Genomic DNA, 72,089 nt, shown 5'->3' with positions numbered 1-72,089 from the left:
ACCAAACCAAACATGTAAAAGACACACTTAGTGAAAACTACATGAGTCTAATGAAAGAAATCAAAGAGGACACCAGGAAATGGAAAGACCTTCCATGCTCATGGATAGGTAGAATTAATATTGTAAAAAATGGCTGTACTGCCAAAAATGATATACAAGTTCAATGCAATTCCCAGCAAAACTCCAATGGCATTCTTTACTGAAATAGAGAACAATCCAAAAATTCATATGGAACAACAAAAGACCTAGAATAGCTAAAGCAATTCTAGGCAAAAGAAACAGGCAGGAGGTATCACAATACCAGATTTCGAGCAATAATAACAAGAACAGTTTGGTACTGGCACAAAAATAGACCCAAAGACCAATGGAATAGGTTAGAAGACACAGAAATAAAACCACAAATTTAAAGTCAGCTGATATTTGACAAAGAATCCAAAGACATGCAGTGGGGACAAACAAAAACAAAAACAAAGAAACAAAAAATAGCCTTTCAACTACTGTTGCTGGAGAAACTGGGCATCCACATGCAGAAAACTAAAACTGGATCCCAGTCTGTCACCATGCACTAAAGACCTCAACATTAAACATGAAACTCTGGAACTTCTGCAGGACAGAGTAGGAGAGACACTAGAACTTATAGGCACAGGCAGGAACGTCCTGAACAGAGTCCCAGGGTCACAACAAATGGGACTACTTAAAATAAAATGTTTCTGTACAGCTAGACATAGCTACCAAGCTAGAAAGACAGCTGACCAATTGGGAAAAAGATACTTACCAGCAATAAATCAGGCAAAGGCCTAATATCCATTATATACAGGGAACTCAAACTAATTCCTCCCAAATCTAACAAACTAATCATTAAATGGGCAAGGAGCTAAACAGAGACTTCTCAGAAGAAGAGGTAAAAATGGCAAAGAACCCATGAGGAAATGTTCATCATCCCTGTCCATAAATGAAATACAAATAAAAACAATCCTGAGATACCACCTTACCCAAGTCAAAATGGCCCATATCCTAAATTCAGCCAATGACAAATGCTGGAGGGGATGCATAGAAAGAGGAACCCTACTGTACTGCTGGTGGGAATGTACACTAATAAACCACTCTGGAAAGCAGTCTGGAAATTCCTCAGAAAAATAAACATACATTTTCCTTACGATCCAGCCACACCATTCCTAGGCATCTACCTTGAGCCAGGAACCAAGATACAAGGACACATGCACCTCCATGTTCATTACTGCACTGTTCACACTAGCCAAAATGTAGAAACAACCTGGATGCCCCATTACAGATGAATGGATCCAAAAATCGTGGTACCCATATATAATGGATTATTACTCAGCCATTAGAAAGGACAAAATAATGGGATTCACAGAGAAATGGATGGAACTAGAATAAATCATGTTGAGTGAGGTAAGCCAAGATGAGAGAGACAAACGGCACATGTTCTCCCTGATATGTGTATGTTAAATCCCAAATGCAAGGAGATATGACAAAGTAAACAGGACTCAAGAAACAAATTACCTCTTCTTAATTTGTTGCATCATTTTTAGATGACTCCATGTTCTTGACCTCACCTATGGTATATACATGTGTACATCTGAGGGAAGCTAGGAGGAGGGCAAAGAATCAGAGGGAAATGGGTGAAAAAATACAACAGAGGGGCCTATCAGCTGCACTGGATATTGATGAAAGTGAACTAAGCAACTCAAGGACAGTGATGGGAGGGAGGGAATGAGAAGGGAACAGCTTACACTAAGCAAAAGGAAAGAAATGTACATACCACCCAAATGGAAAAAATAGTTATAGTCTCAAAGTTTGTAGGGTTCATAAGCCTTATAGACCCTGATGATGACAATGTGTCTTGTGAAGGTTAAAATGTGTTTGTGACTTTTAGCTAAGTATTACTATTCTACAATACTGTGAAATTTGTTAAATTTATGTAATCACTTAATCTCAATAAAGGAAAAAAAATCTAAAAAAAAATAATTTTTTTAAAAAAGGAAGTTAACATAGCACAATATACAAAAGAAGTAGCAACTTTTTACCAGTTCTCACCAACAAGTGTTGACACTTTCTTTCATGTACTTGCTACTTCCTCCCTAGGATAGAGTTCAGCAAAGCTCGGCTTCACAGCAAGCATTCATTGAATGGTGTCTCCCTTATTCAATTTCTTTCGTAAAGATGACCTGTTGATGCTAAGCACTGAATTAACTTTTGTTAGGAAATTTGATTGACTTTCCTTGCAGATTCTTTTAGAATCTGATCATGTTCCCTCTTTCACTACCTCCTTTGTGGTCCATGCCACCATCATCTGTTCGTAGGTTGTTTCAGTAGCCTCTTAGCATATCGGTGTCTTTCACCATGCTCCAACCTTGATCAAGGAAGCATCTTGGTTCCTTCAGCTCTTAGCAATGCTTGTTTCCTTTTTCTGAAGTATCTTTTCCCCATACATGGTTTGTTTCTCAGTTCTACATCTTAAATCAGTGTCATCTTCTTAACCAAATCTACCCTAGTTAGCCCACTTCAAATTGCCAGCACACATATATTCTCATACCTACTGATTATTTGTCTTATGCTGTCTTGACAGTCTTTTCCATAAAGGTTTTATTTTCTTATAAACTACATAATTTATTTGATTTATTCAATCATCTACTTTCTCCAACAAAAATAGAGATGTTTCCTCTTCACCTTCTATTTCTTTTCCTTTCTTCCTTCTTTTGTTCTCTTTCTTTCTTTCTTTCTTCTTTCTTTCTTTCTTTCTTTCTTTCTTTCTTTCTTTCTTTCTTTCTTTCTTTCTTTCTTTCTTTCTTTCTTTCTTTCTTTCTTTCTTTCTTTCTTTCTTTCTTTCTTTCTTTCTTTCTCTTTCCTTACTTATTTCTTAGCCTTAAGGCCTAAAATACTACAAGATACATAATGACCTCTGAGTAAATGTAGAAATAATAAATTACAGTCAATCTGCTCATGGAGATAATGGTTGTGAACACAGTGATCTCATGGAGATTGCTCAAGTTTCTTTCAACTTTGGCATCTGTCCTCACATACCTTCTCCCTCTAGAGTAAAGCTGATTCTTTATATAGGCTGTGACTTTACCTATTCATTCTACTTATATATAAAATTGCCTGTAGTGATTCTATAAACTTAAGAAACCCAATTATATCCCTAAGTTTGGGGGGCAGTGAAAATTAACTAAAAGAATCTATTACAGAATTATGACAAAAACAAATGGCAGAATATCATTCTGATTATCAGTTGAATTATGATGAATTCAGGAACAAATCACTTTGTAACTCAGATTTTCTTATGAGAATTCTATTTTATATGAATTAAAGTTCTATTGAATTTCATACTTCTTTTGCTGTATAAAAGTAAGTTGAAGTGAAAGCATGTTTTATTATAGGAAGGTTTGTACATAGGAAAAACACATAAGATTTCCCAAGTATGCGTAGGTTTGATAGAGAGTAGCCTTTGATAGAAATTGTGAAATATTATAGGCTTTAATGTGGGTGGGCTTGAGAGAAGTCTGGCCTAGTGACCCAGGTTGTCTTTGAATAAAGCTACCTGTGGACAAACATCCTTCAATGGTTGCTATATAGCCATCTAGGTTTTGAGTTGTTTCTTGGATGTGCTGTGCCAGGCATGGAAGTTTATTTGTCCTTGAGACAGTAGTTTCAGTTTATAAGATACAGAAACAAAAGTTTGAAAAAAACCTTTTCAAATGATAACTACTAATTTTTAAATAAAAGATTACTAAGTATCTCAAGAAACTAAGTTATAGGTGGATGTCATCTCTTTTGGTTGTTTATAAAGGCTAAAGAAAGAGCAGGGCATGGTAGTGCACTCCTGTTTCCCCAGCTGCATGGGAGGTATGACCCCAGGTGAAAACAGATGTGATCCAAAACTATGGCCCAAAGGACTAGGGGCATGGTTAAAGTGGTAGAGTACCTTTCTTGAAAGCTCAAAGCCCTCTGTAAAAACCCATTTCCTCCTCCATACACCCAAAAGGAAGAATGGTTAAATATCCATTCCACTTTGAGAAAATATTACCAGTGCCAACAACATGAACAAGCCTAAATTCTTTTCTATGTTTTTGAACATACCAGAACCCTATCTGCTCAGAATTTAGAAACTTAATTAAAAGGTCACAGTAACAAAAGTTTGAGAAGTAAGTGGAAATAAATATTATATGATATACCATATGAAATTATATAGAAATTATAAAAAATCCATCGACTAGGCTGACTAAAAATTCCAAGTGGCTAGGCTGAAAAACATATTTGGACAAATAGTGTAACTTTTAAAAAAAAGTGATGCATTTTTAGAAAATTTCCACTCAATATCTGTTATGTTTAATCTTTACTCTCTTGATTTTTCTCCCATGTATGTGCCATGGACTCTGTTCTCTCTCTCTCTCTCTCTCTCTGTCTCTCTTTCTCCCTTCCTCCCTTCCTCCTTCTCCCTCGCTCTCTCTGTCTCTCTATCTCTCTCTGTCTCTCTGTCTCTGTCTCTGTCTCTGTCTCTGTCTCTGTCTCTGTCTGTCTGTCTCTCTCTCCACTTCCCCCCTTCCACTTTCTTTCCTGTCCCCTCGACCTACTACAGAGCTGCTAACTGCTGGACACAATTCTTTTCTCATAATGCAGTTGTCTCTTCCTATAGTGTTTAGACCTGAAAGGCAAAGTGTAGATGGTGCCTGAGATGTGTCAGGAGCTATGGGGGTGAGGGTGCACTGGGCAAGGGGTTGGTGACGTTGGGTAGATGTAGGCTGACTTTATAATACAAACACCCACAGCAACCATGCCTTGCATTTCTGTCTGGCCACTTCATACTGTAATTTTCCCTCCTCTGTCTCATCCTCTGTTCATGCTGTTATTCCATCTCTCCTTTTTTTCCATGTCTCCTTTCTTCTGGTATAACCTATGTAGCCATACATTATGTGAAAACTTTCAGAAACCTTATTACTACAATTGGCCCAAAATTAAATGGTGTGTGTGTGTGTGTGTGTGTGTGTGTGTGTGTGTGTGTGTGTGTGTGTAGTATTCCTGTGTTTCTAGTCTATGTATTTTCTGAATCTTCCAAATCTTGAAATTCACTCTGAATTCTCGAAGGAGGAAACCTTTCAGTATCCCAGTAAGTACCAAGAATTCCTAAGATTTCTCCTCTTGCTACTATGAAAACAAAATGAAAGGATATGTCTCACTCAGCAAATGTTTCCACGCGTCTCAAACAGAACCTGATTTCAGTACCCCACGAACCTGGCAGTTCCCACAAGCTATCTCAAGGGGGCAATGTGGCTCAAACTATAAATTAGGGATGGGAAGGTTAAACATTTAAGTAAGCAAACCCCCAGGGCAATTTTTGTGGATTCCCCGCCCCCCCCCACTCCCTCCACCCCCGGCCAAAGAACCATTTCTAGTGAAAACTTCTCTAAAAGAAAATTTATTTGCCATATTATCTCACACACACACACACACACACACACACACACACACACACACACACACACACACACACACACACACACACACACACACACACACACACACACACACACACACACCGACCCTCTGGTCATATAATTAAGGTTTAGGAGAAAAGGACAGTACCATCTTAGAACACAGAGCTCTGGATCAAGAAGGAATTTGATTGGAGATGGAATTTCTTGTTGTTAAATCTCCTTTTGGATGTCTAAGAAATGACAGAGGTTATCGAACCTATCTCTTCCTCCAAGATTTTAGAGTTTTATATGATTCAGAAAGTTTCTTATGAATATGAGTGTTTTCTGGGCAAGCATCAGCCGACACCATGGGAAGGAGCTTCTCAGAATTCTGAGAAAAATTAAGCTATTTTCCAAGCAGAAATCTAGCACAGAAAGATATGGCCCATGTGATATTCTGAAATCAAACACTGTGGGACAATGTTGGGTTATAAATATTGTGGAAAACACAATTTTGCCTGATACTGTGTTAGTTGAATATTTTTTACAAGAGTTTAGAAATACATAAGCTTAGCTTCCAGACAATTTTTAAGGCTGAGGCTTATGAAACAAGGGGTTTTAATTCTATTACTTTATTTAATGGAAGGTGAAAATGGCATGGATCAAATGATGTTTTATAAGAGAATGAAATATAAAAGAGGATTGTAGACAGTTGCCATATTTGGTATTTATGCACATTTAGATACCTTCTGTGATATGTTCTTGTACAAGTTATGAAGAAAATCAAATTGATTTTCAGATACTTAACAAAAGAGGTTTGATCACTTTTGGAGTTAGAAGAGAATGGCTCCTACAGAGGACAGGAGTAACAAGAATGTCCCTCAAATAAACTACATCATCAATTATATAAAAACTGATAAAGATTTTACAAGAGACTATGCCGACGAGATACAGTTTAAATCAATCAGTTATTATCCATGTTTCAAGAGATTATTACTGATTTGTGTAAACACTGGACTTTATGCTTTTTAAAAGTTTTTGTGCATGTGATTCCTCCTAATTATAAGACCTGAGAAATACTTGTGTTTTCGTATTAGGCTGAAGTAATTGATGCAATCAAACACCAGAATGCCAGAAAGTAAACAAAACTTCAGCTCCACTGTTTGTATCTTGCTGGTCATTGCTGGGAGTTTAAGATGTTTTCAGTGGCAAGGATAAGCCAGGACACAACCAGGAAGAATCTTTGTGTGGGAAATACTGGTGCCAGGGTGCCAATGGCTCATGCCTCTAATCCTAGCTACTCAGGAGGCTGAGATCTGAGGACCACAGTTTGAAGCTGCCTGAGCAGAAAAGTCCATGAGTCTGTTACCTCCAATAAACTATTCAGAAAAAGCCAGAAGTGGCACTGTGGCTCAAATGGTAGAGTCCTAGCCTTAGTGTAAAAGCTCAGAGACGGTGCCCAGGCCCTGAGTTCAAGCTCCACAACTGACAAAAATAAAAAAAAGTAAGAAAACAAAGACAAGAAAAGAAATACTCATAATTACCGAAAGAGTTCTCAGAAGAAAGGAACTTAAATTCCTAATTTATTTGGATTTAAAATATTTCATTTTAATGTGAATTTTTGTGAGTTTGGTTTGTGATTTATGTTCTTTTTTTCATAAATATGGTCTGTCACGTGGTCTAAACTTAAGATTGACAAAATTAGGGCTGGGAATGTGGCTCAGTGGTAGAGTGCTTGCCTAGCATGCATGAAGACCTGGGTTTGATTTCTCAGCACCATATATACAGAGTAAGCCAGAAGTGGCTCTGTGGCTCAAGTGGTAGAGTGCTAACCTTGAGCAAAAAAAGCTTAGGGACCTGGGTTCCAGCCCCAGACTTGCAAAAAAAAAAAAAGATTGACAAAATTCCAAACTATCTCTGACTGTAAAAAGCAAATGCAAATATACGTGAGAGTTCATACAAAATGCAAGTGTTTTCTTGCTAATACAGTACCTATATTAGTAGAATAGGTGGGTGGGCAACTATTTCTCACAGTCATTATAGCTGGGACACTGGCCTTTCTCAGTATTGTTTCTAAGGTAGCTATAGGGACACAACCATTGCAGGTAACAGGAGAGGAAATACTTGGAAAAGAGGTATTTCTTGACCAGTCAGGGAGGAAAGGCACTTGGCTTTTTTTGTCCACATTTCACAGGATCACTTCCAGGGCTATTATCAAATGCAAATGAACTGGGAAATGACATCCAACAGCGTGCCCAGGGGAAAAGATGGATTCAGGCTAAGGCTGCAACAACAAAATGTAGATATTTTGTGATTATGCAGGCACACCACTGACATAGGTGTGCTTTTCTTGAGTAGCTGGCCATTTTGATGAAGCATGAAAAAATTTCAATTCCTAGACTAGCAATAGATGGCTGAAGACACATCAGCTTCAAGCTTACTTAGATTTTTGATATGGTAAAATGATTAAGCAAAAAATTACATATTCTAGACTTATGAATCTGGAGAGATGGTTGATAATGTGGTTCTAGAAAACAAGAACATTTGGACCTCTTCTCTGAGTAATTGAGGTCACTAGCAGCACCATAGCTTCTTTACCATCTGCTTATTATTAAACTAGAGAAAACATCTTGCAAAGTGGATATGAATTACATGACATATTTTAACCTATTTTCTAAAAATCAATGTGCGAGTTTTGTTAAGATTGATGGGGCGTGCCATCATAATGGAAAGAGAAACTGGAAAGTACTGAAAATTCACTGATAACCCAGAATGCGATTTTTCAAAGGTAATGTTGATGTCAAGTTTCATTTATAGGCTTTGTGCTTCTTTAAAATCCTTTCAATTTACAGGTTTATTTGTGAATCAGTTTACATGAGATATGCTTACAGATGGCTTTCAATGAACGGCACCATGGAAATACAACTAATTCTGTTATTTGTAAGTGCTGTTATTTGTTCGTGCTTAATTTTCCTTTATGAGCTTATTTAAACTTCACAGTAAATGAGACATATGTAACAATGTATATATTTGAATGAATTTTTGTAACTTGAGAGCACTTCTTAGACTTAGATTGTCAATGGATATATCATTTAGTATGTTTGCTTATATATTACGTTGCAGAAGAGTAGCTAATACTGAAGCACAAATTCAGCCTGGAAGCTGCATGTAAAGTGGAGATATAAAGGAAGTTTTCTTCTTCAAGATGTCTTTTCCCTTTAAAAAGTTTTATCAAAATAAGAGATTCCACTGTAAAAATCAATCTGATCTCCATTTTAAATTGAATACATTTTCTATTACATAAATGGTAATATATAAATAATTACAGCTTAGATGAATTTCCATAACAAAAGATGCACAAGAAGATATAAACTTAAATAACATATAATAAGTCATTGGAGACCCAAAGCAGTAAGTACAGACTAAAAATCTGGTAAAAAATTAGAAAATTGTTACCTATATGTTACTTACATAGATGCTAATAAGATGCTATAATAAGAGACTCTCATTATATATTTTAATCACTATCATGGATCCAGAAAAGGTGGTATTATATGGTAAATGAAACTTAAAGCAGATTGCCAGTGCCTGATCTTTTTCCTTCCTAATGAATCTTATCTAATGTAATGATTCTCATCTATAAAATGCAAACATTAAAGTATCATGAAATTTTTGAGTCTGCATACATTAAGAATTCTATATAGTAGATGTTTCCATGACAATTCTAGACTTATTTAAAAGCAGCTCTTATTTATTTATTTATTGATGGTTCAAGAGTTTAAACTCAGGGCCTCACTTTTACTAGGAAGGCACCATATAATTTGAGCCATAACCTACAATTATTTTTCTTTCCTTTACAGATGGTCTGCAGTTATTTTCCCAGAGCCCACCCCAGACTGTGATCCTCCCATCTATGGCTGATTGGGCAGCTGTGATCACAGAAGTGCACTATCACTTCTGATTGTTGACTGAGATGGGTATCACACTAACTTTTTGCCTGGGACGGTTTGAACTGTGATCCTCTAACCTCTATTTCCTTAGTAGGTGGTATAACAGGAATGAGATGTCATACTTGTCCAAACGTAATAAGTGGAAGTCTATTTGCAGCATAGTTCAGAAATGTCAATCTTTTTTTCCTTTTTTTTAAAAAATAATTTTTATTGTGAAAATACTGTACAGAGGGGTTACAGTTACATTAACAAGGTAATGAATACATTTCTTATCAAGCATTGTTGCTTCCTCCTTTGTTTTTCCCCTACCATCCTGCCCTCCTATCTCCACGACTACATTCCCACCCCTCCCAAAGTTGTAAAGTTCGTTTTTTGACATAGCATCTTGTACATCTCATTGTTGCAATGGGTCCACCTGCATCCCTATTCAAACAATTTGTTTTTTCCCTTCCCCTCCCCAAATTATACCAACATCAAATTCAGTGAAAAGAGGGGTTATACCATGGAGGAAGGGCATACAAAGCCACAAAAATTCACTTTATAAATACATTAGAAACAATAGCAAGCAAGAAAAAAAACACTTGTGGGTTCATTTTTCCTAACATCATCTTATCTGACCTTTTCTGCTTGTCTCAGACATATACTAGTTATTGCAAATAAGGGAAACCATGGGACCTATGTTTCTTTGGACCTGGCTTACTTCACTTAATATGATTTTTTCCAAGTCTTTCCATTTCCTAACAAATTAGGCAGTGTCATTCTTTCTTATGGAAGCATAAAATTCATATATATATGAATTTTATATATATACACACATATATATGAATTTTATACACACACACACACACACACACACACCACACACACACACACACACACACACACACACACACACACTGAGGGGCATCTGGGTTGGTTCCATATCTTAGCTATGGTGAATAATGCTGTGATAAACATTGCTGTGCTGGTAGCTTTAGTATGGGTAAATGCCCAAAAGTGGGATTGCTGAGTCATAGGGGAGCTCTATGTGTAGTCTTTTGAAGAACCCTATATTGCTTTCCAGAGGGGTTTAACAAGTTTACACTCCCACCAACAATGTAGTAGGGTTCCTTTTTGGCTACATCCCCTCCAGCATCTGTTGTTATTAGATTTCTTGATTATAGTCATTCTAACTGTGGTGAGGTGGAATTTCAATGTTATTTTGATTTGCATTTCTTTGATGGCCAGAGAAGTTGTGCATTTCTTCATGTGTCTAGTGGCCATTCTTTTTCCTTCTTCAGAGAAGTCTCTCTTTAAGTCTTTAGCCCACTTACTAATGGGGTGGTAGTTTCTTTGAGAATTTGTTTTAGGAGAATTTAATTTTTTGAGTTTAAGCATATTTTAGATATGAGGCCCTTGTTTGTTGTATGGTTAGTGAAGATCTTCTCCCAGTCTGTGGGCTTTCTATTGATCTTGCTAGCTATGTCCTTTGCCAAGCAGAAGCTCTGGAGTTTAATTCAATCCCATTTGTCCAACCTTTCATTAATTTGTTGTGTTTCTGGGTCTTTATTAAGAAAATTTCAGCCTGTGCCAAGGATACTTGTTTTTTAATGTACTACATGATTTTTTTTGTTTCTTTTATATGTTCTTCCCTCTATGGTATATCCCCTGTTGTCACTGTACTTGATTTTGGTATCCTGAATCTTGTATATACATTTGTCTAATTTGGTGAGGGGAAGGGGAATAACAAAACACTGAAACAAGAACACAGGATGACCCATTGCAACAATGATACCCACTAGACACTATATTGGAAATGAACTTCACCACCCAAGGAGGGGAGTTAAGAGTGAAGGAGGTGTGGGAAGGAAGGGATAGTGGGAGAAAAACAAAGGAGTGGGCAAGAAATGTACTCATTACCTTGCTCAAGTAACTGTAACCCCTCTGTACAGCATCTTTACAATAAAATTTTAAAAAAGAAGAGTTAGGGGCTTAAAAAAAGTTCATTCATGTTAATTAACTTGTATTCCTAAGGTTTAATATCTGAGCTTAGCAGAATAATTATCATCTTAGAGTTGTATTTGCTGTTAATATTTGGCTATTTGCTGTTGATAGCTATTCTTGCCAAAATTTATTTCAAGTTGACCAAGAGGGCAAGCATATGGCTTGCAGTGATTATAATTAGGAGTTTCTCATCATCTTTAACAGTCATTGCCTTCAAGATCATCTTAAAGAGAACTAACAAAAAAATCTGTCAATGTCTTGAAATTTCTTTGATAGTAACTTATGGAATAAAAACAGTAAGTAATTTTTTTAAAAAAGATTATGATGGGAAAAATCTAAAAGATAGGCATGGTGACTCACACTTGTAATCCTAGCTACTCAGGAGGCTGAGAGCTGAGGATCTCTGTCCATGAGACTCTTATCTACAATTAACCACCAGAAAATCAGAAGTGGTGCTGTGGCCCAAAGTGGTAGAGCACGATCCTGGAACAAAAGAGCTCAGAGATAGAGCCCTGGCCCTGAGTTCAAGCCTCACAACTAAGAAAAAATAAAAACCACTGCTAATAGCATCTTTTTTTCCTCCTTATCAAAAAAAACCAAGATAGGAGAGGCCTAGCAAGAAAAAAACCTCTTTGAGTATAACCAGTGAACTGCAAAAGAAAAATCTATAGTCCCACCTCACTAAGCCTGCAAAGGGCAGCAGAGAACAAAGTCTTCTACCTGAACCCCACTGTGACAGAGCACATAACTGTTGCAGGATGGCAACAGACAGTGGAGTAGGGATTTTGCCCCTCCTTCCAACTGGAGACGGAGCCTATTACTGTCAGCAGAAGCCACCAAGTGGCAATGGTAATTAATGTGTCACTAGTTATCAATGAGGCCATGTGGGTGAGAAATACAAGCTGTGCTAGGAACGGAACTCAGAGCCTTGCACATGTAAGGCAAATGGTGTGTCCTGAGCTTCATTCCCCAGGCATTGTATAAACCACTGCTTTCCTCTTGGTAAACATTGAATGAAGGGTACATGGCATCTTTCCATTAGTTCTTCTGATTGTACATGAATCTAAAATTATCACAAAATTAAAATTTTAATTTAAAAGCATAGATTTAATGGTGGACTTGTTCTATTGTTCAAAAATTACCCATCTCAGAATAGATTAGAAGAACCCAAGGGAGAACCACACAGCAGAGTAAATTAAATTAGCAGCCATTATTCCCTTCCTTGTGAAGAAATGCATATTATCATAAGTATTTAAATAATAATCCTATTATTCAAAATATTACACAAAAGAATCAACTAATGTTAGTGACAAGATGTTTTTTTCTTTGTTGCTACCAGCTAAAGTGGTAATGTCTTTTGTCAAAAAGCATTCAGGGGATCACAAGGGCTCAATGGCTATTGCCTAAGATCATATGAAATGATGCTTATCGCAATGAACTCCCAGAAATGGAAGCAAGATGTTTTTATTGTACTGTTTGTGGTTTTTTTCCTATCTCTTCTTTCCTTTTTTATTAGGCTTATTCCCTTTTGTCCCTGTTTTTTATTTCTGTATCTTTTGTATTATATATAAGTTTATATGATTTGAGGAGGGGAAGAGGAAACACAGAAACAGTGGGACAAAGAGTGAACCAATTCAGCAGTGATATTCACTAGATACTATGTTGGAAAGGAACGATACAACTTTGTGGCGAGGGAAGTCAGGAGGGGAAAACCTGGGAGACAATGAGGGAAATGGTGATATTGTTCAAAAGAAAATGTGCTCATTATCTGGCACATGTAGCTGTAACACATCTGTACATCACCATTACAATATTTTTTTGAAAGGGTTAGATCCTCTCCAGAGATAAGGTGTCCTTGGTGGAAAATTGGAAGACTTGTTACAATCCCAAAATCTAAACATCATTGTTGGCAACTATCCTCTTAATTCCTTGGCATCCATCCTCTTAATTTCTTGCAGCAGTGGCAGAAACAGGTCATTAGACTTATTTTACCTTAAACACGTTTTTAACCATGTGAAGCACAAATTGGAAACTTTTTTATTTTACTATTGTAGTCTTGAAAATTCCAAGATGGTTCATGTGAGGCTAATCAGATGTAGATTGAAGGAAGAGATCATGAAAAATGTAGTATTTCAGATACATAGGTTATTTTTGATGTACAATGTTATATATTTTATATTTGAAAATCAAATTGGTTTGTTTCCCTCCATTACCTCTATTTATTATAGTATTTTGTATAATGGACAAAATGTCACATGATACTTTGGTAACATCAGGAATAAATGTGTGTATAATTGATGATAACTATGCATAATAACTCACATAGATGGTTTTCAATTTTATTTCCTAGCATCAATTGAAACATTTAACATCAAGTGTAGAACATGTAGAATTTCATCTTTGTCAGCCAGAGAGATTCTTGAGGAGATAACAAGAGAAAGTAAATTATTCATACATCTAAAACCCTCAGACAAATAATTTATTAAGCTTTGAAATATTTCTTTCTCCATCCAGTTTCACAACATGAGTAATTATGCTCTGGTGTTTAAATAATCATGGCTTCATAGCACATTCATGCAATATGTGTCTTTATTTTCCACACAGCCCCATGGCAGAGCCAGTTCCAGAGCATCATCACATCCACTCTGCTCAGGAAGGGTGACCTTGTTCCCAGTTATGTTTATTGAGATGCAAGGAGAAATCTGCTAGAGGCTATGGGAATTACATGCATAGTTAGTGACTGATGGTGTTATTACTGATTATGATTTTATGAAATGCTATATTAAATTTGAAAGGCCTTTATAATTTAACAAACTAATATGATTCAACTGGCCAGTATATAGGGTTACAAAAATTAATCATGACAAGAGGTTGGTTCAAAGTCCAAGATCAGATAACAGATTTTTATGTATTAGAATTTAAAACAAAATTTATCAGTAATTATTATAAATTCCATATTGCAGTTAAAACTTAAAAAACCAACAACTTGAAGAATTTTGGTATAGTATAAAAAAACATAATCAATTATTCACACGAACTATTAAAATATACCCCGCCTTTCCAACTATATGTATGAGAGGCCAGATTTTCATATACTTCAGTCAAAATAACATATTAAAACACATTAAATGTAGAAGTAGATATCAGAAGCCATACTGAAATGAGATAGTTGCAAAATATAAAACAATACTGTTTTTTACAAGTGTTTTTGGTTGAAAATGTGGTTATTTTAATACAATATGCTATTTATTTTAATACAAGTTGTCATTTAAAAACATATTTAGAAGTATCTAATAAATTGTGCTTTAATTTTAACTCAATTAAATATTAAATTTATATATACATTTATCTCCATATAATCTATATTGTAGTATATACATGTATATACACATATATATACTACATATATATATATATATATATATATATATATATACACATACATAAAATGGTAGCCAAAGTAAACATACCTCATAAGCTTTTCATATCTGGAACAAATACCTGGGAAAATCAATTTATAAGAAGGAAGGGCTTATATTGGATTGAGAGGTTTTGGTCTATGGGCAGTGGACTCGATTTGAGATCTACTGGAGGCTGAACACAATGGCTGGGAGCATATAGTAGAGCAAAGGCATTCATCTCATTGTGGGCAGGAAGTGAAGCAAGGAAGGGGAGGTGTTTCAGTACCACTTTCCAGAGCACTTTTCTGATGGCTGAACTTACTCTTAGTTGACCATATTTTTAAAAAAGTTTCACCACCTCCTGAGAGTAAAAATCACAGATGGTGACTAATTCTTGAGCATCTGGGCCTGTGGGAGACATTTAAGCCCCACATCATAACATACTGCAAGGTTAACTGTTCATAGCACATATCCAAAACTAATTTATCCTGATTTCCCTGGAATGCTAGCTCTAATCTTAAACAGATACAAAATGTAAACTTTATGTCCTTGTCAGCATGACTTAGTGAAATTAAACAATTATCTCTGTACACTCAGCTTAAACAGTTCTCATTGCCTTCAAAAGAATTACAATGCATAGCAATGAATCTTGAAAAGGTAAAAATACTTCTTCCTTGATGCTTTATTAGCTGTATAATATAGTTGGTATAAGGCTTCTTAGCTATGTTAAGCCTGAGTTTTCTTTTTTTCTTTTTTTCTTTGTTTGGTCCGGTCGTGGGGCCTGAACTCTGGGCCTGGGCCCTGTCCCTCAGCTCTTCAGCTCAAGGCTAGCGCTCTACCACTTGAGCCACAGCGCCACTTCCAGCTTTTTTCTTTCTGCTTATGTGGTGCTGAGGAATTGAACCTAGGGCCTCAAGCATGCAAGGCAAGCGCACTACCACTGAGCCACCTTCCCAGCCCCAAGCCTGAGTTTTTTAATTGTTTTTAAGCATGTGCCATTCACATTTTTTTTTGTTGTTGTTGGTTGTGGGGCTTGAAATCTGGGACTGGGTGTTGTCCCTCAGCTCTTCAGCTCAAGGCAAGCTTTCTACCATTTGAGCTACAGCGCCACTTCCGGTTTTTCTAGTGGTTTATTGGAGATAGGAGTCTCACGGTCTTTCCTGCCTGGGCTGGTTTTGAACTGTGATCCTCAGATCTCAGCCTCCGGAGTAGCTAGGATTACAGGCGTGAGCCACCGGCGCCCGGCTCATTCACATTTTTTAACTTGACCTGATTTTATGTATTTCCCTATATCTATATTCTATATACAGAAATCTTTTGGAGCTTCAGTAGCATTTTTAATAGGCAGTTTTAAGTTTATAGCAAAAATAATTAAGAAGTACAGGTATTTTTCCAGCCCCTACACATGCACAGCCTCCCTCATTATCAATAACTGTACCTATGTTAAGGCTGATAAACCTACTTTGAAATGTCACTCTCAGCCAAAGCTCATATTTATATGGGAAGTTCTCTCCCAGTATGGCAGAGTCTATGGGCTTGGACAAATGTATAATGACATGCTGTCCATTGTTATATTATACAGTGAAGTGTCACTACCCTAAAAATTTTCTGTGTTCTATCTATTCACCCTTTCTTAACAACCCCATAATTTTGCCTTTTCTAGAATGTCACACATTTGAAATCATTCAATAAGTATTAGTTGTCTTCTCATATGGTCTGTTTTTAACTTAAATTTCCTCCATTTATTTTTATGGGCTGATAGTGCATATCTTGTTAGCGCTGAATAATGTTCAATTGTCTGTTTATCAACTCAGAAAACATCTAGGTTGCTTATAAGTCCAGACCTTTTATTGACATCCATGTGCAGGTTTGGTATGGTCACGCAGTATGAAAGTGTCAAAAATTGTTAAAAGTTGATCTGAATTTGTGATAGACATTGTTCTCATGTGTTAATTCCCTCAAGGAAATATTTTTATTTTACGGCATCCTCTACTTTTAGTAAGCTGAGGATGTCAGAGATCTTTCAAACAACACGATTGGGCATATGAGGTAGGAAATACTACTTCCTCCATGAAGTATCTGTTTATGCAGAAACAAAGTTTTTGTGGCAAGAAATCAGTTTCCATTGAACAAAATCTCATGTGAGTCAAGAATCTGTGACATTTACTCAGCTTCTCTAGACAGAGAAGCTTATAGCTTATAAGCTTATAGTTCCTGTAAATGGAAGAGAAAAGCTAGAACTAAAGAATTTTTTTTTATCAGGTACCCAGTCAATTCATTATGCTTGGCAGTATAGAAACAAATGCTAAGAACTATTAGGTGGCTGATGTAAAATCACATAAAAGTTATATATCCCAACTGGATCCCAATTTCTCTGGTATCAGTTCCTATAAATAGCTTTTGTTTTAAAATTGCATTTTTGCTTTCTGATGTTATGATTGTCTTGACCTTAATCTAATTTTGATGTAATGACTTCATCTTTCACTTGGTTTTTCCTGGGAAGAATTACACAGGGTTACTGGTAGTGCCGCATCAAATTCAGAACTATTGTTAATGTGAAGTAATGAGTAAGAACACAATGACCTTTGCTGATCAACTATAGAGACAGAAATTGTTCCAGGTCTACAGATAAGTGGAAGGTATGGGGAAGCTACTCATCATTTCCATGCTATGTTTGTGTGTGTAGGTCTGCTTGCTGTGCTGAAATCACAAATGGGAGTTCCTGTTGATTCATGATGATGGCTAAATCAAGCCAAGTTTTCCTTGACTCCTTGCTTTTCTGTTTTGTTTCCTGAATTTTCTTCCATGACATGGTTGATACAAGATTATTTCCTCTGTTTAAGTTATGTCACATAAAGAAATCTTATATAGTAGTCTTTCAAAATCAGGTGATCTTTATTCACTGTATTTGATTCTGGTGCCCTGTATCTTGTGTATAATACATTTTTCTAATTTGGGGAGGGAGAGGGAAATAACAAAACGCTGAAACAAGGATAAAGGTTGACCCATTGTAACAATGAGATGTACAAGACACTATGTTGAAAACAAGCTTTATAACTTGGGGGGGGGGGCGCAGAGGAGGGAGGAGTTGGGGAGGTGGGGAGGGAAGGGATGGTAGGGGAAAAACAAAGGATGGGGTAAAATGCTGGATAGGAAATGTACTCATTACCTTACTCATATAACTGTATCTCCTCTATACAGTATCTTTACAATAAAAAATACATAAAAAAAACAAATGGGAGTTCCTGTTGATTCATGATGATGGCTAAATCAAGCCAGTTTTTCCTTGATTCCTTGCTTTTCTCTTTTTCTTTTCCTGAATTTTCTTCTATGATGTAGTTGATACAAAATTATTTCCTCTGTTTAAGTTATGTCAAATAAAGAAATCTTATATAGAACTCTTTCAAAATCAGGTGTTCTTTATTACTTGATACATATTCTGTTGAGAAGGAACTCATTTAATTAAAATGAAGAGAATAGCTCTAGTTGAAGACCCTTGCTATTTGAATGAATGATACTTTGTTTTCCTTCCTTCCTTCCTTCCTTCCTTCCTTCCTTCCTTCCTTCCTTCCTTCCTTCCTTCCTTCCTTCCTTCTTTCCTTTTTCTCTCTTACTTTCTTTTCTTTCTTCTTTCCTTTCTTTCTTTTTCTTCTTTCTTTTTTTCCTTCTTTCTTTCATGAAAATGCTAGAGTTTGAACTCAGGAGTTTAGGATATTTCTTGTCTTTTCTCTTCTCTACCTCTTGAGCCACACCTCTACTTCCAGCTTTTACAGCTTAATTGGAGATAAGAATTGCTCTCAGATTTGTTTTCCCATGCTGGCTTCAAACCCAAACCCTAAGATCTGCTCTATAAATAGAATTACGGGTGTGAGCTATTGGTACCAGCTGTGGCCTTGTTTTCATATATTGATTCCTAACCTAGAACAGATTCTCAGAGAGTCATGAAAATGTTCATAAAGAAAATAAAATAAGAAAATGTAAAAAATATGCTTTTAATTCTACAAATAGAAAGCAAAACTCAAAAAATATATCTCCTGGTGTTTATGTGGTAGTGGCAACAACTCCTTACACATGGGACTGAGTGTAATCATCAAGGAATAATTGAGTGTTCCACACTAGAGGAAAATCAGACTTGATTCTTTATTAATATTGACTATCAAATAGTTCAATACCAATTTATTTTATTTTATTTTAATTTTATTGTCAAGGTGATGTACAGAAGGATTACAGTTACATAATAAGGTATTGAATAAATTCCTTGTCAAACATTGTTACCCCCTCACTCATTTTTCTCTCACTTTCCCTGCCCCCAAAATCTCCCCCCAAGTGGTAATGTTCATTTCCACCATATTATCTTGTGAGTATTGCTGTTGCATTGGTTCACCCTTTGTCCTTTGTCTCAACATTTTATTGTTTCCCTTCCCTTCCCTAACTCAGATAAACATATATACAATACCCAGGTGACAACAGGGGATAAACCATAGGGGGAGAAACACAAAAGAAAAAAGAAATCACATAGTATATATTAAAAACAACAACAAAGAAAAACCTCTGTGTCCATGTCTTGGAGTTCATTTTGCTTAGCCTCTTCCTATGTGGTCATGTGTACATAGCTACTGAGCTATTCTGCTCATCTGCTAAGATTGCCCTAGACATATACTAATCATTACCAATAAGGGAAACCATGGGACCTATGTTTCTTTGGATCTGTCTTACTTTACTTAATATGATTTTGTCCAAGTCCTTCCATTTCCTTACATATGGGGTGGTGTCATTTTTTCTGATGGCTATAATCAAGAAACCTAATAACAACTGATGATGGAGAGGATGTGGTCAAAAGGGAACGCTACTACGTTGGTGGGAGTGTAAACTTGTTTAACAACTCTGGAAATTGAAAACAGACTAAACATAGAGCTCCCCTATGACCCAGAAATCCCACATTGGGTATTTACCCAAATGACCACAAACAAGGCCACACTAAAGCTATCAGCACAACTACGTTTATGGCAGAATTATTTATCATAGCTAAGCTATAGAACCAACCCAGATGCCCCACAGGAGATGAGTGTATCAAGAAAATGTGGTACATATATATATATATATATATATATATATATATATATATATATATATATATATATATACACATACATACATACACACACACACACATACATACAATGGAATTCTATGCTTCCATCAGAAATAATACAGATTTATTTTGAAAATTACAATTCAAGTGCTGTGTGTATGTGTGTGTGTGTGTGTGTGTGTGTGTGTGTGTGTGTGTATGTGTTACATTGCCAAATCATCAGTAATTTTTATGTGTTTTTTGAAATCAGTTATTCTGAAGAGTTAAAATTGTTCAGGTAGTAAAATCAACTTCTTATGATGCATCTGATAAATAACTTGGTGCTATTGTGGGCACAATTTTATAAAAATAACTGGCACTCCTTCTTACTTCTCGTTGCCAACACACAAATACCCACAGAGACTCAATATTGTCCTAGGATGGAGACCAACACATTTTCTCTGAGATTACTTGTACTACTTATATGGCCAACATTTATTTTTTTTGATAAATAATCTTGGTTATTTTTAGTAATCAGCAAGTTCACTCTGTTCTTTACAAGAATTCTCTCTTCAGAGCTCTGAAATCTCTGTTTGAAGGGCTCCAAAGTGGGATCCAAGTTAAGGTTATTACATCTTAGTACCATTATATATGTATCAATTTTCCAAATGACATTTAAGGTTTTTGGTGAAGTGTTCTTGTTTTCAGAGGAGCAGATTACCACAACATAATTATGAGAATAATAAACAGTAGAAAAGTTTGGTATTATTTCCCTTTCTGTTTTTCATTACTGATATTCACTTATATCTATTTTTTTTACTTTTTTAAAAATTACATTTTTATTACATTTTTTTAGTTGTGAAAATACCATACAGAGGCATTACAATTACATGGGCAAGGTAATGAGTGCATTTCTTATCAAGCATTGTTGTCTCCTCCTTTGTTTCCCCTTCCCATCCCTTCCTATCTCCCTGCCTCCCCACCCTCCTCAATTTTAATGAAAGTAATTCAACAAGGACCAAAACATGATAAGGCTGGTTAACTAGGGCTTTGTTTCCAAGATAACTAATGAGAATATTGTGTAGGGTGTTCAATATCCTTTTGTAAAATTGAAGGTAAAAACAAGGTTAAAATGAACAATTAAATTCATATTTTTCCCCAATCATTTGTGTATGTTTTAGGTAATTGCTGTTTGAGGCACAGGAGATCATTTTAAAAATGAAAGATTTGGTCTCTGCTCTCTAGGGTTTACAGACATTCTGCTTTAGTAGCTTTTGAGTTTGTGGTAGCATATTGGCTATATTAAGGCTTAATTAGAAGAAGTAGTTAAGAGCTGAATCAGTAAAGAGGACCAAAATGAAGTGCATTCATTTTAGAATTTACAAAGATCTTTCTCTTACAATATCCTCAATACTAGTTTAAAGCTGGACATAACAAATCAAAAATAGCTGTGTGCTGGTGGCTCATGCCTGTTATCCTAGTTACTGAGTATTGGGACATCTGAAGATTGTGGATCAAAGCCAGGCTGGGCAAAAATGTCTGTGAGACTCTTATCTCTAGTTAACTACACTGGAAATGGGGCTGTGGCTCAAAGTGGTAGAGCACTAACTTTGAGCTAAAGAGCTCAGGGACAGTGCCCAGGTCCCAACTTCAAGCCCCATGACTGATGAAATAAAAAAAGTCAAAGAGGGCTTGGAAGGTGGCTCAGTGGTAGAGCACTTGCCTTGCATGCATGAGGTCCTGGGTTCAATTCCCCAGCACCACATAAGCAAAAAGAAAAAAAGCTGGAAGTGGCGCTGTGGCTCAAGTGGTAGAGTGCTAGCCTTGAGCTGAGGAGCTGAGGGATAGCACCCAGGCCCAGAGTTCAGGCCTCACGACCGGAGGCCCCCCCTTCAAAAAAAGTCAAAGAATGTTAAGTTATATATGTGTGTGTTATGTATGTGTGTATGTATCTATATAGTACCTCACATATACTTACACATGTATAAACATTTACATCTGTACTCTGTTCGGAATACAATTGTGAGAAGATGTAATTTCCATCCCTAAAACCATTTTATTTCAGGAAGGCAAGACAACTCATCTACTGAAGATATTTGATGACAAAAAACAAAAAAAAACAAAAAAAAAAACTTCAAGCCCTCTGACATAAATTTGATAATATCTGGTACTTTTGTTTATGGGCTGAGTCCTATTATGCTAAGACCAAGCATAGGTCCCCAAAGTAGGGAAAACAAGGCTTGAATATGAAAATTGCTACAGCAGAAGGCATGAATTCCATTCCAGATGTTGTCTTGTGGTGAGGTCTCCAGTCTATAACAGCTTTAAGCACTGAAGAATGTATTTCTTCCCTATCACATCTGATTTGTCTATCACTTCCTTGTGGTTATTAATTAGTTGTCTGGAAGTTCTATATGTTGTTGTTTACAGCTTTTTTCTGATGAGAAAGGAGCAAAGGACTCCAAACATGACCTGGGTAGATATTGATAAGTTTGAAGAAAACAATAGATGACTCAGAGCAAATCCGTCCTATGTTTATGTGGAAATCATGACGCGGACATCACTGGGCTCGAAGTGAATACACACTGAAACACTGTGGAGGTTCCAATCTTTGCTTAATCTGAATATTAGGAGGTGATATTGATAGGGATGGTGGTGATGACCAAGAAGAGGGGAAGAAGACATATGCCTATATCTAAATAGCAAAGCAGAAGTTTCATGGAGAACATAATTTTTATTTAAGGGAAGATCCATTATGATTGCAGTATAGGTAAAAGAATTTATTTTTATTCAAGAGATTGTGGAATAATTCAAAAACTTTCATCATGTTACATTACCACATTACAGATCTTAGGCACCTTGGGAGAAAAAGACAAATTCCCTAAAGACTGCCCTGTGCACAAAAGATAAACTATTCCTTAGTCTCCACATTAAGAGCTACAGTGCTGAACGCAGCACTCTGGGCAGTGGAGCTCGAAGCATTTAGAATCTAGATTATGGTCATATCAAGTTTCTTAATCATTCTACATTTTTGTGTATATAATGCCAGGTATATATTATATATATATATATATATATATATATATATAATGCCACTGTGTTTTGTACATTAATTTACATATTTCATTTTTATTTATAACAACGTGTTCATGACAGTTTCTTCCTGCTTTGGATATTTTATTAGACATCCTAAAAGCCAGAAACAATTAACTACTCAATGGCAAATACTTTCCCAGCCCCAAACAAAAGTGCTGGATCACTTTCACTAGACAGACTTCAACAGCAAAGATGAATGTGCATTAGCTCAATACTCACCTGTATCCTAGGTCAGGCAGCTGAAGAGGCCAGTATTTTGGCAGCAATTATTTTGGAGTGAGCTATGGATGAGCGGTGCAGCCTCACTGCCATCATTCCCCACAGAGGAGAGAAGGCAGTACTTCACTCTCACACCTGATAACCAAGAAAGGGTCCAGAAGCACTTTTGATAGGGTTGTACATGCTTACCTAAGGTCAATGGAGATCCAGATTGGAGCTGTTCTAGCTAACAAAAATCTAAGACAAGAGGTGGTCAGGTATGGGGCATGTTTCATATATACTCCCAAGGACACAGCAAACATGAGCCTTTGTTATGGACCTACTATAGGTTTCATGGACAAAAATAATAGTTGTGTGTGTACTAGAGTTAGAAATCAGGACCTCATACTTGGTAGGCAGAAGCTCTGCAGCTTGGAACATGATCCCATCCTGTGTTGCATTTAGTGTCTTCCTCTGGTTAGAGTTTTGTGATTTCTCTCCAGAAAATTTCAGCTTTTAATCCTGCTATCTCTGCCTCTTGATTGACTGGGATTATAGGCATGAACTTCCACACTCAGCTTGTTTTTTAAATTGGATTTCACATATTTTAGTACTTGCCCCAAATCTCAATCAGCCTACCCCTGTCTTCCAGTTAGCTGGGATTTACAGATATAACTTGTCACACTTGGCCTTGAAGTTGTTTTGAGAGGGACTCTATCTAAGAGGATTGTTCAAAAGTGTGATAGATCTACAAAGGGAAGACTCACAATAAGCTCAATCGCCAAAATGAAGATTCCTGTATGGAAAGATGAGGATGATATTTTTAACTTTCTGGTTTCTGCTAGTTCCCCAAACCCAATTACAACTCTGTCATATGAGTGATTTTATTTTTCTGTTATCTTTCTTGTTTCTCTTCTGTATTAAACTTTAAAAATCTACCAAAGTAGTGTTATCTAAATGAGGAAGGATGAAAGTTGATGGGTAAAAACGTTACCATGTTCCTTTTATCTCTCTAGAGGAGGGTGAATTGGTAACAGCCTAGGGGTAATTGGACTCCATGTGTAGTTTTGTTATAGTGGTGGATGGAATTAGACTGGAAGGTTATTTTATCTAAAATTTACAGGACTCCACATCCTGTAGCCAACCTCCTCACGTTCACCAATGAAATGGTTTAGATGATAAACTATGAGGGTTTAAGAGTATCCAAAATCTATCCAAAATCTATCTATGGCACCTAGTAGGGCAATTTATTCCCTGATGGGAGGAAAAATGAATCTGAATAGTTCAAATGAAAGGATTGTAGGTGAGAACAAAGAAAGATGCTCATGGAATGTGTGTGGAAATATTTATAGTGAGCTGTATGATCACCTTTCTAGATAAAAAATGTGGTTGGTCATACTCAAAAGGTAAGTTGTTGTTTTTTTTTACAGTGTTGACCTTGTTGCTATGTAAATGGTATCTTTTTAATTGTTACATAGAAGTATCAAAATGTATTTAGATATAGTTGATTATATTACATTCTGGTGACTGAAATGGATTAGATCATCTAAGTAGATTATGTTATGTAACTTTTATTTAAGGGGATTATTTATAGCTTGATACATTTTTCATTACATAAGAAGTTTAGAAAAACTAGGGAAAATGTTACAAAAATGAATTGTTACTCATAAATTCTACTTAGAAAGCATTCTGTCATTGCAATTAAAAACTTCTTGTTTGTATGTATGGATATTTTGCTGACAGTAACTCTTTTAAAAATTAAAATATTCATATGATACTGTAATGGAAAGAATATAAATGTTTTAGTTGCATATTGTACAGTAAAAGTACAATTTATTGTTGAAACTGCTCACTTCTATCAAAATAGTCTAAGGAAACAGGTGTGGAATAGATTATATTCCATTTAAAACATTGCTAACTTTATTGTTTTTAAATAGGCTTATGTGAAACTTCCCCCGCTGGGAAAAAATGAAATCAGAATGAATCATGGCACGCAAAGGTCATTGATCTAAAAATATAGGTCCTGTGAAATGGATAAACAGATTCTGTTTAGTGAAGCCATCAACGGAGAGAATTTTAGAATCCTTCCAAAACATTTAAGCTTCCTAGGCTGTTAATTTATTTATCAGAAACAGGGAAGATAGCTACTGGCCAATGCCTGGTGCTCTGGAGGAAGTAAAACAGATAAAAGGTGACCCTGCTGAGCACAGAAAAAGATCAAGGGGCTTAACCTCTCCACAGGAGGCAGAGGGAAGCATCTGTGCAAAATAGACTGAGAAACTAACCTTGGATTGCTTCCACAGAGCACAGACTTAGCAGGTCCTAAGAACAACAACATTAACAACAAAAACCCAATGTGTGCGATAAGGGAGAGCATGAGACACTTCTGGCCCAGAACAGACAATAGACTGAGAAAATCAGAACAAGTCTCCATTACCACCAGGTTACTAAACATCCTGATAAAGAAATGATCTGCAGTCTATGCACAAGATGTTTTCTTCAGTTATGGTAGGAAGGTGGGAAGGGACACTGATATGAGGCCAAACAGCATCTCCTGTCTTATAAATTTTTTGTTTTGTTTTGTTTTTTGGGGTCTGGTCGTGGGTCCTGAACTCTGGGCCTGGGCGCTGTCCCTCAGCTCTTCAGATCAAGGCTAGTGCTCTACCACTTGAGCCACAGCACCACTTCCGGCTTTTTTCTTTTTGCTTATGTGGTGCTGAGGAATTGAACCCAGGGCCTCAGGCATGCAAGGCAAGTGCTCTACCACTGAGCCACCTTCCCAGCCCCTTACAAATTTTTAAATGGAGCCCTTAACCAGTGGCACCGTTCTTTGATGCACATTAGATGGCATAGTGGATATCCATTATCAAGCTTAAGAGAGTATGACATCAATAATTGCTGTGTCTCACTGGGGACTTTTGGTGTACATTTTTATGGTGAGATATTGGTAAAAGGAAAGTAAAAGTATTTTAACTGTCTTGTTAACGAATAATTGGTGATAAATGTATGCTTCTAACCATGGTAGAGGAAGTGAGATCTGATTATTCAGAATACAGATTATTGATAGACATGTCATTATTAGAGAATTAAAAATAATAAAACAAATACAAATCAGGCTGCCTTTTATTATCACCATGTGCTGGCGATTGTAAATGTTGCCAGTAATAAAATACTGTTTCTTGCCAGACAGACTAGGGCTTCCACAGGTTTCTTCATGACTCTGTACATATAACTGCATAGGGATGCCCCTGTGAGATTCATACTTTATCTAGATATTCACATGGATATCTGTACAATGACTACACTAACCTACAAGGAAAATTTATCTCTGTGTCACTGAAAAGGAGCCTTGATTTTTAAATGAAATCTTTTTCTGGAGTTGATTTCTTAGTTCTGTGAGGTACATATCTATTATCAATGTGCTCCTGAATGCTAACTGATTCTTTTCTGAAGTTGCAGTTGGTCAGTGTTGAGGCCCAAAGTCAAATTCAGCTTCTCTAGCTCTAACACTCTACTATGGTTATTCAAGATTATTATTTTTGTAAAGTGTTTCATTTTCCCAAATTCAGAAAATGATTTTCATTTAGATTTTATTGTTGCTAAAGTAGGTGTTTAAAATTCATCTTTTTTTGCTTTATTTTTAATGACCTTTAAAATATTTTATTATCTTTAAGTAATTGTACAAAAGAGGTACCATATAACAAATTAGTTCCAGAATACAATATATCTTGATCAGTGTAACTCCCTTCAATGTTTTCATTTCCCTTCGACCTATCCTTCTGTGAGTCAATATATGGTACAGGGTGCAGCCTTAGCTGACCAGCTTTCTTCAATCTATCTGTGCTTATCATATCTTCACAACATCACCCCTGGGTTTTCCTCTAAGTCATCATTTTCTCCCCTTTTCCTTTATCTAAGTTCTTACCTTCATATTCTGTCATAGTCTACTGTCTATAATTTTCAATTGGTTCTAAGCTTCTTCTATGTTCACACAACACCATCCACAGATCTCTGAACAAATTAAACTTAGATTTCCCTGTCTATTCTCTCCATTGACTATCATGGAGAGAATTTGTTGTGGTGATTATGCAAGATTGCATTTCTTTAAAGAAAAGGTCTCATTGATTCTAAGACTAATCAAAAATAGGCCATTTTTTTTTTTTAGCCAGAAGGAATTCAATAGTGAAGATAAATTTGCTTATAGTCAACAGTTTAGATACTTGTGTTTGTCAACTAGGTATTTATCCCCTGACAGTCTTTGTATAAAAATGTGTGCTTTTGAGATATACCTATTAGTTGGGTGCTGGTGGCTCATGCCTGCAATCCTAGCTACTCAGGGAACTGGGATATAAGAATCACGATTCAAAGCCAGCCTGGGTAGGAAAGTACATAAGGCTGTGAGACTGTTAACTCCAGTTAGCCAAAAAAGCAAAAAAGCTGGAAGCAGAGCTATGGCTCAACTAGGACACTAGCATTGAGCAACAAAGCTAAGGGACATCACCCAGACCCTCAGTTCAAGCCCTAATACTAGCGCGCAAGCACACACACACACACACACACACACACACACACACACACACATGTTTTTTATCACTAGTCCTGTAAAAATTACCAGCACAAACACTATGAGCTATTAGCAGAATGAGTATCATAGGCTGGCAAATATACAAACATGCAGAGGTGTACATGTACGTTTGTGACTAGGAGTATTTTATATTTATGTCTGCATAACTGGAATGAGACAAATAACACATTATTTTAAGCACCTACAATTTAATAAACCTCACATGCCTGTGCAGATAATATTTTCATTTGCATTGAAAGAAAATGAATTTCACAATTGGTTGCTTGGGTTCTACATAAGTCACAGAAAAGTAGACAAATCTTTAAGTAAACACAATTGGGCTGTATGCAAGTGGTTACAAATGAATTAAGTATACATAGGGTTCTATGAAGAGCTCAAATAGTATAATCTTTTACAAAGACTAAGTCAATGGCCAAGAAAATAGGAAATGGTTACATCTCAGAGAGGGTGGAGCCAAGAAGAAAGAAGTAGACAAATGAAGGGGGGAAGAAAGGAGGAAATGCAGTCAAGAATTCACTGTATATAACCCTTTCACTTTCTCTATCCTTCTTGACTTCCTCTCTTCTTTTACTTCTTCTTTTCTCTTCCTTTTTTCTTTCTTTTTTCTTCCTTCCCTTCCTCCCTTTTACCTATCCTCTTTCTCCCTTCCTTTTGCTTGTTCTTTATTTCTTCAAAAATTTTGTATATATAGTGATGTATATGCACCAAATTAAAAGATAGTGGCAGTTGGGTAAATGGAAAATTCACAAATTTAATTTAACAGGTGGACACCTAAGAGATAATGATAGAATGTGGTAGGGAATGACAAGAAAATCTAAAGACTCAAATACGTGAGTAACTGACTGGAGATGGGGTTGTGCATTTAGAAAAGGTAGATGGTAGGAGAAAAAGTAAAACAAAAATTCAATGTGAAGCATGACTTTGACTTGAAAAAAAAATCATGGCGTAACCTAGAAAAACATGTCTAAATCATAATCTATTTGAAGTTCAGGCCGGAAGTATAGCATGTTGTCTAGTTTGTATTGTCAGTTTTCTATGAGAAGAAATAGAAACTGGGTGAGAGGATGGTACCGGCCTTCATGTTGCTTATGGAAAATATCAACATGAAGATAAATAGAAGGAAAAAGGAATCCATCAGAGAGTGAGAAAAAAAGCCCTGAGAGAATGTACTGAAAGCAAAACAGAAATGGAAAATCAACATCCCTCAAGTAGTAAAATACAAGTTTCGTAATACCATGGGGAAATTAAGATAAGGATGGAGAATAATTCATTAGACAATAGGTCAAGGAGGGCTAACTGAAGACTTTACAAAGAGTAGTTACAAAGAAATGGTAGTGATATAGCTTGTTAACAAAGAATTGAGCAATAAATAGATTAAAATGTACAATACAATACAGATAGGCAGTTAATATATGAGAGCAATTACCACAAAGGGATGTTGTACCACAAAAGAAAACAATTCTTGGTATGAATCAAGAACCCTTTATCATAGTCACACTATTAAAGCCATACTGTGAAGGAAGAAATGATACAGTGGAATGAAATCTTTAAAGATGGGGTAAGAAAGTGTAGCTAGATCAACTTTGGACAGAAAGTGATGCCTCTTGCTCTATTAAACAGGAAGAAATGAAGAGGAGCTGATGCTTAAAAGGCATTTGAAGATCTCTTTGGTGGATTCTTTTTTCCTTATATTTATTTTGTGCTTTTCCCTGTGTAACAGAAAATAGAGTGATTTTCAACAAGTGAGGAAAAACTGATGGAGTGATGGATTTGGATATTAAGGGTCAATCTGGAGACACTCTCTAAGGACAAAATGAAAGCACAGTGACTAGGATATAAAGGGGTTACTGGGCTCACTGAGGGTATTTAATGTGTGGTTGGACACCAGGCCTTAACAAAAACATCAAGCATTACACGTATTTACCAATCTCCCCTCTTGTGTGGTTGTCTCTATCCTTCCATGGGATCTGGGGGTAGGTTCCGTACAGTCCTGAGGCATGTAGAGATCACATGGTAGCAAGAAGGTAATTGTGAAAGTGTAATGGAGTGATTTCTATGGAACCATAATGCAAGGATATAGCTTCTAATGTTAATCTATAAATAGCTTTTGATTAAATTATACATTATACAAAAGAATGAGTTTGCACACAGTGTGGAAATTCAGTATCAGAGTCAAAATGAAAAGCCCATTGCTGCAATTTGATCTGGAGTGTTCTTTAAAGGCTTGTGTGTTAAAGACTTGGTCTTCAGTACATACTGCTCTTGGAAGGCGGAACCTTTAGAAGGTGGAACCTCCAGGAAGGAAGTTAGGTCATTGGAGGGTGGATCCTTAAAGAGGAAACTGGAGCTCTGATCTCTTTTGCTACTAGGCCAATCTGGACAGCCTCCCTCACCAGGCATTCCTGCTTCAACCTGCTTCCTTGCTGTGTGGTCCATGGGCAATGGGCTCGAGTGATTATGAACTGAAGCACCAGAAACCATGAACCAAACATACCTTTTCTTCTTATAAGTTGGTTATCTCAGCATTTTGCCAGTAACAGGAAGCCAGATAAAACACCTACCCCCTTGCTGGTTGATGCAGATCAACAAAATTGTTTTTTTTGGTTGATTTTCATCAACAACATTTTACTTAAAATATAAAGGAACCACCTGTGTGCATTACTGCATTGTTTAAGGAATGTTTAAGTGCTGCCTTAAACTAATGTTTATCTGCCCACCAGCACTGCCCCAAAACCTCATCCTGGTGTGTTACTTTGGCTTCTTATAAAAACAGCCTAAATTCTTGAACTTGAAATGGTGATAACATATTTTCACTTTTCACATGTCGTGGGTTTTATTTAGCTCCGTTTGTTCATGGGAGAGGACAAAGTACCAGAGGGAATGCATAACTATGTGAAAATTTCTCTCTTGGTTTTCTTAGTTAACCTGTTGCTCATGATTCAAAAACATTTTATCTGAGTTAAAATAGTCAGAGTGTAAAACTTCACAACACAAGAAGCATGATGCTAAATTTAAACTGGGAATGGGCTTTATTATCAGAAAGATTCTGTTCGGTTTCCTTAGTAATAATTGAAAGTGACATGTCTTTGCCACAAGCTGACTTTTGCTTGTTGCTTTCCTTGCCAACAGCCACAGGGCTCTGCATGATCCTAACAGGAGGTGACACAAATTGTTAATTATGTTGATCATAAATTCTCCTGACCACCATTTTGAGGGTAGGAATGAGGGCGTAATATTTACTATAGCGTTAGCTATTTGCAAAAGTGAATATTCGATTACTGATTTATAAAATAGTCTATTTATATTTATGCTTTGGTCACGTAGTCATTTTGTGGTGTGTGTGTGTGTGTGTGTGTGTGTGTGTGTGTGTGTGTGTGTGTGTGTGTGTGTGAGTGTGCCTATCCTGAGGCTTGAATTCAGGGACTGGCAAGTCTCTGAGCTCTTTTTTTGTTCATGGCTTGTATTCTCCTCATTGAGCTATAGCTACACTTCTGGGTTTTTGGTGATTAATTGGAGATAAGGCTATTACAGACTCTCCCCTCTCCCCCCCCCGAAACTGGCTTCAAAACACAATCCTCAGATTTCAGCCTTCTATGTAGTGATTTTTATAAGTGTATGTGCATATGGCTAATGGTATGTATGTTTGGGCTATATGTCCTAAAATAAATAAATCACATATCTGTGATTCTATTGATGTGGAATCTAAGATTCAAAGATATTGAAACCTATCGAATCCATATATTATTAAGTTGTAGGGTCAGAAATAACCCTAAACCCCATTAAACACACATCCAACTTCTCTCTTTCCTTCACTTTTTATCCTATTTCTTCTTGTTTTCTACCATTTCCTTCCCTCCTTCCCTCCTTCCTTCCTTCCCTCCTTCCCTCCTTCCTTCCTTCCTTCCTTCCTTCCTTCCTTCCTTCCTTCCTTCCTTCCTTCCTTCCTTCCTTCCTTCCTTCTTCTATTGTCTTCCTGTTTATCCCTCTCTGTCTCTATCTCTGTTTCTCTCTCTCTCTGTCATCTATCATCAAACTTTCTATCATTTTATACTACACTGAGAATGGAACCCAGGATCTTCCTCATGCCAGGGCAGGCGCTCTACCTCTGATCTATACTTCTAGTCCCCTTCAACTACTCTTCTAAAATTGTTATTTTAAAAAAATCCAAGCACCAGTGGCTCATGTCTGTAATCCTAGCTACTTGGGAAACTGAGATTTGAGGATCACAGTTTGAAGCCAGCCCAAGCAGAAAGTCCATGAGTCTGTTATCTTCAATAAACTACCCAGAAAAAGTCAGAAATGGCACTGTGGCTCATGTTGTAGAGTGTTAGCCTTGAGTAGAAAAAACTCAGGGACAGCACCCAGGCTCTGAGTTAAAGCCCCGGAACTGGCAACAAACAAACAAACAAACAAATAAATTCGCTTACAAGATGGAAGTTAGTTAAGCCAAGAAAATGTGTTTTAATTTCCCAAGCTATATATATTTGCATTTCATATTTCATGGCATCAAAGCTTTGTTAACAATTGTTTGCACTGAAATATACCAAAAATATGTAAATATAAACATTTTAAAGATACAGTCCATGTTTGCCACCATTTTATAGATTCATTGATAAGTACTTTGACTTATTTATAGACTAATTTGCTTGTGTTACTTAGGTTTACCCTTCATTTATGACACATGCTCCAAAGTTAGAAGTGTTGATTTTTATCCAGACAATTTAATTGTTGGATTCAAGATGATCATATGCAGTTCTAACATCCTTCTTTAAGTTAAACTAGTAAGGAGTTAGTCAATAGAGAAACATTCTTCAGTCTACCTCATTTATAACTGTCCTTTATTGAAATTTTGGGAATGCAGAAAAATTAGGAATATATTTTCTACTTTTCTGAATGTTGAGGCTTAAGATATCCCTGTTAGAAACAATGTATAAAATAGATGGATACTTTGATGTTTTGGCAAAGAAATAGCATTTTTGTTTCTGTTGTCAAATTAAGCAGTCTCAAAACTCTGTGAAGATGTTACCTCTTCATTTGAGGTGAGAAAATTGAGAATTCAGGCAAGATCACATAGCAGTATTGGAATTTGACTCTAAAGTCTGTGATCTTGGGGACCAATTTATATGATCTGTCACGATTTAAAACAAACAAATAAACGTTTGTTAGAAAGAATCGATGGTTGTCTCTTCAGTTCTATTCATTGGAAGCACTCTGGTTCACTTAGCACCCACCCCAGTCTGCTAAGCTTCATTCACTAAAATTGTTTCTTAAGATAGTTCCTGAAGGATACAATTTGGTGTCAAAATCATGCTGTTCTAGAATTAGGATTAGGAGATATGAAGAGGATTGTCAGCAAATTGTGTTAAAGTTATGTATTGATCATATTTTCTTTTCTTTTCTTTTTTCTTTGTTTCTTTTAATTAATTAATTAGTTAATTAATCAATTGAGCTCTTCAGCTCAATGCTAGTGTCTTATCACTTTGAGCCACAGGACCACTTCTGATTTTTCTGGTGGTTAATTGGAGATAAGAGTCTCATGGACTTTCCTGCCTGGGCTGGCTTTGGACTGTGATCCTTAGATTTCAGCCTCCTCAGGAGCTAGGATTACAGGAGTGAGCCACCTGCCCTGACCATTCATTGGTTCTTACCTGTTGACTACTAGAGAGGGACAGGTTGTAAAAGGAATAATACAGATGATTGAGATCTGCCAACTGCTTCTGACCAGAAGCAATTGAATTATAATTTCATTTGCTCCCCAAACCTACTTAGCCCACAAAGAATTCCCTATTCAATTTTTTTCACTCCATTATTTCTTAGGTTAATAAAAATTGCAAAGTAAAAACATTCCAAGAGGCTGAGTAGAGCTTCAGTCTGGCTTGGCAGAAAATCAAAGCATAGTCCCCTGGTTGTCTCTGCCTGGCTTTACTTCTCTTCTCATATGAACAATTTGGCATTGAATATTGGTTTTCCTATGGTAAGTTTTGTCTTGATAGAGAGATAGAAGCTGAATTCTTTCTTGTATCTCTTAATGTTTATCTTTATATGTCTGTATGTCCACAATATCCACTTCCAAACATCTTATCAAATGTACATGGCCTTCACATTTCTGTACAAAAAAAAAGGCAATAATATCTCTCTGGGCTCTGAGCACAGCTTTTTAATTCCATTTGTTTTCATTTGAAATAAGAACTTTCCACAGAAAACTACTAACTTACCAGCCTCTGTTTTATTCTGCATAGAAAATAAAAAAGTCCTCATTGCAATGTGTATAGACTAGAAGGCAGGGCAGACACAGCATGCTGGCCTGAACACTGAACTAGATTGAACACTATCTCTACCTCAGTCAGTGTAAATTACCCCAGTTATGCCAGATTACTATGAAGAATGTGAGGATATTCCATTATTTTATCAGTTCAATATAATTGTATTCCCATAGTGTCTAATTTCAGGCCCACAAAGTGATCTTAGAGTTGGAAATTTTATTTTTGATATGTATTTTCCTTATCTGTGAATAATATATTATCCATATGACTACAAATTAGAATTGCTTATAATAATGTTAATAGTTTGTATAAGGTATACCAGTTTTCTTGTATCTGTGTCTGAAGACAAATGTGTTTCTTTTACCTGCCATCCTTCTCAGTGGCCACCATGGCTACTGTGAGGCCAAAATATTCTATGAAGATGAACATGAAATTCAACTAATTTTCTCTCTTTATAAGCTCAAGATATCACAGAAAGTAATACTGAATATAAATGTGAAATCGCCACTCATTTTCATTAGTGAAAAACTCTATCAAAGGTGTGTGAATTATGCCTTAATTTAGAAAAGCAAGAACCCATACTTTCAAGTTGTGGGTCTCCAAAGAGTTTAACCATCATCTTCCCAAACTGAAATTTCCCATAGCGATAACACATCGAGAAATTTTATCATAGAAACTGAACCTCTTTTTTAAATGATGGTTTAATTTTTCATGTCAAGTTGACAAATTAGATAGAAAATATATCATTGCTTATCAAAATGGTGTTCCTTGGCTGGGTAAATAAATTTTTGTAGGAAAATAAAAGCTCACTATGACACTGAAGAGAATTTTCTTAAAGGTTAATGATATACTTCTCTAATTACAAATAACTATAAATTTGCATTTATTTTCTCATTGGTATTCAAAGGAAAATAGTAAGAAAAATAATTCTACATCTAGCCTATTTTTATTTCTATTGATTTAATATAGAGGGATCATTTTTAATTGATGGTAGAATAAGATTACTTGTAATACATTCCTAAAGCAAACGGATCATTTTGATTCAGACTTTTAGTATTATGTGGTAAAGAGCCACAAGCTCCCTCACGAATTTACTATTTCACCTTGCCTAAGTTTGTTTAAACATCTCCATGCCTTAGTTTCCTTACCTGTGAGTAGACATAATGTTGCTTGATTTGTTAATCACTTATTATAACAAATGCTTGACACAATCAACTTTTTTGTGTGATCATGGGGCACTATCCCTGAGCTATTTCACTCAAGACTAGAGCTCAAGCACTTTGAGCCACAGCACCACTTCCCACAATCAATTTTTAAAAAGATTTATTTTTATTTTATTTATTTTATGCATTTGGATGTGTGGCAAGACAATATCTGAGGATGGAAATGTGTCTAAGCAAAGTTGTTCTCTTCATTTCAGGAAACAAAAAACAAAGATGCCAGGTTTCCACAATGCCCTATAAGGACATACATTTAGTGACCCGAAGCTTCCATGGGGTTTCATATCTTAAAAATTGTGCAACATACCAGGTGCCATTCTGGAGCCCAATTATTTACCATATACATCCTTGAAGGATACTTAAGATCTAAATTATACCATGATTTTTTAAATATAAATTAATTCTTACAATGTACTGACAGTGGTACTTGACACTGTATGAATTCCTAAACTATCTTTACTCACACCTTTGAAAGTGAAAAGCAAAATGACAAGAGAAAAACATGAAAATTTATTTAATGTAATTTCAGGTGGCATGGAACTTTCATAGGAAATGAAGACCTGAAATTAAATTTCAGCGATTTGTATAATAGATTTGCTAAAGGATTGAAGAGATCTGGAGAAATATGACAAATTGAAGAAGATAGACACTAAATGAAAAAAAAAACAAGAAAAGTTTACAAAGTCTGTTTGCATCTCTCTTTGTGTTCTTTCATGTTCAGAAATAAGGATGTTCCTTTCTAGTAATGAAAGGAGGGATCTTCTGGCTCATTTCAAGGGAACGTCAAAGAATTATTGCTGAGATTTGAGCTACTTTAGGCTACAAGGATGGACAGACCTTATTCATACTATTTTCTCAAGTTCTATAAGCTCAGAACCTTCATATGCAAGCTGCCATATTTGCAGACTAACATATCTTACTTCTAGTAGTACACAGCAAGCCTGTCACTAAATATGAGTCACAGAGTACAGTGGTTTTCCTTTACTATGAACAGCTTGTACCTGGCTTCAACTTCTCTATCAACACCATTTTCCTACAGTTCACAGTGATAATCTATGTAAGATTTCACTTTGACTCCGTTTTGCCCAACCCATCTACTCTGCCTGTTCCACTGTCACAGATTTCAGTCCTACCCATCAGCCTCTATTTCTGTGCAAGGCATAATACAAGCATCAGCTCAGCACCCTCTCCTGTGCAGCCTTCAATAAGTCTTTCAGTCTTTATAACAGTGATCACTAGTGGTTTTGGTGGCTTAAGCTGAAACTTAACATTGCACAATCTGGAAGCCAGAAAAGTGAATTCAAGGTATATGCATTAGGGTACTAGGGGAGTGATTCCTTACTCTTTCTGATCATTTTTGGCAGTCCTTAGTTTGTGCAGGGGATAGGTGCAGCATGTCTCCTACTTTATTAAAAAGTACTAAAATTATTTTAATTTGTATAATTGCATTTTTAAATTACTAAGATAATAAATGTGCATTCATTATGTATACCATTATGTGCTATATTAAAATTCATTTTATTTTATATTCCACATGCCTTCCTCAAATTTTATTCCTAAATATTAGCCTTTCTTTAGTTATTTGCTTTTTTATTTTTGCTTGATGCCAAATCTTTTAATTACTAAATTCCTCTGAAGCAGATTTAATTTTCCTTCTTTTTTGTAAATAGTTAATAATGAGCACAGAGAAGTTAAGTACCATTTTTTTTTCATACTGAAACTCTGTAATGAAAGTAAATATCCAAACCCCAACACCTAAACTTCAAATGGTTTGATATGTCTGTGCCATTGGACTGGGCATTTCCTCCACTTTTAAGGTGAAAATCTCCAATCCCTGTTGGTCTTACTTCCACTTTTACCTGTAAAATTCTCACTGCTTTTTACTTGAGATATTTATGATTGAATTGAAAACTCACTCTTTTAATCTAGGATAATCTCTCTAGATCAAAATATTAATTTAATCATATCTACAAAGTCTCTTTCTCCACATAAGGAAAACCACAAATTAATGTATGGGATTAGTACTTGATACCAATTGGTAAACATTATTCAAATTTTTTTATTAACCAATTTGTTATTTTTCTAATTGCATCAGTTTTTTTTCTTTTTGAAGGGTGAGTCTTATTAAGTAGCAAGATTGGCTTCAAACTCTCAAATTCTGCCATAGAATGCTGGGATGACAAATATGCATGCCAAGTCTGGCTTCAATTTCATTTTTAGAGTATTATTACATATATAACATTTGATACACATGTGTACATATATACATATGTGTACATATACATACATGTAACATTTGTCACTTATTAATTGAAAAGAAAATTATGTCTCTCTTTTTTGTGCCAGTCCTGAGGCTTGAACTCAGGTCCTGGACACTGTCTCTGAGCTTCTTTTGCTCAAGGTTAGAGTTCTACCACTTGAGCCACAGCACCATTTCCAGCTTTTTCTGTATATGTGGTACTGAGGAATCAAATCCAGGGCTTCATGCATGCTAGGCAAGCACTCTACCACTAAGCCACATTCCCAGCCTTCCTTTATTTTTTAATCCATTGTAGTCATTAATTCAGAGAATTAATTGGCTAGCTCTCTATCATTTGTTCAATTAAATTGAACTATTTTTACCACTAAACTATTATTTATGGGTGCTTATTATTGAATATATCAAGATTTGTCATCTGAACTCTAGTGCCTCATGCCATAAACCTACTTACTCAGGAGGCTGAGATCTGAGAATTATAGTTCAAAGCCAGCTCTAACAAGAAAGTATATGAGAATTTTATCTCCAATTAATCACCAAAAGGCTTGAAGTAGAGCTGTAGCTCAACTTGTAGTGCACTAACCTTGAGCAAAACAGCACATTGACAATGCTCAGGACCTTAGTTCAAGCCCCAGGATGCTCACCCTCCTCCCCCAAAAAATTCTATTTGTATGTCTATTTTAAGTCTATAGAATTCTTATTTTCTGAGCTAATCATTGGAGTTACCAAAACATAATGAGAGCTTACAACCTCTGGAAACATATAAAAGAGTGCTAAATATACAAAAAGAAAACTCTACACAGGTGTTTCTGTTGGGGATCAAGTGCTATTGCTCCTAATATTGCTTCTATAATGGAGATTATATCTAATTTGTGTATTTATGATTACTAACCACTATACCCTGATTTTACTACAAATTATATAGCTAGAATTTATTGTTAATCTTAAATGGATGAATTAATTTTAAATGTACAATTAGCATTTAAAATGTTAGTGGCTACAATTCTAGCATTTTCAGACATTATGAGAATAAAAGCCTCTGAAACTTTCTTTTCTTCTAAAAATATAATTATTTTGGTCTACATTTTATTATTCTTTACTGAGATGATAAGCAAGCATATTTTATGTCTTGGATAAGCTTGTTGATTCTCCTCTTTAAAGAATAATTATCCTGTCAAAGGAGAGTAGGGTACTTTTGCAGGTTCTGCACTACTTGCTTATCTATCCTCAAGTGCAGACCCAAGTGGAATGAAATAAATGTTGTCTCTTTCATCACAATTCTCTAGGAATCATTGTAATGGGAAAAAGGAGCAGCAGTCATTTCTTTTGTGATGAACCCTATACAATTCTTTTCCCTTTGAGTGGGAAAGGAATCTGAGTTCAGTTCAGTTTAGCTTCCTGGTCATGGGAATGCTGGTTTACTTATATTTATATTTTCATATATGATCCATTTTTCTCCCCATACTTTATTCTCAAAAGTATATTAAGTAAGGCTGGCTTATTCTCAATCTTTGTAGAATTATTATATACTGATTTTTACTTTATATTGTACTTCTTTCCCTTCTTCTTACAAAGATTGCTTTGTTTGCCAATGCTATGAAGTTTACACACAAGTCTAAATAATGACAGAAACAATGATCATTTTAGGGCTTTCTCATATATTATTGTACAAAATAGTTTCATCTTGCTATTTTTATATATGTATTTCATATACTTTGGTCATATTCATCTCTCTTACCTTCTTTTTCTTCCCTTATCTGGATTCCCATCTAAAGAGCACATTCTGTCTGGATCATTTTTAAATATTTAAAAAACCATTGAAATATAGGATAAAATTTTGTATCACTTCATCCCTGAAAATAATTTATATTTACGGACTTATCCTACCTGCCCAAGAATACCATAAGTATTTCTGTACACTGTTGGATGCAATAGTTTTCCTTATGAGAATACTGAGGCTCAGAGAATTTCACTGACATTTTTAAGATCATACAGCTAGGACATAACAAAATTAGAAAAAAAATCCCATTATTTATTTCATTTGGCACTTTTTATACAGGTGTGTACAGAAAAAAAAATGCTACCCCTTCCTTCTCAGAGCTTATAACAGTAGAGCAAGAAACTTTAGTTAGATAGTCACAGATAATTTGCAGTTAGATTAGTCTGATTGTCACATAAATGCAGTTTCATTTACAGTACATGCTGTGAAGGAACTTGACAAGCTGTTTCATGGAGGGCATGTCCACTTAGGGAAAGGTTGCAAAATGTTGTTCTATGAAAGGTTCAGCAGGGATTTTCTTTGAGAGAGTATACAAGGTACTCAAGGCAATGGATTCAATGGATTGAATTATGTCTTCATAGGCTGGTGTATTGAAGACCTAGAAACCAGTGTTATGCTATTGATCTTTGAGACATAATTGGCTTTTTACTTTATGAGATGGAATCCTTATGATAAGATTACATGTAAGAGGAGACTACAGAACTTTCTTCTCTCTCATACAATACCTATGTATGGTAACTTATTTAATAGTCAATAATTTCCTGTCCAGCTGCACTTCCAACACTCAATTTGACTCTATCATTTACATACTAACTTGGATAATATCCTTAGTTAAAGTTCCTTTTTTTATTGTGAGAATATACAGAGGGATTACAATTACATGAGCAAGATAACGAGTACATTTCTTATAAAGCATTGTTGGCTCCTCGTTGTTTCCCCTTCCCATCCCTTCCCATACTCCTCCCCTCCCCCACCCGATCCTCCCGCCACCTCCCATCAAAGTTGTTAAGTTCGTTTTTCCACATAACGACTTGTACATCTCATTGTTGCAATGGGTCCAGCTGTATCCCTAGTTAAACGATTTGTTTTTTTTTTTCCCTTCCCCTCCACAAATTATACCAACATCAAATACAGTGAAAGTATGGGTTATACTGTAGGGGAGGGACATATAAAGCAACATAGAAATCATCTGATAGTACTTCTTTGCCTTTATGATGTGAAGATAACAGGACATATATATGTCATATATATATGCATATATATATATATATATATATGAGTCTCTTTATTTCCTGACTCTTACCTATCTCTATGTTTTCATTTTCTTTTTCTGCCCACAATTGTATGGTATTCCTATCTTCTTGAATTATATGTTTGATGTGTAGTAGAAATTCAGTGGGGGAAGCAACAAAGCAAAAGAGAGTGATAATATTGTTAAAGACTGAAAATTATATCATAATTCTATGAAACTCTTCATAAAAAGTGATGCTTTACTATAGAAATAAAGCTGGGGAGTAGGAGAGTAAGATATTAGTTATATGGAAAATGAGCATTAGATTAAATGAGAGACTAATGCTCTTAAGTGGGACCAGGGTATCTCAAACAGGTGATGAGTAGTGGAATAGTAATGCAACTGGCTCACAATGGCCTATAGGTCACAGTAAAGGCTCTGTATTTTACATGTACAATGCCAGAAGTTATTAGCAGAGAAGAGGAGGGACATGATTTGTTTTTATATATAATAAAGACTATTTGCTTTATAATAATAAGGACAATAGTACACTGAATTACAGGCTGAATAAAAATTAAAGGAGCTCCAAGGATAGGACAGAGAGATCAAAAAGACTTGTACAATAATCTAGGTGAAGTAAAATATTTACTGCACCAATGAGATAGCAGAAGTAAAAAAAAATTATAAAATCCAGGATATATATTTTATTGTGGAGACAAAGGGTTTGTTGATCACATATTAGGTGGAAGTACAGGAGTCAAGGGTTACTGTCAGGTTATTGGCCTGGGCAGTTGGACATTGTATTATAATTCGCAGAGACAGGAAGATTGTAAAAGTTGGGGGGCACTTGTGGGGAATAGAAGAAAACAAATGTGAACAAGGAAATCTGAAGTGTTTGTTCACCGAAGGGAAAGGTAGAGAGAGTGAGTGAGATAAAAAATTTGACTTCAGTGAAGAAGACCAACTTGTACACACATCTTTGGTGGTAATCATTATGTAGATTATATTCAAGGAAATGAGACTAGCTAAGTATGGAGCAGGATTATATAGAATTGCAAATGACTTGAGTAAGTTTAGGAGAATGCTCAGATTTTGAGGTTGGAGGAATGAAGAATAACTAACAAAGGAGCATATGTACATATGACCATACAAGGCGATTCTAAGTGAAGTGAACCCCAAGATAGGGACACAGAGGTTTTATCTTTCTTGCTGTTGTTTTTAATGTATTTATAATGAACTATGTGATTATTTTTTGTTTCTTTTGTATGTTCTTCTCCCATGGTATAACTCCTGTTTCCACTGTATTTGATTCTGGTGCCCTGAATCTTGTATATACATTTTTCTAGTTTGGGGAGTGGAAGGGAAATAACAAAACGCTGAAATAAAGATACAGGTTGACCCATTGTAACAATGAGATGTACAAGACACTATGTAGAAAACCAACTTTACAGCTTTGGGGATTGGGGGAGGAGCTGGGGAAGGGAGAGAAAGAAGGGATGGTAGGGGAAAAACAGAGGAGAAGGCAACAATGCTGGATAGGAAATATACTCATTACCTTGCTCATATAACTGTAACCCCTCTGTACAGTAATTTTTATAATAAAAACATATTAAAAACAAGTTAGAATGTGTTTGTGACTTTAACTAAGCATTCACTATCCCACAATATTGTGAAATTATGTAATCAATCACAATAAAGAATTTGCAGGGAAGGTGGCTGGGAAGGTGGGCATGAGGCCCTGGGTTCGATTCCTCAGCACCACATAAGCAAAAAGAAAAAAGCTGGAAGTGGCGCTGTGGCTTAAGTGGTAGAGTGCTAGCCTTGAGCTGAAGAGCTTAGGGACAGCACCCAGGCCCAGAGTTCAGGCCCCATGACTGGTTCCCCCCTCCCAAAAAAAAGAATTTTCAAAAAACAAAAGAAAAACAAAACAAAGGATAAGGTAGAAAGGAGGTTATATTAGTTGTGACTCTATAGGAAAATAAATGACATATTCAAACTAAGAAAAAGATCACTTAACAGTGTAAACTAGAGCTGAGAAATCATACTTGCAAGAGTGGTAAAATGTCCTGGGATTACCAGTTAGATATCACCCTTAATCCGGAAGGACAAGATAAAGTAGAGGGAAACCTAAAGAAAGTAGATATAAATAACAGATCTTCTTATAGAATTCCTAGCAACCCACTATTACTGAGTACGGATTCTGGGAATAGATATTCAACTTAAACTGCTATCTATTTTCTAAAATTATTTCCATTAGCCAACCTATCAGAAAACTGGTAGGCAAGAAGATTGTTGATCCATTTGGTATAGTGTACAGGGCAGAGTGATGAGCTACACAATACAAGGATGTTAATGTTAGGATAACTTTTTATGGATTGAGTTGTATTCCTCCAACAATTATATACTGACATTCTAATCACTAATACCCCAGAGAGTGAAACTTTTTAAAGGCAAACAAGAGATCAGTAGGTTAGATCTAGATCAATATAATGAATATCTTTGTAAAGGATGAAATGTACACACAGATATGAAGAGAGGGAAGGTGATATGAGACAGAGGATGGAGGTGACCATCTCTAGACCAAGGGCTCTTGATCTTAAGAAGCAACTAACTTTGCTATCACCATGTTGCTGGACTTCCAGCCTTCAGGAATGAGGAAAATAAAATCCACTGTTTAGCTTTATTGTGGTGGGCCTAGCATACTAATCCAGTTTAAAGATGAACTTGTTTGTCATTTGCTATTAGTAATTGGTTATTAGTAATTAAAAGGATAAAGGTATGACCTCCAGAGTGGAGGACAATTTGCAGAAAAAGTGAAGATGAAAAACTAGAAAGGTGCTGAGGGCCTATGGCTCATTCTTAAAATCCTACCTATTCAGGAGGTTGGCCTGAAAGATTTTAATTTGAAGCCAACCCAAGCATAAAACTGTTAGACTATCTCCCTAATAAATGAGCAAAATGCTAGGCTGAAGATATAAAGATTCAGTTGTAAGCAAACAAGCTGAGCAAGAGCACAAGGCCCTGAATTCTATCTGCAATATCAGAAGAGAGAGACAGAGAGAGAGGGAGGGAGACAGAAAGAGAGAGAGAGAGACAAAGAGACAGAGAGAAAGAGAAAGAGGGAGGAGAGAGACAGAGAGAGAGAGACAAAAATAGGAAAAAGAGACAAGTTATAGGGACAGAGATGGAAAGAAAGAGGTAGTGAGAGAGATAGAAATGGAGAAATAGAGAAAGAGAGAGACAGAGAGATAGAGAAAGAAAATGACAGTGAGAAACTGGGAAGGTCCTTAGAAGGGTGTTCTAATAATACAGATTGTGAAGCATGGAGAATAATTATGACCTTGGTGGCAATAGGGATACTGACAGTCATCCAGAAATTAAATCGAAGACTGAGGGAGGAGCTTTGAGAGACTTTGGGAATATGAGGACTCAATGACCTTCTAGAAACAGAGGATAATACTAAAAAGATGTGGTGGGACTCTACTTTGATTACATGTAATTTAAAACTGGTGAATTTTAGTAGAAAATAAAGAATGGTTTGAAAGGGAGAGTAAAGAATGAGGAACCTTTATTTAGAAAGAAGAAAAACAGTTATTATTAAAAATACCAAAGACTACCAAAAATCCTATGTTTGTATATACATTAATCTGAATTGGGAAAGGGAATTGGAACAACAAAATGTTGAAACAAAGGACAAAAGGTGAACCAATGCAACAACAATACTCACAAGACAATATGATGGAAATGAACTGTAAAACTTAGAGGGATTTGGGGGAAGGGAATATGGGAGGAAAAACAAAGGGAGGGGGTAACAATGTTCGACAAGAAATATACTCATTACCTTTTGTATATAACTGTAACCCCTCTATACATCACCTTGACAATAACACAAATTTAAAAATACCACAGAAGAAGCAGCTGAACTATTCATTAATAAAACTAACCCTCAATAAGTACCTGGTAAGTAGACACTTAGTATATATCTATGAAAAATGCAAGTGATGCAGAGGAAATGGTACCCTAATATATTGTTGATGGGAATGTACACTTGTTCAACTACTCTGGAAGGCAGTATGGAAATTCTTCAAAAATAGTAAACATAGAACTACCCTCTGATCCAGTTATACCACTCTTGGGAATTTATCCAAAAACCTACAAACTCAGGTGCAATAAAGCGAACTACACATCCCTGTTCATTATGGCACTATTCTTCATGGCACTATTCATCATCCTCAAGGTATAAAAACAGTCAAGATGTCCTTCAATAGCCAAATGGATCAGGAGACTTTTACTCATCCATTAGGAAGAATGATACTATATCATTTGCAAAAAAAAAAAAAAAAAAAAGGAAGGACCTGGAAAGAGAAAAAGGCCCAAAGAGAAAAAGGACAAATATTCTCTTTCATATATGGAAGCTAGAACTAATGTATAAATGTACAAGTAAAGACTTTGGGTCTATATGAAAGTATACACAGGTATATTAACCAAAATTTGGTATTTTTAGGCAAGAATTTAAATATTATAATTCCTTAGACTAACCCATGATCCAACAAGATGATTACTTGGAAATGTATACTCAAAAGGAGGGCAGTGGGTTCAAGGTGAGGTGGGGAATTGAATGAAATGAGGACCAAAGGTGGGAGAGAATATGCTCACAAAATTTAATGCATAACCTAAAACATTAAGAAAATTGAGGGCAAGGGTGGCACTGGAAGTGTTGGGAACATGGCAAAAGGGGTGATATCCATTAATCAAAATGCATTGTATTTACAAACTGATTTGTTGAATGGTTTTTAAATGTTTTATTAAATATATATATTTTATTGTAAAGATACTGTACAGAGGGGTTACAGTTACATGAGCAAGGTAATGAGTACATTTCCTATCAAGCATTGTTACCCCCTCCTTTATTTTCCCCTATCATCCCTTTCCTCCTCACCTCCCCAACTCCTACCTCCCCTACCCCTGCAAAGTTGTAAAGTTTGTTTTCAACATAGTGTCTTGTACATCTCATTGTTTCAATGGGTCATCCTGTATTCTTATTTCAGAATTTTGTTAGTTTCCTTCCCTTCCCCAAATTAAAAAAATGTATATACAAGATGCAGGACACTGGAATCAAATACAGTGACAACAGGGGTTGTGGGGAAAGAACATATAAAGAAAAAAACAAAATCACATAGTACATTATAAGTACATTAAAAAGAACAACAAGAAAGAAAAAAAAACACTTGTTTTCTTACCTTGGGTTCATTTCGCTTAGCATTGAGTTATATGGTCAATTACATAGCTTCTGACTTCTTCTGCTTGTCCTAGACATATACTAGTTATTGTAGATAAAGGAAATCATGGGACCTATGTTTCTTTGAGTCTGGTTTACTTCACTTAATATAATTTTTTCCAAGTCTTTCCACAACTCCTTTGTACAACTATTCAAAGATAATAATCTAAAAATAATAACAAAGAAAAACAAACTCCTGCATTGTTGGGAACATCACTTAATAGAACAAAAATAAATACAAATTATATGAGTTCCTAACACATAAGTATCACTGTAAAAAGTAGTTCAGGAAAATGAATTGATCTAGAAGCATTAAAAGACATGAAAAACAATAGTTATTTTTAAAGATTGAATTGCAAGCAATAACTAAGAACATTACTAGACAGAAGAAGGGTATAGGATATGAGTCACAATATCCTTGGAGTTGGGTGAAGCTTGACCTTGACAGGGCAGAGCAGATCTTTAGTCAAGAGAGAGGAGGTAAAGGCCATATGCTGGGTCCCAACGATACTGTGGAAGTAATTCTAACAAACCTTCCTCCAAATATCATGACATAACTCTCCAAAAGGTGTTATGCTGTGCTGACAAGATCTCTGATCTTTGTTTTCTTCTTTTCTCTGCTATTTTTTCCCTAGACTGTTTCTGTATTCCTGTACCAGGATCTTCCTCTCAGCCAGGTTCCTGTCTCTCTGCCCAGATTTTTTTCATTGCCTTCACATATCCAGTCTATTATGTTAATGATTGGACTTACATTTCATCTCTTCCTTAAAAGACATCAGTGTTAACCTACATTTTTAGGTATATTAGATGACATATGTCTTCTCAAGGGAAGTCATTGCTTTTACTCAAAACCAGTTTGCTCTTCTTTATCAAAATGTTCTTGACTTTGCCATTGAGATTGGACTAGGCTTATACACATACACACTTAAATTCCTTAAGAAACAAAGTACTTAGGTTGACTAGTAGCCCCAGAGTCCATTCAGAATCATTTGGAATATACACCGAAGAAGATCATTGGATCAGTTTGTTCAAGCTGAAGACTTCCATGGACATCCTGAGGGCAGGATAACTGGCTATGCAAGAGCAAGGGGACTTAAACATGTTCTCTTCTTTCCCTTTCCATAAATTGCCTTCTACCAACCCATTGAAGGGCAGATTTGAGTCTTACTTTCTATTTCCTTGACCCTGTTCCCTGAACAAAAGCAAGCCCAGTGTCATAGTGTTAGTTTCCATGTATAATCTGCAAGGAGCCCTGGATTAATATCTTCAACTATTTAGTCAATCCAAGCTCAAAGCCATGCTACCTCTTAACTTGCTCCATTTTCTAATTAAACTCCAGTTTTTACTTTACCAAATCTCCTTTTGAATTTTTCTATTTAAATTTACTGAGATACTTTAGACAAAGCTCCAATGGGCTTTCATACAAACATAGTGCAGAGGGAACCTTCACAAAAACAGGTGTATTCTTCAAATATAACACAGTAATTGCTTTGTTGAATTAGGCACCCAAGAATAAAAGTATAGTTACTTAAGATTATTCATTCAAAGCAAGATAGTAAATATTTTTAACAAAGTAGCAATAAAGACAATATTTTTTCCTGGAAAATTCATTGTTTGATAAATAAAAGGACAATAATTATATAAATTTTGAAATCCAATATTGATCTGGCATTTAATTCCTTCTTCATGAATTCCTTGTTTCTATGAACTGACTTCTTTAGAAATTAACCTTCTCATGATAACTCAGATCTAGATTTAGAGTTCAGAGAAATAAATTGAGAAATGGCTAGAAACAGAATGGTTTATAGTTTAACCAACTGTTTAGAAATACCATGTTTTCTAAAACTGCTGTTTTAATCTAATGCATTATGAAGATTAAGTGAGAGCAGTATTCATGTTGATCCTCATCCAAGAAGAACTGTGCAAACACTTCCCAAGGGTTCTGTGCAATGTGGACACTTCTTTCAAAACACTGAAGTTTGGCATCACTTGAAGTTGTTGGAAAGGTTAAAAGGCTTCAGAATATGGCTTCAAGTTTTACTTCTTAGTTATTTGAAACCAAATATGCCAGAGATAGCATGTTTTGAAATTGTCAGTTAAAAGCACATAAATTGAAATGAGAACTGATTTTGGAATTTCTCTCATAAGAAGAGTTCACTTATTTGATCACAAATCTAGAACCCAATTTAAAATGGAAAGAAAGTAAACTCCATTACAAGAATTAGTTGTCAATAGCATTAGTTGATAATCTTTACTGCTATGCTTATGAATGTATCAACCCAAATACATAGTAATATATGTTGAAAGATTTGATAAAATATACCCTTGTATATTTAAATAAAGACCTCATTCCTTTCTATAGATGAATGAAAACATCAGGATTTCAGAGTGACTTATACCGTATTGTCATTTGAGTTGTGATGAGAAAATTTTATCACAGCTCTTTATAAAGTCATTCTACTAATTTGGGAGTTACTATCAATGCTCTGTTATGTTCTCAACACATAATTAAACATGCTTTTGAATTTTTATAAATAATTTCAAAATAACTTAAAAGCTAAATTAATTTCTGTCAATTAAAAATAAAATTTGAAGTGAGGTGCCACTGGCTCATCCCTATAATACTGGCTACTTAAGAGATTGAGATCTGAGGATCATGGTATAAAGCCAGCCATAATAGGAAAGTTTGTGAAACTAATTTCCAATTAAGTAACAAAACATCCAGAAATGTAGCTCAAGTTGTAGAGTGCTAAACTTAAACAAATAGGCTCAGGGATAGCGCCCAGACCCTGAGTTCAAATCCCAGGAACAATACACACACACACACACACACACACACATACACTCTCTCTCTCTCTCTCTCTCACACACACACACAAATTAAGTAAAATTTTAAAAAATTGAAGACAAGTTTGTTAATATAAATAATCTTTTGAGAAATTTGGGAGGAAGAAGGTTAGAATAGAAAAATAGTCATTGGTAGAGAAAATGAAGTCCAAATAAAGTCTCCCTTTTTAGTTTTTAAGATAAGAAAAAAATAATTGTATGTTTATATGCTATTGGAAAATATCAACTGGAGAAAGAAAATTTGGAGAAACAGGATACAGAAATAATGTCTAGTGGATGGGATTTAGTGCACATGTGGAGAAAGTGGCTTTAGATAAAAGTACGGATGATTCTGAGGGACTACCTGGAAGATGTCAGTACCACCACAGGTAAACTCTCTAGGTGTCTCTAACCTAACAGAGATTTACCTCAAGAGATCCACACCAATCAAACTTTGAATAGCTAAAGCCTTATCTTATTACAGAAGAAATCTCTCCTTGGAAAGGCAAAAGAAGAAAACAGCAAAACAGATGTTTTTCATGGTTTCCCTTATTTGCAATATCTAGTATAGGTATGAGTCAAGCAGAAAAGGTCAGATAATGTGATGTTAGGAAAATGAACCCTTAAATATGTATTTTAATGTTTTCGTTTCTTTCATGCATATGTTTCTAACGCATTTATAAGATTATTTCTTTGTTGCTTTGTATGTCCCTCCCCTACAGTGTAACCCCCGCTTTCACTATATTTGATGCCAGTATAACATGTGGAGGAGATGGGGGCAAACAAGTCGTTTAAGGACTCAGGTGGACCTTTTGCAACAATGAGAAGTACAAAATGTCATGTCAAAACCAGCTTTACAATGTCGGTGGGGGGGGGGAAGGGGGGTATAATTGGGTGGGGGGAGGGGGGAGGCTGGGAAGGGAGGTGAAGGGTAAACAAAGGAGGAGGCTGCAATGCTTGGTAAGAAATGTATGCATTATCCTGCCCATGTAATTGTAGCCCCTCTGTACAGTATGTTCTCAAATAAAATAAAATAATATTAAAAAAAAAAAAAGAAAACAGCAAAACAGTGAGCGAACACCTGCAGTGCAGCTGCAGCTTCAGTTCTGCAGCTCACGTTACCGCAGGCAGTGGAGGGAGACCCAAAAGGACATGCCTGAAATGCCAGCAATCAAATGTTAAATAGAGGACTACTCAAAAACTGAAGAAAGCACTCAGCACCTAACTGGGGGAAACCAAGGAGGGTAATCTGGGAAGATCCCAGAATGGAAGAGAGGAATCCCACTGAGAGCCTGCCACCTACTGCTAGACACAGAGGCCCCTCTACAGAACTCCTCTGGCCAACTCAACACCAGCTCCAGAGCCTGTCGGTAACCCATTTGGGACCCTTCCCTTAGGGAACCAGCTCTCTGTGGTGGCCCAGATTTCCCTGACAGGAACTCTTGCTTCAAAAGAAAGGATCATATCTGAAGCGAGCAAAGACCCAAACTCTTTTCCTGCACATTCCACAGTTACCAGGGAAAGACTCTTGCGACAAAGCTCCGCCCCTGTGCCAGCAAGCTACAAATACCAACTCCCTCCAAATCTCCCACTATCAGGCCTGGGAGTGGTATTCTAGGTTGAAGCCACACTCCCATGTCAAGAGGGTGTCTGACCTCAGGACCAATGGAATAGAATTAAAAACCCAGAAATGAACCTACAGACTTATAGCCAACTAATCTTCGATAAGGGAGCTAAAATAATAGAATGGAAGAAAGACAGCCTCTTCAGTAAATGGTGCTGGCAAAATTGGTTAACTACTTGTAGAAAACTAAAGCTAGATCCTTATATATCACCCTGCACCAGAATCAACGCCAAATGGATCAAAGACCTTGAACTCAAAGCAGACACTCTGAAAACATTACAAGATGGAATAGGAGAAACCCTAGGTCTCCTTGGCTCAGGCAGAAATTTTCTTAATAGACACCCGGAAACACAACAAATCAAAGAAAGGTTGGACAAATGGGATTGCATGAAGTTGCAGAGCTTCTGCATGGCAAAGGACATAGCTAGCAAGATCAATAGAAAGCCCACGGATTGGGAGAAGATCTTCACTAGCCATACAATGGACAAGGATCTCATATCTAAAATATACTTGGAACTCAAAAAATTAAACCCCCAAAAAACAAATCCTCAAAGAAACAACTGCCCAATTAATAAGTGGGCTAAAGATTTGAAGAGAAACTTCTCTGAAGAAGAACGAAGGATCGCCAATAGACACATGAAGAAATGCTCAACCTCCCTATCCATAAAAGAAATGCAAATCAAAACAACATTGAGATACTACCTCACCCCAGTTTGAATGGCAAAAATCAAGAACTCTAACAACAACAGATGCTGGAGGGGATGGGGACAGAAGGGAACCTTATTTCATTGTTGGGAGTGTAAACTTGTTCAACCACTTTGGAAAGCAGTATGGAGGTTCCTCAAAAGACTTCACATAGAGCTCCCCTATGATCCAGCAATCCCACTTTTGGGCATTTACCCAAATGTTTACAAACAAGGCCACACTAAAGCTACCAGCACAACTATGTTTATTGCAGCATTATTTACCATAGCTAAGATATGGAACCAACCCAGATGCCCCTCAGTAGATGAATGGATCAAGAAAATGTGGCATATATACACAATGGAATTCTATGCCTCCATCAGAAAGAATGACATTGCCCCATTTGTTAGGAAATGGAAAGGCTTGGAAAAAGTTATATTAAGTGAAGTAAGCCAAGCCCAAAGAAACATAGGTCCCATGGTTTCCCTTATTTGCAATATCTAGTATATGTATGAATCAAGCAGAAAAGGTCAGATAATGTGATGTTAGGAAAATGAGCCCTTAGATATATATTTAAATGTTTTTTTTGTTTCTATCGCATTTATAAGATTATTTCTTTGTTGCTTTGTATGTCCTTCCCCCACAGTATAACCCCTGCTTTCACTATATTTGATTTCAGTATAATTTGTGGAGGAGATGGGGAAAAACAACTCATTTAAGGATATAGGTGGACCCGTAGCAACAATGAGAAATACAAGTTGTCATGTCGAAAACGAACTTTACAACTTTGGTGGGGGGGTTGGGGGGGCGGGGGGAAGCTGGGAAGGGATGTGAAGGGTAAACAAAGGAGGAGGCTGCAATGCTTGATAAGAAATGTACTCATTATCTTGCCCATGTAATTGTAACCCCTCTGTACTGTATGTTCACAAAAAATAAAAATTAAAAATAAAAAAAAGAGGGTGTCTGAGTCCAACCAAGTCACAAATAATGCTGACCACTCCAAGGCAATCAAAGCTCCATGTAATGACTGAATAGTGGACATCGAAGAGACACAAGCCCCCCCCCCCCACGCAAATTGGAAATCTGTCTCATTTCCCCCACCACTTCTTTCTTCCTCAGTGCTATTCTGTTTAGTTCTAGATATGCAGTACATTGATTACCAGGGTTTTTTTCCCCCCTATTTACACGTATAATTAACTCAGATTATACTTTTGATTACCCAGTTTTCGATTTCTCTATCAGTCTTGGTAATTTAATTTTATCCATATATAATTGTATTCCTTTGTCATATTGGAGTGTTTTAGTTTCTATATGGGCAGAACAAACCATAGAAAATAAACCTGGAAATCAATGAACCACAACTCCCTCTCAAAATAAATAGGTAGTAGAGCAGCCATTGAAAGACTAAAGGATAGTTCCAAAAAGATTTAAAAGTACTACTGGTAAAAATACTGAATAAAAAGATTGAAATCCTGCACATGGCTATGTGTGATCGTGAAGAAGCTAACCAAAAATTAATAGAAGAATTCGTGGGATTGGTTCATAAACAAAAAGCTGAATGAATTCCAACAGAAGGAAAGCAAGTCCAATGAAAATAAATATGGCCACTCAGTTAAAGGATTTGGCAGAACACACCAAAAACCAAATCAAGGAGGTAAAGAAGCCCATACCAGATCTAAAATAAAGCTTCAGTAAAGAAATTGAAGCCATCAAAAATAACCAATTAGAAGGAAGGAAGAAATAAGAAAAACAAAGTAGAAACTTCTGATAACAGATTAGATGGCTCATAAGTTAGAATCTCTGTAATGTAAGATGTTCTAGACTTTATAGAGAAAGAACAGACAATTATTCAAAAAAAGTCCAAACAGTGGTACTGGCACAAGAACAGACCTGAGGACCAATAGAATAGTACTGAAGACCGAGAAATGAACCCACAGACCTATAGCCACCTAATCTTCGATAAGTGAGCTAAAAAAATAGAATGGAAGGGCTGGGAAGGTGGCTCAGTGGTAGAGTGCTTGCCTTGAGGTGAAGAGCTGAGGGACAGCACCCAGGCCTAGAGTTCAGGCCCATGGCCGGACTCCCCGCCCCCCCCCAAAAAAATAGAATGTAAGAAAGACAGCCTCTTCAGTAAATCATGCTGGCAAAATTGGTTAAACATCTGTAGAAAACTAAAGCTAGATCGTATATGTCATCCTGCACCATAATTAACACCAAATGGATCAAAGACCTTGAAATAAAAGCAGACACCCTGAAAACATAGCAGGAAGGAATAGGAGAAACTCTAATGTCCTTGGCACAGGCTGAAACTTTCTTAATAGAGACCCAGAAACACAAGAAATCAAAGAAAGGTAGGACAAATGGGTTTGCATGAAACTGCAGAGCTTCTGCATAGCGAAGGACATAACTAGCAAGATCAATAGAAAACACACAGATTGGGAGAAGATCTTCCCTAGGTATACAACAGTTGTGGAGGTGGGAGGGAAGGGATGGTAGGGGAAAAACAAAGGAGGAGGTAGCAATGCTTGATAGGAAATGTACTCATATCTTGCTTATGTAACTGTAACCCCTCTGAACAGTATTTTTACAATAAAAACGTGTTAAAAAAAAGTGGCCAATAGACACATGAAGAAATCCTCAACTTTTCTGGCCATAAAAGAAGTGCAAATCAAAAAAAATATTAACTCTCCCAACAACAAATCCTCAAGGAATCAACCACCCAATTAATTAAAGACTTTGGCCAAAAAGAACAAAGAGAGACTTCTCTGCAGGGGAAATAAGAATGGTCAATAGACACATGAAGAAATGCTCAACTTCTCTGGCCATAAAAGAAATGCAAATCAAAACAACATTGAGATTCCACCTCATCTCCGTTAGAATGGCTATAATCAAGAAATATAATAAAAAACAAATGCTGGAGGGGATGTGGCCAAAGGGAAACCTACTGTATTGTTGGTGGGAGTGTAAACTTGTTCAACTACTTTGGAAAGCAGTATGGAGGTTCCTCAATAGATTACACATAGAGCTCTCCTATGACCTAACAATCCCACTTTTGGGCAATTACCCAAAACAAGGCCATACTAAACATTTACCCCAAACAAGGCCATACTAAAGCTACCAGCACAGCTATGTTTATCTCAGTATTATTCTCCATAGCTAAGATATGGAACCAACCCAGATACTCCTCAGTAGATGAATGGCTCAAGAAAATGTATACCCCCCCCCACACAAGAATTCTATGCCTCCATCAGGAAGGATGACATCGCCCCATTTGTTAAGAAATGGAAAGACTTAGAAAAAATTATACTGAGTGAAATAAGTCAGACCCAAAGAAACATAGGTCTCATGGTTTCCCTTATCTGCAATAACTAGTATACATCTAGGATAACCTTACTGGAAAAGTAGAAAAGGTCAAAAGCTATACACATATGACTATATAATATGGTACTAAGGAAAATGAACCCCAAGGTAGAGACACAAGGGGGTATATCTTTGTTGCTGTTGTTTTTAATGTACTTATAATATACTATGTGATTTTTTTTTTGTTTCTATGTATGTTCTTCCCTATTGGTATAACCTCTGCTTTCACTGTATTTGATTCCAGTACGCTGCATCTTGTGTATACATTTTTCTAATTTGGAGAGGGAAGGGAAATAACAAAATGCTTAAACAAGCATTGTAACAATGTGATGTAGAAGACACTATGTAAGTGAACTCTATATCTTGGAGGGGGGGGGAAGACAGAGTTGGGGAGGTAAGGAGAAAAGGGATAGTATGGGAAAAACAAAGGAGGGGGCAACAATGCTCAGGAGGAAATACACTCATTACCTTACTCAACTAACCGTATCCCCTCTGTACAGTATCTTTACAATAAAAAAATCCAAGCAACAAAATAAATCACTACTGGATATACAAGATACAATTGGAAGACCTAATTTAAGGGTAATTGATATTGAGGAGGATCTAGATAAGGAAGGTAACTGAATAGAAAATATATTTCACAGAATGCTAGCACAGAACTTCCAAAATATACAAAAAGTATAGTCCCAACCAAATACAAAAAGCTTTTAGAACCCCAAACAGACCAGACCAGAAAGTTGCAATCCACACAGGATCAGTAGAGACTAAGGAAATGATAAAGCCACCAGGGAGAAGAGAGCAATTACCTGTGAAGGAAAACCAATCAGAACAACCACAAACTTCTCAGTAAAGACCACAAAAGCTAGGAGAGCATGGAATGAGGCATGCTACACCCTACAGAAAAACTACCAACCAAGAATAGTGTATTCAGTGAAGCACTCATTCATAAATGAAGGACAAATAAAAATATTCCACAGCAAGGAAAAATTGAAACAACATATCTTCACCAAACAAGCATTACAGAAAATGTGATATATATATATATATATATTTGTATATAATATATATAATATAATATGTAAAATATAACATAGTATATATTTATATATAATATATATCGCATTTTATATATATTTACATATTATATATATATAATGGAATTCTATGCCTCCATCAGAAAGAATGACATTGCCCCATTTGTTAAGAAATGGAAAGATTTGGAAAAAGTTATATTAAATCAAGTAAGCCAGGCCCAAAGAAACATAGGTCCCATAGTTTCCCTCATTTGCAATACCTAGTATATGTCTGGGACAAACAGAAAAGGTCCAAAGCTATGTACATATGAACAGATTAGATGATGTTAAGTGAAGTGAACCACAAGACAGGGACACAGTGGTTTTTTTTCTTTCTTGCTATTGTTTCTAACATATTTATAATGTACCATGCGATTTTTTTTTTGTTTCTCTGTATGTTCCTCCCCCACGGTATAATCCCTGTTTTCACTGTTTTTGATGTCGGTGCCCTGCATCTTGTATATACATTTCTCTAATTGAGGAGGGGAAGGAAAAAAAAAATTCTTAAATAGGGATAAAGGTTGAGCCATTGTAACAATGAGATGTATAAGACACTCTGTTGAAAAACAAACTTTACAATTAAGACAGGGGTGGAGGGGGAGTTAGAGGGGGTTGGAGGGTAGTTGTGGAGGTGGGAGGGAAGGGATGGTAAGGGTAAAACAAAGGAAGAGGTAACAACGCTTGATAGGAAATGTACTCATTACCTTACTCATGTAACTGTAACCCCTCTGTACAGTATTTTTACAATAAAAAACTTATTAAAAAAAAAAAGAAAAGAAATTCTCAAAGATGTTCTACACGTAGAAACCCAACAAGATTATGATGTTGACAGAGAAATGGCCCCTAAACATTAAACCAGGTAATTATAGTATGATTTGATAAGGTACAGACCATAAGAAGGTAGATAATATGGCAGAAACTTCCAAACATCTCGCAATCCTAACTCTCAATATTAATGGCCTTGGCTCTCCAATTAAAAAACACAGAATGACTAGTTGGATCAGAAAGCAATATCCTGTCTTCAAGAGACATATCTTGCCTACAAAAAGAAAAATACTCTGAAAGTGAAAGGCTGGAATAAAATGTGTCAAGCAAATGTACCCCATAAGCAGGCTGGAGTTGTAATCCTAATATCGAATAAAATAGCCTTCAAGTTAAAATTAGTGAGAGGAGACAAAGAAGTCTGTTACATACTAATAAAAGGCTCTCTCTTACAAGAGGATATAATAATCCTAAATATCTATACACAAAATACTGGAGCAACCAACTTCATCAAACACTACATACACTAAAACACACAGATCTAAACACACTGGTCATTGGTGAATTTCCTACCAACTCTTACCTCTGGAGAGATCAAGACAAAATTTCAACAGAGAAAATTCAGAACTAAACAATTCCATAGACTATCTAGATTTTACAGACATTGACAGAATATTCCACCCAGCAAAACCAGAATAGATGGTCTTTTCAGCAGCATATGGATCATTTTTCAAAATAGATCACATTTTAGGGCACAAAGCAAATCATACACATTATGAAATATTGATTTTATTGCCTACATTCTCTCAGACAACAATGGAATAAAATTAGAGCCCAACACCAAAATTCACAATAGAAAATCCTCCACATGGAGACTGAACAACACATTGTTGAATCACCAGTAGTTCATTGAAGACATCAGAATGGAAATTCAAATTTTTATGCCATTTAACAAAAATGAGCACAAATAATATCAGATCCTCCTGGATATCACAAAGGCAGTATTCAGAAGAAAATTTATAGCTCTGTCTACATCAACAAGTTGGAGAAATCCCAAATCAACAATTTAAAAATGTACCTTAAACTCCTTGAAAAAGAGCAACAAGCCATTCCCCAGTCGAGTAGACAGACACAAATAACTAAAATTAAATCAGAATTAAATGAATTAGAGTCCAAAACAGCATAGAAAGGATCAACAAAACAAAGAATTGGTTCTTTGAAAAATTTGACAGAGCAAATCTGACCGAGAGAGAAAGAGAGAGAGAGAGTGAGAGAGAGAGAGAGAGAGAGAGAGCAAACATGCAGAAAAAAATATCAGAGACTGGAATGGAAACACCTCAACAGAAACAAGCATGATTCAGAATATTAAAAGGGAATACTTCACAAATATTTATGCTAACAAATTTGAGAATCTGGAAGAAGTGGAAGAGTTTCCAGCAAATATTGATATTCCCAAACTAAACCAAGAATATTTAAACCAAATAAATAAATCTATATCAAGTAATAAAATAGAAATGGCAATAAGAGACCTTGCAACCAAGAAAAGCTCAAGACCAGATGGATTCATAGCTGATTTCTATAAGGCCTTCACAGGAAAACCCATTCAGATACTCCTCAAACTCTTCAATGAAATGCAAAGGGAAAGATCACTATCGAATTTGTTCAATGATGTCAGCATAACCCTCATCCCCAAACAAGATAGGGACACATCAAAGAAAGAGAACTATAAACCCATCTCTTAATGAATATTGAAGCAAAACATCTCAATAAAATTCAGGCCAATCAACTTTAACTACGCATCAAAAGATTATACTCTATTGTCAAATAGGATTCATTCCAGGGATGCAAGGCTGGTTCAGTATATGCAAGTCAATCAATTTAATTCAACATATCAATAGGTGCAAGTACAAGAACCACATGATCATCTCCATAGATGCAGAAAAAAACATTTGACAAGACACCCAACACCTCTTTATGATGAAAGCTTTGGAGGAATCCATGGAACATTCCTCAATATAATATGATAAACCTACAGCCAGCATTTTACTTAATGATGAAATATTAAAGTCATTTCCTCTAAAATCAGAAATGAGACAAGGATGTCCACTCTCTCCTCTCCTTTTCAGTATAGTATTAGAATTCCTAGCTAGATCAATAAGGAAAGAGACAAACACCAAGAGGATTAAAATAAGGACAAAAGAACTAAATCTCCCTCTTTGCAGATGGCATGATTTTGTATGTAAAGAACCCCAGAGTCCATTCCCAGGTTAGCTGATCTGATCTGAAAGTTTGGGAAACTAGCAGGGTATAAAATTAATTCACAAAAATCAATAGTTTTTCTGTATGCCAACAATTAGAAAAACAAGGCTGGAATCAGGAAAACAACTACTTCTGTATTAGCCTAAAAAAATGAAATAACTAGGAATTAAATTAACATAAGAAGTGAAAGACCTCTACAATGAAAACTTCAAATATCTGAAAAAGGTATTAAAGCAGAGCTACGGAAGTGGAAAAACCTTCCATGCTCCTGGATTGGGAGAATTAACATCCTGAAAATGGAAATACTGTCAAAAGTCTATCTACAAATTCAATTCAATACCCAGAAATATCTTACCCAATAATATTCTTCAGTGAAAGAAGCAATCCAAAAATTCATATGGAACAATAAAAGACCCCAAATAGCAAAAATAATCGTTAGCAGGAAGAACAGTGCTGGAAGAATATCAATAGCAAGCTTCAAACTCTATTACAAAGACATAGTAATAAAAACAGCTTGGTACTGGCCCATAAACAGGCCTGAAGGACAATGGAATACAACTGAAGACCTAGAAATGTACCTGCAGACCTATGGCCACCTAATCTTTAATAAGGAAGCCCCAGAAAAGTACTAGGGGATGGGCTAGGGCTCCTTGGCTCCTTTCAAACTTCCTAAATAATTATCCTGAAACACAACAAATCAAAGAAAGGATGGACAAATGGAATTACATAAAATTTCAAAGCTTCTGCAAAGCAAAGGACATGCTAGTAAGATGAATAAAAAGCCCACAATTGGGAGAAAATCTTCACTAGCCATACAGCAGACAAGATCCTGTTGTCTAAAATATACTTAGAACTCAAAAACTTAAATCTCCCAAAAACAAATCCTCAAGAAAACAACCACTCCATTAATAAATGTGCTAAAGACTTAAAGAGAGACTTTTCTGAAGAGGAAGTAAGAATGGCCAATAACACATGAAGTAATGCTCAATATTTCTGGCCATAAAAGAAATGCATATCAAAACTACATTGAGATTCCACCTTATTCCAATTAGAATGGCCATTATCAAGAAGTCAAACAACAACAGATGCTGATGGGAATATTTCTGGGAGTGTAAACTTGTTCAACCACTGTGGAAAACAGTATGGAGGTTCCCCAAATGATCACATTTACCCAAATGACCACAAACAAGTCCATACTAATGCTACCAGCACAACCATGTCCATTACAGTATTATTTACCATAGATAAGATACAGAACCAACCCAGATACCCCTTAGTAGATGAGTGGATCAGAAGGTGTGGTGGATATACACAGTGGAGGTCCACGCTTCTATCACAAAGAAGGACATTGGTCAACTTGTAAGGAAATGGAAAGTCCTGGAAAAAAATTATATTAAGTGAGGGAAACCAGGCCTAAAGAAATGTAAGTTACATGTTTTCCCCCATTTGTAAGAACTAGAATGCGTGTATGATATTCTTAGCAAGGGTCACAATAGCTCAATCATTAAATACACCGAACCATATACAATGAAACATAACAAAATCAACATCAAGAATTGGAAACAAGAGGTTCTTATGTCCTGTAAGCAATTATTTCTGTTTTTTTCTTTTATATTTTTTCTGTTTTAGTTTTCTGTATCCTTTGTCTTGTATATAAGTTTATCTGATCCATGGAAGGGAAAGGGAATCACAGAAGCATCAGAAGAAAGGATGAACTGATGTAACAATGATACTCACTAGACACTATGTTGGAAATAAAGTTTGCAATTTGTGGGAGATGAGAATAGGAGGGGTAAGCAGGAAAAAAAGAGGGAGAGATAACAACATTTAATAAGAAATGTACACATTATCTTAATTATGTATCTGTAATTTTCCCACCTCATTCATTACCTTTACAATAAAATTTAAAATGAAGCACAGATGATTCAGTGGAGGCAGAGTCATAGACTGTAGTGGTAAGTTCCATATATGAAACAGAATCTGTAAACTCTTTTCTGGGATCTTTGTTTTTATCACTGATAAAAGCTGTCAGTCAAGACTAATGATGGAGGAAGAAGCACCTGGAATTTGGAGAGGTATAGGAGGAATTTGTGAAGGTAGGAAGGGAACAAATGGGAAGGCAATAACCAATACACTTTTCCATAGTTTCCCCAAGGACTGTATTGTACTGCTCTGGTGTAGGTACACCACAGGAGAAGAAGTGGTTTCATTGCTACTGTGATTTGCCAAGTAAGAGAAAGGTAAAGAGTTAAAAAATAATCACAAGAAACTCATTATAATGATAGCAGAATTGTGATAGATAAGGAGGAAAAGGAAACAAAGATGGAATGGTTCACAAAAAATAACATCTTCTAATGTGATGTCTAGGATATTGTCAAAGTCAGAGAAGTGATGGATGGAATGTACAAAAAGGAAAGAAGCTGGTTGTAGAAGAAGAGAAAATATTTAAATTATTGACGGACTGTATTTATTAGTAATAGTAGGCTTAAATAGATGGTAGTAAAATCTATAGGGGAGAAAAGTTTTAGAAACTGAGAATATAATTAATTGGGAAAAGAATCTTTGAGAAAATGAATCAAGAATTTAAACAGTATGTCTGAGAAGGTGGCTCAGTGGCCTTGTATGCATGATGCCTGGGTTTGATTCCTCAGCACTACATAAGCAGAAAAAGCCAGAAGTGGGACTGAGGCTCAAGTGGTAGAGTGCTAGCCTTGAGCTTAATAGCTGAGGGACAGTGCCCAGGCCCGGAGTTCAGGTCCCATGACCAGAAAAAAAAATCTTGGGCTGGGAAGTTGGCTCAGTGGTAGAGCGCTTGCCGTGCATGCATGAGGCCCTGGGTTCAATTCCTTAGCACCACATAAGCAAAAAGAAAAAACCCGGAAGTGGTGCTGTGGCTCAAGCGGTAGAGCGCTAGCCTTGAGCTGAAGAGCTGAGGGACAGCGTCCAGGCCCAGAGTTCAGGCCCCACGACCGGACCAGAAAAAAAAAAGAAAGAATTTAAATAGTATAAGTGAGCCAGAAAAAATTACAGTATTGCTTTTGTGATTAAAAATAAATATACAAATGTATTAACTGAAATATGGTAGATTCAAGAAAGAACTCCAATAGTATAATTTCTTAGAAAATCATAGTCAAAGTTCAAGAGAATAGACATCAAGAAGAGGAAACTAGAAAGGGGTGGAGTCAAGAGGGATAGATGAATAAAAAGGAGAAGAAAGGCAGAATGCAGTTAAGAATTCAATGTATATCCTACAAAATTAAGAAGAGTGATGAGCAGGGAAGGGATGATCAGGGGTGGGATATGTGGATGAGAATGTTGAAAGGGGTGATGACATTAAGCCAGATGGTATTTTAAACTGCATTTTAAAATGCCAACTCCACTGTACAACAAAGATAATCAAAAAAGTAATACTATGATGTTTTAAACCATTATAGATTTAATTTTCACCTCTTTATGACACATTATCTAAAAGTTCACTTTTTAAGTACATAGGTATGGTGGATAGAATAGTGGCCTCTTAAAGATTCCCATGTTCTCGGCGTCTGGGAAGTTGGCTCAGTGGTAGAGTGCTTGCCTTGCATTCATGAGGCCCTGGGTTCGATTCCTCAGCACAATATAATCAGAAAAAAGCCAGAAGTGGAGCTGTAGCTCAAATGGTAGGGTGCTAGGGTTGAGCTGAAAAGCTGAGGAACAGCTCCTGGGCCCAGAGTTCAGCCCTCATGACTGACCAAAAAAAAAAAAAATTCCCATGTTCTAATCCTTAGTGCCTGTGAGTGTTTCTTTATTTGGTAAAAATCCTTGCTGAGTTGATAAAACTAAGGATATTGAAATGGGGAGATTATCTGACATAATTATATGGGTCCTTACTTCTGAGTTAACAGGAATCCATTGGGAGTGAAGACTGGAGACCAAAAAGAAATTTTAGTAACAACAAGAGCAAAAGATTAGTAGCTTCTAAAATAGATCCTACAGGTTGTGGTAGTCTTTCTGTCATCTATCACCTGGATTTTGGTCCCAGAGCACTCATTCCCCACTTCCCATATGAACATCCATGAAGACATTTATATCCTCAATACCTACCACAGCCCTGCACAAACAGAACTCACCTCCCAATGTCTATCATGTTTGACTTTCCATGGCAGAGCTAAACAATTGTCTGTCATAAAATTTGGCTTGTTCTAGGAGATTCTGACTGAAAAGAGACACCTAAATGTGACTTTGTCTCAATTTATTTTATTTTATTATAAAGGTGATATGCCAATGAGTTATTTACATAAGTAATGTAATGAGTCCATTTCTAATTGAACACTGTTACTTGTCCTGATAGAAGATGCCCTGGTAACTTTTGCTTTAGTTAAATATTTGGTTTTCTACAGTGACAGTTTCTAATGAGCCCCTTTTCTTATTACTCTGAGAGTTATTTAGTTGTCCTACATTACTGTGTGGCAATCTGTAATTGGATTCCATTTTTTAAAAATATGTTTTATTGTAAAGATTCTGTACAAAGGAGTTACAGTTACATGAGTAAGGTAATGAATTCATTTCCTAGAGAACATTGTTACCTCTCCTTTGTTTTTCCCTCATCCCTTCTCTCCTACTTCTCCAACTTCTCCTTCCCCTCCCCCAACTTGTACAGTTCATTTTCAGCATAATGTCTTATACATCTCATTGTTACAATGGGTCAACCTGTATCCTTATTTCAGCATTTTGTTATTTCCCTTCCCCTCCCTAAATTAGAAAAATGTAGGCCACCAGAATCAAATACAATAAAAACAGGGGTAATACCATGGGGGAGAACATACAAGAGAAACAAAAGTCACATAGAACATTATAAGTACAATAAAAACAACTGCAACAATGTTTAAACCTCTTATGTCCCTATCTTGGGGTTCATTTTGCTTAGCATCATCTTAAATGGTCATATGTACATAGCTTTTGACCTTTTCTGTGTGTCCTAGACATATACTAGTTATTGCAGATAGGGGAAAACATGGGACCTATGTTTCTTTGGGCCTGGCTTACCTGACTTAATATAATTTTGTCCAAGTCTTTGCATTTCCTAGCAAATGGGCTGGTTACATTTTTTTAAAATTTGTTAAGGTGATATAAAGCGGGTGTTACAGTTACATAAGTAAGGTCGTGATTACATTTCTTGTCTAGCTTGTTACACCTTCCCTAGGTTTTCTCCCTTTTTCCTCTCCCCCCAGCTCCCCCCAACTTGTACATATCATTTCCCATGTGTTGTCTTGTGAGTATCACTGTTGCATAGGTTCCCCCTTTATCCTTTGTCTCACCATTTTGTTGTTTCCCTTCCCTTCCCTAGTTCAGATAAACATACATACAACACCCAGGTACCAAAATCATAGTCACAACAAGGCATAGACCATAGGGGAAAAAAATTTACAAAAGAAACAAGAAATCACATAGTACATTAAAAACAACAACAAAGAAAATCCTCTAGTGTCCATGTCTTGGAGTTCATTTCGCTTAGTATCATCCTATATGAGCATATGTACAAAGCCATTGAGCTAGTCTGCTCATCTGCTAAGATTATCCTATACTAATTATTGCAAATAATGGAGACTGTGGGATCTAAGCTTCTTTGGGTCTGGTTTGCTTCACTTAATATGATTTTGTCCAAGTCCTTCCATTTCCTTACAGTTGGGGTGGTGTTATTCTTTCTGATGGAAGCATAAAATTCTATTATATTTACATATATATATATATATATATATACTAGCATATATATACTAGTATATATATATATATATATATATATATATATATATATATATATATATATATAAAACATTTTCTTGATCCATTCATCTACTGATGAACATCTGAGTTGGTTCCATGCCTTAGCTATGGTAAATAATGCTGTGATAAATATAGTTGTGCTGGTAGCTTTAGTGTGACCTTGTTTGTAGTCATTTGGGTAAACGCCCAGAAGTGGGATTGCTGGGTCATAGGGGAGCTCTACATGTAGTTCTTTGAGGAACCTCTACTGCTTTCCAGAGTGGTTGAACAAGTTTACACTCCCACCAACAGTGTAGTAGCTATCCCTTTTGGCCACATCCCCTCCAGCATGTATTGTTATTAGATTTCTTGGTTGTAGCCATTTTACCTGTGGTGAAGTGAAATTTCAATGTTGTTTTGATTTGCATTTTTTTTATGGCCAGAGATGTTGAGCATTTCTTCATGTGTCTATTGGCCATTATTATTTCCTATTTCCTCTTCAAAGAAGTCTCTTTTAAAGTCTTTTTTTTTTTTTTTTGGTCCTGGGGCTTGAACTCTGGTCTTGGGTGCTGTCTGTGTTCTTCAGTTCAAGACAAGTGCTCTACAGCTTTAGCCACAGAGCCCTTCCAGTTTTCTAGCGGTTTATTGGAGATAAAAGTCTCACAGATTTTCCTGCCCAGGCTGGTTTGAACCATGATCCTCAGATATCAGCCTCCTGACCAGCTAGGATTACAGTTGTGAGCCACCTGAGCCTGGCTTCTCTTTAAGTCTTTAGGCCACTCATTAATGGAGTGGTTGCTTCCTTGAGTCTTTGTTTTTGGGGGATCTAATTTTTTGAGTTCTATGTATGTTTTAGGTATGAGGCCCTTGTCTGTTGTATGGCTAGTGAAGATCTTCTCCCAATCTGTGGGCTTTCTACTGATCTTGTTGTGCAGAAGCTCTGCTGTTTCAGCAATCGCATTTGTCCAAGGTTTCTTTGATTTGTTGTGTGTCTGAGTCTTTATTAAGAACATTTTGGCCTGTGCCAAGGAGCCCTAAAGTTTCTGCTATTCCTTCCTGTAATGTTTTCAGGATGTCTGCTTTTACTTCAAGGTCTTTGATCCATTTAGAATTGATTCTGGTGCAGGGTGATATATAGATAGATGAGGATCTAACTTTAGTTTTCTACAGGTGTTTAACCAATTTTTCCAGCACCATTTACTGAAGAGGCTTTCTTCTATTTTATATTATTGGCACCCTTATCGAAGATTAGGTGGCCATAGATCTGTGTGTTCATTTCTGGGTCTTCAGTTTTATTCCATTCATCTTCATATTCATTCTGTTCCAGCGCCAAGCTGTTTGGATTACGATATCTTTGTAATAGTTTGAAGTTTGGTATTGATGTTCCTCCAGTGCTGTTCTTTCTGCTAAGGACTTTTTTTTTTCTATTTGGGGTCTTTTTTTGTTCCATATAAATTTTTGGATTGCTTCCTCTATTTCATTGAACAATGAGGTTGGGATATTGATGGGTATTGCATTGAATTTGTAGATGGCCTTTGGCAGTATTGCCATTTTCACATGTTAATCCTCCCAATCCAGGAGCATGGGAGGTTTTTCCACTTCCTTAGTTATGCTTTAATTTCCTTTTTCAGGTTTTTAAAGTTTTCATCATAGAGGTCCTTCACCTCTTTGGTTAAGTTAACTCATAGATACTTTATTTTTCAGGGGACTATTACTAATGGAGTTTTTTCCCCTAATTTTAGCCTTGCTCTTCTCATTATTGGCATACAGAAAGGACATTGAATTTTGAGGGTTAATTTTATACCCTGTTACTTTGCTAAAGTTTCAAATCAGTTCGAGTAACTTGGGAGTAGAGTTCATGGGGTTCTTTAAATACAAGATTATGTCATCTACAAAGAGGGATAGTTTTACTTCATCTTTTCTTACTTGGATCCCTTTATGTTTGCATCTTGCCTTATTGTTCTAGCTAGGCATTTTAGAGAAAGCTGATATCCTTTTCTCCTTCCTGAATTTAAAGGAAATGGCTTTAGCTTTTTACCATTCAATACAATGCTAGCTCTAGGATTATCTTACACAGCCTTTATTGTATTGAGGAATTTTCCCTGGATTCTTAGTTTCTCCACATATTTCATCATAAAGGGGTTTTAGTCTTGTCAAATGCCTTTTCTGTGTCTATTGAGATAATCATGTGGTTCTTATCCTTGCTCCTATTGATGTGATAAATTGACTTGCGTATAATGAACCAGCTTTGCATCCCTGAAATGAATCCTGTTTGATCATATTGTGTGATTATATTTGATGAATTTTTAAGTCAATTGGCCAGAATTTTCTTGAGAAGTTCTGCACTGACGTTCATCAAAGTAATGGGTATGTAGTTCTCTTTCTTTGATGAGTCCCTTTCTGTTTAGGGGATGAGCATTATGCTGTTTTTATAGAATGAGTTTAGTAGTGAACTCTCACTTTCAATTCATTGAAGAGTTTGAGGAATACATTTTTTCTTAATTGTTATAGGTTTCTAGAAAAACAAAGTTATGATTTTTACATAAACAATAACTTGTATAACAGCTGATTTTACACAATAATATTTTAGCTTTGCAAACACATTTTCAAGGGACAGTTAATCAGACAAAATTAAGTCTCACTTCTGTACACTGAATTTTTATCTCCTCTTCCTCAGCAGAGCTTTTTTCTGTGTTTTCTAAGACTATCACCAAAACCATTCTTAGTCACTTGCAAAAGAACTATTATAGTCAAAGTGATAATTAGACTTATTTCACTTTAAAAAATCATTTCTCCCAAATTGAGGTTATTCTTAGATTATCATTTTAGGCAGTATATTCTAAAAAGAAACTCATGGAAATTATAGAAAAAGTTAACTAATTACTTATAGATTTATAGATACATTCTAGTTACTACAAATGAGGGAAACCATGCAGCCTATGTTTCTTTGGGTGTGGCTTACTTCACTTAATATTTTTTCCAAGTCCTTCCATTTCCTTATGAATGAATGGTACAAATATTATTATTTCTGATGGAGGAGTAGAATTCTATTGTGTATATATGCTACATCTTCTTGATCCATTTATATACTGAGGGGCATCTGGGTTGATTCTATATCATGGAACACACTAGATGGTAAGACAAAAAATACACCAGGATATGATACAGTATATAACACAGTGAGACCACCAGAAGATATTCTTTTTTTTTTTGTCAGTCGTGGGGCCTGAACTCTGGCCCTGGGCGCTGTCCCTCAGCTCTAGAGGCTCAAGGCTAGTGCTATACCACTTGAGCCACAGCACCACTAAGAGGATATTCTTAAGAGTATAACAAAGGCTCAGTTGCTATGTACATTTGATCATATAAAATAATATTTATCTAAATGAATTCCAAGAAAGGGAAATGAGAGATTTTTTTCATTGTTGCTGTTTTTGTTTTCTATACTTCTTGTTTTGTTTGTAAGTTTACCTGTTTTGGGGAGGGTAAGGGGGACACAGAAGTGGTAGAACAAAGGGTAAACAAAAGCAGCAGTGATACTCACTAAACACTATGTTGAAAATGAACTATACCACTTGTAGTTTGGGACATGAGGAAAAATCTTGGAGAGATGGAGGGAAGGTATTACACTGTACAAAATGAAATATACCCATTACTTAACATACATTAATGTAACCCCTTTATATATCACCTCTACAATAGCAATAAAAATATTTATTAAAAATAAGAAATAATTTTACCGACATAAAGAAAGTTAATTTCAAAGAATATTGTAAGTCTTCTAAATATTTGGAGGTTTTTAAAAATTTGAAGTATCAGTTAGGGGCTGGGAAGGTGGCTCAGTGGTAGAGCGCTTGCCTTGCAAGCATGATGCCCTGGGTTTGATTCCTCAGCATCACATAAGAAAAAGAAAAAAGCCGGAAGTAGCACTGTGGCTCACGTGGTAGCTCAAGCTAGCCTTGAGCTAAAGAGCTGAGGGACAGCGCCCAGGCCCAGAGTTCAGGCCCCACAATCAGACCCCCCCCCCGAAAAAAAGAATCAATTAGATGAAGAGGCTAAGTGTGGTTGTGAGCACATTATGAACAGCCTAAGATACATAGCGAGATGCTGCATCAGAAATGAAAACATATTATGAAATTAATCGACATTGAAAGTGATAAAACTCCTATTCTTGATTTAAATCATGAGGAAATGCCAGGAAAGAACAGCAAGTGAGAAATTATATATTATATTATATTATATATATATATAATTTCTCACTTAATATTATATATAAATATTATATATTTATAAATTATATTTATATATTTATAAATATATAATATTTATATATAATATTAAGTGAGAAATTATATATTATATTATATTATATATAAATATAATTATATATATAAATATATATAATATATATATAAATATATATATAAATTATATATAAAAATATAATTTCTCACTGTTCTTAATATAATTTCTCACTTGATGTTCTTTCCTGGCATTTCCTCATGATATATATATATATATATATAAAACAGCACCACTTCTGGTTTTCTGGTGGTTTATTGGAGATAAGTCTCACAGACTTTCCTGCCTGGGCTGAGTTTGAACTGTGATCCTCAGATCTCAGCCTCCTGAATAATTACAGGCATGAGTCACCGGCACCTGGTGAGAAGAACATTTTTAAAAATAACTTACGTCTTCAAAAACAGTCAACATGTTCATTGAAAATTTTATAACCAACTTTGGCAAAAATATGTCATATATAATGCATCATCTACCTTAATTAACCTAGTAAATGAAGACTTTCCTTCATTTACTGGGCACATCTTGAACATCCCTGACATAAAATAATGGATAGTTTGACAAAGATAAGGAGTAAATTTGAACAGAAAAATGTAAAATATTTTTTAAAATTTTATGCACACATAACAAATATATGTTTTATTAGATATTCAACTTTCCAGTCAACCATATAAATCAACATGAAGCCTCAAATTGAAGATGGATTAGTAAATTTCATTATTTTGGCTTGTTTCATATAACCATAATTTTTGAATTGGAATTTCAGCTGCAATTCTCTTGGAAAACTAGTATATTTTATAATGTCAATTTTTCTATTTTCTTCTACTCTAATGGAAAGTGCGATATTTTGATTGAAACTTCTCTAAAAATTCTGTTTAGTCCTAGTTCTAATACTCCAGAATGAGAAATCTTGAAATATATTTTTTCAAATATAAGCAATAAAATCCTATGAAATTATGCTGGAGTATAAGGTTCATTAATCTACTAGGACTGGAGTTCTCAGTATAAAAGGAAATTTGGAAAACTGGGAGAATATGAGCACTATGTGAAGATGAAGGTTGAGTGATGCTTGTATGAACCAAGAAATGGTAGCTATTATATGCAAACAGAAGCAAATAGGGAAGAAGCAGAGAAACAAAATATCCAAGTACAAGTCACTCATTTCTGGATCCCAGATTTCTGTCTCCCAGAACTGAGACAATCACTTTTGCTTAAGTATACCAGCTTGTGGTAGGATCTAGGGAGATCTAAATTGTTTCTCCTTGTATCTGATACCTAGTGTTTATTGTCACTCAGTACTAAACTGGAAAAGATCGAGTACCATTCTTTCTTTCTTTTTTTCTTTTTTGATATGTGTATATCTCTTTTAGAGATAAGAATGTTAGGAACATTTCCTGCCCGGGCTGTAGGGCTGTATTCTGAAATCTCAGATTACTGAGTAACTAGAATTACAGGTGTGAGCCACTGATGCCTGGTTTCAAGTACCACTATAAACTTTCTCTGCCACATTTTATATTCATCTGTTTTATATTTCTACTTTATCTAGTTTATCAATTGAGACTGAGAAATTTCAGACAGTTTTTCAGCATTTACAAAATTACATCATCAAGTAGACTTTGAATATTCAACTACAGATGACAATCAAAAATTTCCTGTTAGTTTTGACTTTGGTAAAAATGTAAATTGGTTGGATTATTACTATGCTATTATTTTTTTTAATTGTGAAAATACTGTACAGAGGGGTTACAATTACCTGGGCAAGGTAATGAATATGATTCTTATCAAGCATTGTTGCCTCTTCCTTTGTTTCCCCTTCCCATCCTTTCCCATCTTCTGCCCCCATCTCTGGCCAAAGTTGTAAAGTTCGTTTTTCAACATAACATCTTGTATATCTCATTGTTGCAATGGGTCCACCTTTATCCCTATTTAAACAATTTGTTTTTTCCCTTCCCCTCCACAAAGTATACCAACATCAAATACAGTGAAAATAGGGGCTATATCGTGGGGGAGGGACATACAAAGCAACAAAGAAATAATCTTATAAATGTGTTAGAAACAATCACAAGAAAGAAAAAAAAAAAACATTTGAGTCCTTATAATGGGGATCATTTCGCCTAACATCAATTTATCTGACCGTTTCTGCTTGTCTCATACATATACTAGTAATTGCAAATAAGGGAAACCTTGGGACCTATATTTCTTTGGGCCTGGCTTACTTCACTTAATATAATTTTTTCCAAGTCTTTACATTTCCTAACATATGGGGCAATGTCATTCTTTCTGATGGAGGCATAGAATTCCATTGTGTATATATACCACATGGTGGGAGGGTAAACTTGTTCAACCAGTTTGGAAAGTAGTACAGAGTTTCCTCAAAAGACTCCACATAGAGCTCCCCTATAACCCAGCAATCCCACTTTTGGGCATTTACCCAAATGATCACAAACAAGACCATACTAAAGCTACCAGCACAACTATGTTTATTGCAGCCTTATTTACCATAGCTAATATATGGAACCAACCCAGATGTCCCTCAGTAGATGAATGGATCAAGAAAATGTGGTGTATATATATATATATATATATATATATATATATATATATATATATATATATATATATATATACACAATGGAATTCTATGCTATTATTTTATAGACAGGAGATGAAGGAATTTGACTTACAAGAAAGGGTTTTTATTTATTTTTAAAAACTATTTTTATTGTAAAAGTGATATATACAAGGGTTACAGTCACACAAATCAGGTAATGAGTACATTTATTTTTGAATAGTGTCACCTCTTCCCTCATTTTTCTCTCAGATTTTTCCTTCATGACCCTCTTCCTTCATTTTCCACAATATCACTGCTGTATTTGCTTACCTGTTGTTCTACTATTTCTGTACCCCTTTACTCTCCCCCAAACAGACAAACTTACATACAAAAGATACAGAAATAAAAAATAGCAACAAAAGAAAAACAAAAAAAGCCTAAAACACTAAAAACCAAAACCAAACTAAACCAAAAAGCAAAAAACCCACAAAAAAAAAAAACAAAAAACCTCTTGCTTTCATTTATTGGAGTTTATTTTGATCAATTTTATTTTATTTGATTTTATGCACATAGCTATTGAGCAAGAAAAGACTCTTCATAGAGCTACTTGTTTTTCAAGTTGCTCTTAGAATTATACATTTACATTTTCCTTTTTCAAATTATTTTTTGGATTCTGATTTTCATCATTGTTATTAGGATTGCTTTTAGTCTGTGAGTTACAATGATGTAAATTATTCAGAATGACTTGTAAGGTTTTGGTTAATAGAACAACAGACTTTTATCCACTGTCTTTTGTTTTTGTGCCACCTAAGCCTTGAACTCAATCCGTAGGTAACAGCTTACTGAGCAGATAAAATTTCAGGCATGAGCTGACACCTGGGTGCTATCTAAGTTTTAAAACAAGGATAGCATTTTTATCATACTGTTTATGGGAAAAAGATGTGTTTAGGACAAATAGTTTGCAATAAACATCCAGAGGGATGAGCTCTGATGAAAGCTGATAGTGATAATCTACAATGTCTGCCTAGTGAGAGAAATGTTATAGTAACAGAAGCCAAAAATGCAGAAATATTTTCCTTATATTTTTGAAAAATCTAATTTGAAGCTAGAATTTATTATGATAGGAATTCTATTGAGAAATAGGTATGGACAGAGAGATAATATATT

Source organism: Dipodomys merriami, unplaced genomic scaffold (assembly GCF_024711535.1).
Source record: "Dipodomys merriami isolate MVZ:Mamm:240054 unplaced genomic scaffold, mDipMer1.0.p SCAF_9, whole genome shotgun sequence".
NCBI lineage: Eukaryota > Metazoa > Chordata > Mammalia > Rodentia > Heteromyidae > Dipodomys > Dipodomys merriami.
The sequence above is the reverse complement of the archived record's forward strand: the minus strand, read 5'-3'. Positions refer to the sequence as shown.